The sequence below is a fragment of the Nicotiana tomentosiformis genome, chromosome 10 (assembly GCF_000390325.3).
Source record: "Nicotiana tomentosiformis chromosome 10, ASM39032v3, whole genome shotgun sequence".
Classification (NCBI taxonomy): domain Eukaryota; kingdom Viridiplantae; phylum Streptophyta; class Magnoliopsida; order Solanales; family Solanaceae; genus Nicotiana; species Nicotiana tomentosiformis.
Window position 1 is genome coordinate 8,813,110 of NC_090821.1, and position 64,033 is coordinate 8,877,142.

The 64,033-nt window shown below is 36.5% G+C and overlaps 5 protein-coding genes and 1 pseudogene across 6 annotated transcripts in view; 2 read left to right on the plus strand and 4 right to left on the minus strand.

Moving 5' to 3' along the window:
* LOC104103161 (heat shock 70 kDa protein, mitochondrial-like) overlaps window positions 1-1,340 on the minus strand; it is a 4,403-nt gene extending 3,063 nt beyond the window's left edge. Inside the window, exon 1 of the mRNA XM_009611049.4 lies at window positions 1,118-1,340. Within this exon, the coding sequence (XP_009609344.1) occupies window positions 1,118-1,192 (75 nt within the window). The 5' untranslated portion in view covers window positions 1,193-1,340. The remainder of the gene's footprint in view (window positions 1-1,117) is intronic.
* Window positions 1,341-3,367: 2,027 nt separating this feature from the next.
* On the minus strand, window positions 3,368-7,137 carry LOC104103162 (heat shock 70 kDa protein, mitochondrial). The gene is made up of 6 exons (XM_009611050.4): window positions 6,923-7,137; window positions 5,930-6,006; window positions 5,761-5,839; window positions 5,087-5,653; window positions 4,387-5,007; window positions 3,368-4,256 (listed from the first exon to the last, which is right to left on the minus strand). The coding sequence occupies exons 1-6, from the start codon at window positions 6,995-6,997 to the stop codon at window positions 3,630-3,632; spliced, it is 2,046 nt and encodes a 681-aa protein (XP_009609345.1). The 5' UTR covers window positions 6,998-7,137; the 3' UTR covers window positions 3,368-3,629.
* A 1,310-nt stretch (window positions 7,138-8,447) lies between these two features.
* On the minus strand, window positions 8,448-12,013 carry LOC104103160 (uncharacterized). 2 transcript variants are annotated; one of them, XM_070187558.1, is made up of 5 exons: window positions 11,298-12,013; window positions 10,419-11,202; window positions 10,171-10,250; window positions 9,675-9,939; window positions 8,448-9,136 (listed from the first exon to the last, which is right to left on the minus strand). In XM_070187558.1, the coding sequence occupies exons 2-5, from the start codon at window positions 11,179-11,181 to the stop codon at window positions 8,862-8,864; spliced, it is 1,383 nt and encodes a 460-aa protein (XP_070043659.1). In that variant the 5' UTR covers window positions 11,182-11,202; window positions 11,298-12,013; the 3' UTR covers window positions 8,448-8,861. The 2 variants fall into 2 exon arrangements, with proteins under 2 accessions (XP_070043659.1, XP_009609343.1); XM_009611048.4 differs by having other exon boundaries at window positions 10,419-12,011.
* A 16,804-nt stretch (window positions 12,014-28,817) lies between these two features.
* Window positions 28,818-42,510, minus strand: LOC104103159 (MADS-box transcription factor 23-like). Its single transcript, XM_033657954.2, has 9 exons — window positions 42,423-42,510; window positions 41,915-42,138; window positions 38,961-39,039; window positions 30,941-31,002; window positions 29,835-29,934; window positions 29,700-29,741; window positions 29,532-29,615; window positions 29,266-29,408; window positions 28,818-29,136 (listed from the first exon to the last, which is right to left on the minus strand). The coding sequence occupies exons 2-9, from the start codon at window positions 42,094-42,096 to the stop codon at window positions 29,109-29,111; spliced, it is 720 nt and encodes a 239-aa protein (XP_033513845.1). The 5' UTR covers window positions 42,097-42,138; window positions 42,423-42,510; the 3' UTR covers window positions 28,818-29,108.
* Window positions 42,511-44,441: 1,931 nt separating this feature from the next.
* On the plus strand, window positions 44,442-46,845 carry LOC108946336 (L-type lectin-domain containing receptor kinase IX.1-like). Its single transcript, XM_018773164.2, has one exon. The coding sequence runs from the start codon at window positions 44,548-44,550 to the stop codon at window positions 46,663-46,665; it is 2,118 nt and encodes a 705-aa protein (XP_018628680.2). The 5' UTR covers window positions 44,442-44,547; the 3' UTR covers window positions 46,666-46,845.
* A 4,010-nt stretch (window positions 46,846-50,855) lies between these two features.
* Window positions 50,856-54,355, plus strand: LOC104098116 (L-type lectin-domain containing receptor kinase IX.1-like; annotated as a pseudogene).
* Window positions 54,356-64,033: the final 9,678 nt, after the last annotated feature.

Consider the following 64,033-nt stretch of genomic DNA (forward strand, 5'->3'; position numbering starts at 1 on the left):
CTACTCAGAGTGGGTAATCTCCCAACATGACACATGATACCCATCACAAAGGCAGGCTCCCTTTCCATCTCCCTCAGGAATATATTCCACTACCTTCCCTCAATCCCAAACTAGTTGATATCAACTATATGAATAAAGCAATAAGGACATTTCATCCCAATGTTATATCATTTTTCTTCTAAGGTGAATTATGAGTTCCCTAAAAACTATATGAATCCAGCAACCAGGGCCATTTCATCCCAATGATATATCATTTTTCTTCTACAGTAAATATGAGTTCTCTAAGAGTGTGTTTGCTACTAGGGAAAACGACTTCCCGGAAAATATTTTCCATGAGAAGGTCATTTTCTGGTGTCTGTATGACACGTCATTTTTCCATGGAAAAAATTATCCATCAAAGGGAGTAAAATGAGTTCCATCACTTACGGTCAGAAGTCATTTTACTTACAACTATCTTAACTTTTAGCTTCATATTATTTATTTCAACTAACACTTACACATTATTATCAATCTCTAGTACTCAAAAGTTTCATCAAACACTCTCCAATTTGTTTTTCTGTTAAAATATATTTTCCACTCACCAACCAAAGACCAAAAAATATTTTCTAGGAAAATGACTTCTTTCATACCAAACACACCCCAATATAAAAGCAATGACCAAAAACAAATAGTACTACAAACACTTCTGGTTGATCAGAACATGTTTGGTGAGAATCCCTTTTAAATATAAAAGCCAAAAGACGACTGCACCTTAGTGATAACTTCAGAATATAAGATTAGAATTCGAAACCCCAATTTTTTGGGAAAAATACAAAATTGGTGAATTGGCCAAAACTATTTGCATTTGCTAGTCAAAAAGTGTATAAAATATGCATATTATATGTATATGATATACATATATAAAAAAATTATACATTTTATTGGATATTATTTTTGGGAGGACTACAAATATACATTTCTCTATTTTTTTTAACTACAAGGGGAAAGTAAATGACAGAATATTTTCACTAACAACACAATCTGATCTAACATCCAAAAATACTGAAATGATTAAAGATTAAACAGATAAAAATTGTGAAAATAATTGAAGGATAAGAAAGAGGAAGACTTCACATACAGCTTTATAAGCAGAAAGAGAAGAAGTAGCAATGTCACGGCGACGAAGAGATCTGAGCAATACGGCGGCCGCCATCGGAGGAAACAGTAAGGAACGACGAGCTTGCAGCTTCTGTTAATGGAGGCTAGGGTTTAGGGTTTTAGAAATTATTCCAGTAGTCGCTTCGGGAAAGGGAAAATATAGGTGGCGTGGCGGTGTACAATTAAACTACGACTGTGTGAGAAAGTTCTAGAGGTATGTGATGTCGCCTTCTATACTCTTCTTTTTCCTTTGTTTTTCTATTTTTTTCGTCCATAATTTTGTTTTTTGAATAATTTCCTTCTCTAATAATTGTCTAGTCAATTAGTTTTGTGACTCATTACTATATTTTTATTTTTGTGATAAAATTTTCAAGAGACCTTTATTTTCACATGTCAAAATTTAGAAAATAAAACACAACTGTATCACTTTCTTAATTTCTTCTATTCAATATAAAAGATAAAATATATGTGTACAAAAAAAATCGATAAACCGCACCAAACCGATAATCCGAGTCAAACCGGAAAAAAAAGCCAATTTTGATTTAATTTGGTTTGGTATTGAAAAATAAAACTCGAACATAATTGGTTTGGTTTGGTTTGGTTTGGTTTTAACTAAAAAAAGTCAAACCAAAACCAAACCAACCCGATAGTACATTTATATAATTTTAAAAAATATTTTATACATATAAATATTTATTGTAATGTAATTTATTAAACTTTTTCACAGTTTTATCTTTTAACGTATTATTTCAAGTTTAGACTTAACATTCTTGAATGGTAAATAAATTTTATAGTCCATAAATGTAGTAACTCAAACAAAGTTCAAATCAATACTAATGCTAACAAAAGAAATTCAATTCAATACTAGGAATAACGATATTTATGGATAATTATTATAGTTTTACATTGATTTATAATGAAAATGCATAACTTAGTTTATCTTTTTCTTTAGTGCTTAGTTATGTAATTAATATTAGTACTTATTAACTATACTTATTTTAACATGACTATATAGTATTTTTAGATTATGTTAATTTTTATTATGGCTTATTAATTAACAATATTTGTTTTATGTAATTTTATTACTTTATCTTTGTTATTGAATATTTTAGTATAATGCTATGACTTATCTCATATTATTGTGTTAGTTTCTTGGAAAAACACATTATATAGTTGTATTTTACTAGGACTTAAGAAATATTGGAGCAGAAGTTACATCTTTTATGCTACGAAAACTTTATAGGAAAAAAAAAACCGAAAACCAAAAAAAAAAAATGAAAAACCCGAGAAAATCGAGATTGAAAAACCCGATTTTATTGGTTTGGTTTATGAATTTAAAAACCCGACACCATTGATTTGGTTTGATAATTAAAAAATTCGAACCAACGTGACCTACGTACACCCCTACTTGACACCAATTGCTTTGCAGAGGGCAGCTCAATTCAAACCTGGATCAGAACCTTAATTTTTATAAAACAAAACTTTATATATATATATTTTGAAGCCTATTTTCTAACTTTTTTAAAATACAAAATTATTAATAATTTTTTATAGTCAATTTCTTCTAGTAATTTTTTAATTGATAAAATATATAGCTAATTCATTTAATTTCCTTTGGTTAATGACCTTAGATTAGATTTTACTAATTTTAAATTTGAAAAATGTCTTTTTCACATATACGGTCGTATGCGTACATGAAAATGGATCTTTAAAAAGTGGAGTGATCTAGTTGGTAACTAGCCCGAAACAGGAGTTCAATTTCTTCCTGTTATTTATAATAGTACGATACTGTCATTTTTTTTAGAAGTATTAGATCGTTTTATTTGAGATTTGTTTCAAATTGAGCTTAACAATTTTTGTCGGTTCAACATATATTCCCAATTTTAGCTTGCCTTAGAATGCAAAGTTAGTATAGAAAATAGTTTTTAAACAGAAACTAATTGAGTTCGAAATGGATTGAACTGTTTTCGAATTTAAAGGGGAAAAAACAGCCAATTCGAACTGTCTTCAGAAATCAAAATAGCTTACTTCTAAAGAGCTGAGTACAAAAGTGATTTTCTCTTTTAGGTATTTGAGTAGTTTTCTAAATAAAACACCACTGAAGTGATAATTCAGCAGGCGACAAGGGTCTGGTCTTAATTGCTGTGGCACTAGCAGCTCGGCCACACTGAAGATCAGTCCAGAAACACAACCAAAGAAAAGAAACTTAAAAGACGAGGGAAGCAGCATATTTCCAATTAAGTGATTTATTTGACAACAAACAGCATGGTTCCTTTTCACTTGGTAATGCGTTCACAAAAATTCTACTATTGGCTAATCATGGTAAAGGTTGGTCTCGTCTCTCGACTTGGAGAACAAAAAAATCACAGGCATAAGCAGTTCAAATCAACTTTCTAGTTACAGAATGCTAGGGGAGAAAATTTCATTTCAAAAAAAAGAATGAGTCTCAAAAACAACTCCAATATGCCATCCTCAGTGTTCCCCAAGAAATTCTACTTCTTCACTTCCTCATACTCGGCCTCAGGGGCTCCCCCTTGAGAACCTCCTTCAGAGCCACCTTCAGACGCACCTCCGGCACCACCAGCCATATGCTGTCCAATCTTAGAAACAGCCTTGTTTGCTACATCAAGCTTCGATTTGATTTCATCAACGTTATCACCTCCCATTGCCGTTCTCAAATCAGAAACAGCTGTTTCAATTTCTGTAGCCACCTCCTTGGGGACCTTGTCCCTGTACTCATTCAAGCTCTTTTCAATACTGTATATGGTAGTGTCTGCACTGTTCCTGATATCAATCAGTGCCTTCCGCTCCTGATCCCTCTGGGCATGCAACTCAGCTTCCTTAACCATCTTGTCTATCTCATCTTCTGAGAGTCCACCAGATGATCGAATAGTGATCTGCTGTTCTTTGCCAGTGGCCTTGTCCTTTGCAGAGACCGTGACAAGTCCATTTGCATCTATGTCAAATGTGACTTCTATCTGAGGCATACCCCTTGGTGCAGGAGGAATACCAACAAGTTCAAATTCTCCCAGCATCTTATTATCAGATGCCATCTCTCGCTCACCTTGCAAGACCTTAATGCCAACCTGGGTTTGGTTATCAGCAGCAGTAGAGAACACCTGGATTAACAAGAGGAGAGGCAGCAAAACTTAGAAGCCATGACAAAAGAGAGACAAATCCTGCCCATATAACTGTGAATATAAGCAATTGCAAAGATTAATATGACACTGTCAGAACCTAACAACTTACCTGGCTTTTCTTTGTAGGTATGGTGGTATTCCTGTTGATCAGCCTGGTAAAGATACCTCCCAAAGTCTCAATACCTAGAGACAATGGAGTGACATCCAGAAGCAGCAACTCTTTCACATCGCCACGGAGAATACCACCTTGAATTGCAGCTCCCATGGCAACTGCTTCGTCTGGATTTACACCTTTGCACGGGCTCTTGCCAAAAATCTCAGAAACAATGTCCTGCACTTTAGGGACACGAGTCATACCACCAACAAGGAGGACCTCATCCACATCTTTTGTCGATATTGCAGCATCCTTCAAACAATTCTTGCAAGGATCCCTTGTCCTCTCAATCAAACTGTTCACCAAATTCTCAAATTTTGATCTAGTTAGAGTTATATTAAGATGTTTAGCTCCTGATGCATCAGCTGTGATGAAAGGTAAATTAATTTCAGTTTGCGAGGTTGATGATAGCTCTATCTTAGCTTTCTCAGCTGCCTCTCGAAGTCTTTGCAGGGCAAGCCTGTCTTTTGACAGGTCAATTCCGTCTGTCCTTTTATACTCGTTCACCAAAAATTCCAACAATGTATTGTCAAAGTCCTCTCCTCCCAAAAAGGTGTCCCCATTTGTTGCTTTGACCTGAGTGGTATATAGTTAGAGGAGTCCTAAAAAACAACAAGATGAACAACATAAGAGAACACAAAACTGCTTCATTTACCTCGAAAACGCCATTTGATATTTCCAAAATAGAAACATCAAAGGTGCCACCACCAAGATCAAAGACTGCAACAAGACCTTCTTTGTTGTTCATACCATAAGAAAGTGCCGCTGCAGTAGGCTCATTAATAATCCTTTGCACATCAAGGCCTGCAATTCGCCCCGCATCCTTGGTTGCCTGCCTTTGAGCATCATTGAAATAAGCTGGAACAGTGATCACGGCTTTATTTATAGACTTCCCTAGATAGGCTTCTGCAGTTTCCTTCATCTTTGTTAAAACAAATGCTCCAACCTGACTTGGGGAATACTGCTGTCCATTGGATTCAACCCAAGCATCTCCATTGGAAGCCCTCACAATTTTGTAAGGAACCATCTTCATTTCCTTCTGTGTCTGGGGATCATCAAACCGCCTACCAATTAGACGCTTGGTCCCAAATACGGTATTTGTAGGATTGGTGACTGCCTGACGTTTGGCCGGAGTACCAACAAGCAATTCCGCCTTTTGGTTAAATGCAACCACTGACGGAGTGGTCCTAGACCCTTCGGCATTTTCAATCACTTTTGGGTTCTGCATGAATAAAAGCATCAAAAGATGTTCCAAATCCACCATATACTAGCTCGGTCTCAGGAGTTAAAAGAACAATTTTACCCTAGGCCAACGAACCAAACTCTTACCTTGCCCTCCATCACTGCAACACAGGAGTTTGTGGTACCCAAGTCAATCCCAATAATCTCATTTCCAGCAGGTCTAGAGCTGCACCATATGAAAGATGAGTTCCAGTAGAAAAGTAAATATCATTCATCTTAAAATAAAGTTGAAAGATATGAGACTTAAGGCAGTTACCAAAACGGTCTGGCTAGACCAGCCAATTTAGCACCACCAAGTGTTGGACACCATGACGGCTTAATGTTTGAAGCAAGCTGCACAAGCCATACATAGCACCGACATAAGCAAAAGTTATTTTTTTAACAAAAATGTTCTCATCTTGATTTTAGGACAAGGACAAAAAAACAGCAAAGTTCTCACACGAGAAAACCACTAACTGCCAAAAATATATATTTCTGAATGTCACCAGTCACCGAAGCCGGCATAGCAGAACTCCACGTAAGCACATACCAGATGAACTAAAAAGAACTTCACTCCATGTCTATCTTAACAAATAAAGTGATAGACTTCCACCCACTTAAGGAAAATGCATTAGGAGTTACAAACACATCTTCCTCCCCTGATAGCAACCTGTCCTAAATTTCACAATCCCACTCAGAGTGGGCAATGTCCTAACACAACACACAATACCCATCACAAAAGTAAAGGCTCTGTCTCCCTCTCAGAAGTATCTTCAATTAACTATCCCCCAATTCCAAACTAGTTGATATCAAATATATAAATCCAGCAATCAGTGGCCATTTCATTTTATAAGTCATATCATTTTTCTTTTACAGTAGATTATGACTTCTTTAAAACTACATTTTTTTCTAAGCCCAACGCTTATCCTTATACAAACATACAATCACTGTCCAACAACAAAAGTAATGACCAAAAACAAATATAAACAACAAACACTTAAGGCCCATCTGCGCATACTATTTCAGTATTTGCAAATATTGAACTCCTAAGTTGGTCAGCATTTCAAATGTAATATTAAACTAGGTTTCCACTAACAAATTAGCACCTTAGTGAAGTTCAATTCCAGAATTTAACATCATAATCCAGTTTTTTTTTTTTACTAACAACACAATCTGACCTCAAATCACAAAATATTGAGAAGAGTAAAGATGAAACAGATAACAGTTGTGAAAATAATTGAAGGATAAGAAAGAGGGAGACTTTACATACAGTTTTATAAGCAGAACGAGAAGAGGTAGCAATTTCACGGCGACGAAGAGATCTGAGCAATACGGCGGTCGCCATAGGAGAATACAGTAAGGAGACAAATTGAGCTTGCTTGATTGCAGCTACTGTAAATGGAGGCTGTTTGTTGCTAGGGTTTAGGGTTTTAGAGAAAGAAAAAGGGATTATTCTATTCTACTAGTAGTGGCTTGGAGAAGGGGAAAGTAAGGTAACGTGGCGGTGTACCATTAAATTAAACTACCGGGTCAGAAAGTTCTAGACGTATGTGATCTCGCTTCCTTTCCTTTTCTTTTTCCTTTTTTTAATGCATTGTTTCACTTAAATATGATCAACTAATGTATCGTTTTACTCTCAATTTAAATTACACACTTTTCTTATTAGTTAGTTTAAAAAATAATGATACATTTTTATATTTAAAAATAATTTAACTTTAAACTTTTCATTTTACCTATTTTATCCTTAGTGATAAGCTTTTATAGACACATAAATATTATGGCTCACAAAGTTTTTGTCTTTTAAGTTTTTAGGACCACATATTTCAAAAATTATTTTTTTTAATTTTGTGTCAAGTAAAACTAAATCGTATAAGTTAAAACGGAGAGAGTAATTAGTTATAATATATTAATATGATTTAATGTAAATATAAAAATTAGTAGTGATAGTTGTACTCCAATGTTAATTTATTCTCTCGGTTAAGGAGTAGATAAATCTCTAGAGCATATTTTATTCAATTATATTTGAACTTGTCTTATTCTAACAGGCTTTAAAAAGTTAACAAGAAAAAGGACAAAGAAAGATCAATTAAGTGTAATGAAATGAACGAGTTATTATAATCCACTAATAATTAGGGGTGTACAAATCGAACCGAAAAATCGCACCAAATCGAAAAGTCAAACCAAATCGATTAAAAAACTCGATTATGTTTGGTTTGATTTAGTTTGGTATTGAGTAAAAAAAACGGAACCAACCCGACATATAAATATATAATTTTTATATATACGTTTAAGATTTTATATAGAATTTTTTTTAAAAAATGTCTAGATATATTTGGGATTCTCTTGCGGGATATAAAATTTAATAGAATATGAATTGCTTCATATTTATTGACCTTAAATACTGTGTTGTATGATCACTTTCTTATCAAGTGTTACTGAAATGTGCCTATCTCTTTGTTCTTCCATATTCATATCATATGTTAAGATCTATTAAATTCTTATATCTTTTTCGAATGTGAAGTGATTATTAATATTTAGGTATCATATTGAATTTTATGTTTAATTACTAAATTCGGTTAACCTGAAAGTGTACATCAACAAAAAATTATTGTTAGACGACTAAAAAATAACTATTATGTGTTACTAATAGAATTCTCCCATAAGAATATTTTAATCGATATTATGTTTGTCATTTTTTTTATTTTTTTACTAAATATATATTTACTTATCAAATATTTAACAAAGTAAGATTGAAATACTATTTAAGTAACAAAAAACCCAAAAACCTGACAAAATCGAACCAATCCAAACCGATATAATTGATTTGGTTTGATTTTGATAAAAATCGAACCAACCCGGTCCCTGTACACCCCTACTAATAATAATGGTCTAACATCAATCTCTAACTAATTAACTAACCTGATAGGCAGAACTTTGCTAATACAAGTTTTACAATTTCGAAATATACTGAAACAAGCATACTTTTAAGTGTTTTATTGGACCTATTCATCAATCTAATATCTAAAACTAAATGAAAGAAATTAATAGAACATTGATTTGCCGACTCTCGCCCTTGCTCGATTGATGGGTTTTGCAGTCAAACTCCCGCTTTTGCACTTGAAGGCCAACTTCCGTCCCGCTTGAGATAACCTTTGCTTGCTTCCGTTACCTTTTGGAGAGAGTAACGGCAATTTGTTTCCTATCCCTTTTCAATACAACTGCTGGTAACCTCCCTTATCATTTCTTTCCCTACTACTACTTGTAGTTCTTCTAAGGAAGGATTTTTGGTTGAGAGACCAACTTCTTTTCATGTCTCTTCTTCTCTTCCAAGTCACAAAAGAAGCATAAAAAACTGGGAAAAGGAAGCACAAGAGGACCAACAGTATTAGAGCCACACATAGCAACATTACATTGTGGAACCCCTCCTTCAGCTCAGGTTCATTTTGGTTTGTCCAAGGAACACCTCCCACATTCATCCCAAACACTGTCATAAACCAGATAATGCTAGTGAGTAGTGACATCAGATACATGCACATATAATGCTTCAAATGGAAAAAGGACACCACTGTCCACTAAGTTCCTGCTATGTGTGTGACGGAACCAGAAATTTATACTAAGGGATTCAAGAAAATTCTAGGATGTCACACTTGGAATTTGAACTATGACCTAAAAGCAATTTTGAACCTCCTTTACTAGTACTATATTTGAATTTTTCTTTATGTCAAAAGGGATTCAACAGCTTACATATAACAAAGAAAGATCATTTTTACTCTATTTGCACAATGTAGTTTTCCAACGAAAGGGGTTGAACCCCCTTGACACTACCTACTTCCGCCACTGACCGGAGCGCATTGGGTTGCTACTATAAGCCGTCGTATCTTGCAATTTCGCAAGAGGCTATTTTCACACGTGAAGTCGTGACCTCTTGATTTTACTGCTACAGCTCTTACCGTTGTACCAAGGCTCCGTTTAAACTCTAACATGATGTGAAATTAATGACAAAAGTTACTTAAGAAAATTACCTCCAGTTACTACTGACAAGGGGAGAAACATGATGGAGAGGAAAGAAAGGTAGTATAGTTTTCTAGTTATTTGGTCAGCTTGCCAACTTTCAAGACCAGTCTGTATTCCTGTAACTCTATTTGCTATAAACCCAACATTCTCTTTTAAACTTCTCAGTTGACCAATTATCTCTTCAAGGATGTTAAGATCATCACTAGCAAACCAATCTTTTGAAGAACACTTCTCCTTCACTCTTGGAATTACTTGCTCCCCATATGCAATCACCTACAATAACATTAACTAATAAAATGAAAACATATGTCTAGAGTCTAGAGTAAACACATCCTCTTGGTTTTTATAAACTGAAGTAGTATTATTGCTTTCATAGTAACTATGTCCTATGTTGCTCGGACTCTCGGAAAATATCGTCGGGTGCGTGTTGGATTCTCCGTGTATTTTTGGAGAATCCGACACGGGTGAGGCAGTATTTTGGGGAGTCAGGACTAAAGAAACTACCTGGAGGAGGCGCTGCGAGTCAAGATGCACCTTTGGGAATCGTCTGTCATCCAACATTTGTTGCTTTAAAGCAAAACCACCTGCAACCAAACAAATATTAGGAAGCAAGGCAAAAAATTTCTATCCCCTTGGCATACTGAAATTTAGAAACACTAGTCTGTTTCTGTTACTACAAAATAAGAAAATCAGCAATAGCAATAGGAACTCTAGTCTTTTTTCCTTACTTTAATATCTATATCAAAATGTACCTTTGTCTAATTCCAGTTCAACAGAATCCAACTCAATTTCCAGCTTAGTTACAATATCTTGAAGGTGATCAACATGCGTGTCTATAATATGAACGACAAGATTTGACAGGGATTTAGGGACCGGATTATCAGCCTCCTTAAAATGATTCATCATCAATAGAAAATCAAGAACATGTTCCTTGATAACAATCCCACCCCTTTCCTTTTGTTCAAGAGGATCATAATTTGGACTTTCGACTATAGGAATCTCCGATAAAAGAGACTCATTTCCAGGGGAGAAACACAATCTTGGAATACGGCCTAATGACACAGTGATGACCAAATTCTCAGTAACTCTTGCAGCGATTCGAAATGTAAAGTTGCTAGATGCAGGGCCAGGTGAATTAACCCGAAAAACTAGAGCGCCATTAACATGCGCGCAAAAGGGTCCATTGCTAACTAGTGATAGAATGTCTTGGAGATTCAAAGGTGGGCAAAGTACATCTATAAGATACTGTGCAGATTGTGAGAGTTTTTGGTTCCATTTTGGAAGCTCAACATGATACCAGCAAAATTCTTTGCCTCTTCCTTCTGATAAATCCCATTCCTTGTCAAAATAATTCCCTTCTCCATCAAACATATACGCTTTTTGTCTTACACCACCCGAAAAACTTGAGCAAATGTAGGAATTTTCCTGAATATGATTGTGTTGTGTAAGTTCTCTATCCGTTTCCTCTCCTTCATCCTCTCCTTCCGCGGTCAATTCTTTGCTAGTAAGCTCCATGCATTAGCGTAGCCAGAAATTCTGACGAGAGGATGCAAATAGAACAACAACAACAACAGACTCAGTATATTTCCAACGGGTGGGGTCTAGCGAGGGTAATCTGTACGCAGACCTACTTCATGAAGGTAAAGAAGTTGTTTCCAATAGACCCTCGGCAGGGATGCAAATACAACGCCATGCCTAAAATTCAAACATTTGAACCTGAAAGAATTTTTGAGTCACCTTCATATTCAATTCTTGGCGAGTCAGCACCATCGCTCCTTAGCTAACTCTTATATATACGCCGAAAACAGCAAATCATAAAACAAAGTCCAATAATTTACATAGTTGAACAATCTTGATATTCCTTTAAAACAAAACCAGAAAATATTTCAGGTTCAATACCAAAAAAGGTAGCAATACTTTTCCCCAAAAACAAATCATACCAATTATCACATATTATCCACATAAAGATAAATAATAAGAAATGAACAGGATTATAGAAACTGCTATATCAATATGACAATATGCATCATCTTCTTCTTGTTAAACTGCTTGTTAAAGCTGGAAAAGTTATAGGCCTCTAATGAAGTGGCCTCACTTCCATTGATATTTCTGTTTGACAATGTTACAAAAATATCGGATGAAGATGGGGCATTTGCTTAATGAAAGGGTCAAATTTATTTGTAAAACAATAAATAATGAGTTAAAGTTTTGTACACCACCAAGAATATTGAACAAACAATTGAGTCTTGAGAAAAGCTTTAATCCGTCAACCATTGATATTACAATGGTGCAGATGGCATCAAGACAAGTTGATGTTCTAAATGTTGATTCAAAACTAAGAAATCACAACATGAAATAAGGTTTTCAATCTGTGACTACTTCTTCAACCGCCAGAAAAAATAGTTCTATATAGTCGCTACAAAAGTTAATAATAAAATAATAATATTATTATTTTATTATTATCATTTTGTGACGACTAAGCTTTCAAACGACATATAGCACTAATTTTATTGGCAACTAAAGAGGTCGCCACATATCGTCGTCATATTTTTTTCCCTATAGTAACAAAGATTTTAGGTAGGTCGCCATTACAAATAAATAGCACTATCTTTGGTGGCGACTAAAAATATCAACCATGAAAAATTATTTCTAGTGCTCTAATAGTAACAAACATGAAAGTGAGTTGTTGAAGCCAAGTAAATTATTCTTTAAAGTATTACTTTTCTCATAGAAAATACTGGCTAATTCGAATCATTTTTATTTTACATATAATTTTTTGTTAAAATAATTCGCCAAGGCGTGGACCACAAATGTCCGCAGTGAAAATTTATTTCTTTTAGTGCCTTAACAGTACCAAATATGAAGGTGAATTGTTGAATTCAAGTAGATTATTATTTGAAGTAATACTTTATTATTAAAAAAAGTTGGCTAATTCGAATTTTTAATTTTATTTATATTTGTATAATTCTTGTAAAAAATATTCGCCAAGGCCTAGAAAAATATGAATGTGAACATCCATGTTTCATTGTTATTCTTATTTTACTATAAGTTTTTGTGACAATTTGCCGTGGTTCGCAGACTTAGCAAATTTTCTTGTGTGTAGTATCATCCCGTATGAGTTTTCTTCAAGCCAAAGGAAGAAACTCAAAAGGGATTGTCAAGATTATTATTGGGATGAACCATACCTTTCCCGAATTTGTACGGATAAGGTGATTAGGAGGTGTGTACAGGAAGAACAGCAAGGTGATATTCTTAGGGCTTGTCATTCTTCGCCATATGGTGGTCATCATGGTGGAGCAAGAATGGCGGCCAAAGTGCTTAGTTGCGGTTTCTATTGGCCCACTCTTTACAAGGATACTAGTGAGTTAGTGAAAAAATGTGATGAATGTCAACGGGCCGGTGGAATTTTAAAGAAAAATAAAACGCCCCTCACAACCATTTTGGAGATTGATATTTTCGATGTGTGGGGCATTGACTTCATGGGCCCTTTTGTGAGTTCTTGTGGAAACACATACATCTTGGTCGCGGTAGATTATGTGTCCAAAATGGGTTGAGGTCGTTACTTTACCCAACAATGAGGCGAGAAGTGTAGTGGCTTTCTTCAAGAAGAATATTTTCACAAGGTTTGATACTCCACGTGCAATTATAAGCGATGAGAGATCACACTTTTACAACAAGGCTTTTGATACTTTTCTTAGCAAGTATGGTATTACTCACAAAGTCACGACTCCCTATCACCCACAAGCTAGCGGGCAAGTGGAAGTCTCCAACCGGGAGATAAAGAGTATTTTGTCTAAAACGGTGAATGCTAATCAGACAGATTGGTCCAAGAAGCTTGATGATGCATTATGGGCTTATCGGACGGCTTACAAAACACCTATCGGAATGTCGCGATATCGGTTGGTGTTCGAAAAAGCTTGTCATCTTCCGGTGGAACTAGAGCACAAGGCAATGTGGGCTCTAAAGAAGTTGAATCTTGATTGGAATGTAGCCGCTAACTTGAGGGTTGCGCATTTGAATGAATTGGACGAGTTCTTGTACCATGCTTATGCGAGTTCGTCCTTGTACAAAGAAAAGATGAAATATCTTCATGACAAATACATTTGGAACAAAGAGTTCAAGGTGAGCGATCTTGTATTGTTGTTTAACTCAAGGTTGAGGATGTTTCCCGGGAAGCTAAAATCCAAGTGGAGTGGTCCTTTTGAAATTGTTGGTATGACACATTTTGGTACATTAGACTTGAAGAACAAAAACAATAAAGTATTCCGAGTCAATGGTCATCGGGTGAAGCACTACTTGGGCAAGGTTGGTGATAGCCACGTGGTGGCGGTCATTTACTTTACTTGAGGGTATTTTGCGTCGTGCCGCGACGTTAAATCAGGCGCTTCTTAGGAGGTAACCCATGCACTTTTCCTTTTTCTTTTGTAGTTAAGTGTTATTTGTGTTCTAACTTGATTTGAGGTGTGCTACATGGATGAGTGTGACTTACAAGAAAGGTGGATAAGAATATGGCCAAGTGTTCAAGATTGTGCGGACCGCACTTTATTTGTGTGGATCGTACATTTCTATGCGCCATGGAAGAAGAGCATTGCGACCGCACATTTCTCTTGCGGACCACACATTTGAAATGTTAAAGAAGTGTCAAAATACCAACTCTCTGAAGTTTGAGCTTATCAGTGCGGAGGACGATCTGCGACCGCAAGTGAAATCTGCGGCCACACCTGAAAATATGCAGGCCGCACATTGGGTTCTGAGATAAGTCCACTAGGTGACAGAGTGCGGACTGCACATGAAAATATGTGGTCGCACTCGCTTCTTTCCCCTTCTCAAATAGTTGGTATAAATAGAGGAATATGTCTCATTTTACACTTTTCCCTCTCTGAACAAAACACTGTTGCTTTGTTGATTTTTTTTGAGAGATTTTAACTATCCTCACACACAACTACCTTGATTATTCACCCATTGCACTCACTCTACCTGGTATGCTTCAATCTCATGTTAAATTTTTGTGTTAGTTGAATTTTTAGATTTTTACTTCTTTTAAGGCCATCTGTTATTATAGCTCAATTATGTATCCATGTGGGGTAGATCTGAACTGGGTAGACTTAATACATGGTCTAATGGAGTTGAGTTAGTAAAATTTTATGTCTTTACAATGTTTCCATGTCTATTTGTGCGAGAAATTGAAAAAAAAAAACTAATTGAGCAAAATATGATTGTTCTTCACTTTTTGAAATATGCGGCCGCACTTGAATTTATGCGGTCCGCAGATTGGAAAATTGGGATATTTAGTGCAGCAGGGATCAGCCCATTCTCTGTCATCAGAGACTCAATAGTTTTGTTAGTCTAAAATGCACCCGCAAGTTAAAATGTGCGAACCACACTTCCTTTTTGCGGTCGCACAACAAATATCTGCGGACTGCAACTCCTATGTGCAGACCGCAGACCCCTTTACCTGCAGACATGTGTGATACTCATAACCCCACTTTGTCCAATTATTTCTCCCTTACCTACATAAGTCCTGAATGTGTTGAACAATGAATTGCAACTAACAATCTTCTTTATTTTGATACAGACAATGGTTCGATTAAGAGGCCGAGGCGACACTTCAAAGGGAAGAGGTGGAATCTTCTTGGGGTCGAGGTAGAGGTACCTTGCCCCTTGTCCAGCCTAAGACCATCAGGAAGAAACCACAACCGTAGAGGGAGAGGTTCATACCTCTCCGAGTCTAGATCCTATGTCCCGTCTAGGGAAGTGTCAGAGGGCAACTCAGCCTATGTTCAGGAGGAGCATGCAGGCATACAATCGAGGCCGCAGGGGAGATACCAGCTCAAGGATGAGCCTTCTTCATCTCACAGCACCTCCGAGGGGTCGGAGAGTACTAGCCAGGCTTCTGAGCCATTAGCCACACCAGTCACAGAGGCACATACTATAAAGGAGATCCCGGATGATGGTAGAGCGGGAGATGGCACAACCACAAGTGTGAAGAGATAAAAGAAGAAGGAGGTCTGGGAAGATAGATTTGTTAGCTTTGCCGCCTTCACTTATTTTCGTATGTGGTGGCCAGTGAGGTTGTTGACTCTTGAGAGACAGTTTCTATTGAAAGATTTGGAGACATAAAACTCTGCGATCTTGAGGCAATTCAGAGCACGAAAGGGTTGGATATGGTTCACTGAGAGAGTGGAGGATGCCAAAGAATACCTCGTCCGAGAGTTCTATGCTAATGTTGCTCATATAAAGAAGGGAACGAAGGTAACCAAAGTGCGCAACCTCAAGGTGAGGTTTGATCAGCATACGCTAAACGCGTACTTGGATTTTGAGGATATTGAGCCAAATGAGTATCTGGAGAAATGTGCAATGAAGAAGGAAGTCCAACCTTGGCAGGCTGAGATCTTAGTACCACCATGGCCACCACCACCATGGATTATCGCTGGGGTTTCCATTCAGCGGAACACGTTGAGCTTTGAGGCGAAGGGGTGGCAGACTTTTGTTTGTAGCAGACTGGATCCGTGACAGAACGAGACTCATCTTTCTATTCCTCGGGTTGTTATTGTGGATTCCATCATGGCCGAGTAACCAATCAATATGGGTGTCGTGATGTCAGCCAACATTTCCTTGATAGCACGGCGGGATAGCTCGGCCTACCCTTATCCCAACACTATCACATAGTGCCTCACCGATGCAAAGGTAAAGCTGAGATCTTTTGACAACAAGGTCAAGCCGAAGAAGCCCTTTGACTGGTATTCACTGATGGATCCGACCAACCCAAAGAAGAAAATTCAGCCTTCTACTGCCACAGGCCAGTCCGATGAGCCAGTGATGGTAGTGTTACACCCCATGTTTTCGTACGTAAGAGTACATCGTAAGTCAATTGATGTAAGCTCATAAATGAAATCATCTTTGAAAATTCTATAAAGTAAGTTAATAATGTTACCATGGAGGTTACAAATCTTTAAGATCATGGATAACAAGTACCAATAGTGTTGGAAAGCCTAGAAGCTAAATGAAAAATAAGTTTCGTCGAAAGTCGATAAGTTTGGAATGTTATAACATGCAATCTGGGGTGAGACTAGGGTTCTTAACGTAATAAGGAGGTTATGTTATCATTTATTTTAGGCTTATGATAGACGTTTGTTATGTTTTGAAGTCAAGCGAGTTGTGAAACAAAAGTTGGCAAAGGTCATCACAAGTTACATTCATAAATGTGCTCAAAACTAGGTCAAATGTAGCGGACCTTTTCTCCCAATATACTTGGAATTACGGGATGATCCACATATCAAATTGAATATATACGAGTCTAGTTTTTAAATCATTAAACCGTTCATCGATATGACATTGAAGTAAAGAGATATTTGCAATTTTGTGAGACTGCGCAGACTTCATAGGTGACAAGTAGGTGTGTCACTGAAGCTTTTTGAGCAATACATTTCGTGTGTTATATGAGGTATTTTTGGGACATATTATATATCAAATTAAAGGTATTTTAATGAGGTTTCCAACACTTTTAACCGTTCATTTATATGACATACAGATAAAAAGATATAAGTATCGGAAAAAAGGTCAGTTATAGGGTGCCAAGCTAGCACCCCTTTGACTTTTCAAAAGTTGATATAAGCGTCATATTTATCTTCATTTTTCCATAGCACACGACCATAGAATACCCATAAACATATCCTTAAGCTCTCTTATAGGGTTTCAAAGAAGATTAACATCCCGGGTACGAAATCAAGAAGCGATAACATTAGAATGATCCCTACGACGTAAGTATAGCTATGTCGCCTCTCTTTTTCTTTGTAGTTTGAGTTTTGGAAGGTACTTCATAGTCAAGAAAACTTCTAATTTCTTTATTTAAGCTTGTATATATTAAGGAAGGTTGATAAATTTATTTTCTAATAGTTTGAACTCACGAGACGGTGATCGAAAGCTGTGAGTTTGATTTATTTCACTTTCAGTAGACTGTTTTGTAGTCCACTCGTGTTGGCCTATTGTGCTGCTGATTTATGGAGTTTGGAAGGATGAAGGGCGTGAATAAACACCACATGTGGTAGGGTAGTAGGCTGGTCGCTCATTGTTGTAATTTCAGGCTAATTGATAACTTGTTGATTGGGTGTGTTATGGTATATTTGGGATTTTTGTTGTATTGAAGGTCCCGAATTGTAGTTGGGTTATTTTTGAGTTTCTGATTGTATTGTGTTTGTATCTCACATGTAGTATGCTTTAGGGAGCAATAAAATCAGGGGAAATACTGCCCGTTTTATTTTAGAATCGAGTTATCGTTTGAGATACGTGATATACTAGCACCATCTAAGTTGTACATGTATTTATTTGTTATAGGGTTGGCGCGCTAGTTGTCGTAAGCTTGTTGTTGAGTTGCATTAACGACTTGAGGTATGTTAAGGCTATCCCTTCTTTCCTTTTGGCATAATCCATATGATACAAACGAAACGAGCAAACGCGAAACTTTCACAAATGACTCTATTCTTAGAAGTACTAGGGTTGCCTATGTTTTTGATTCCCCATATGTCCTACTATTATATCTTCTGTTCACGGGTCTTAAAAAAATATGTAAGTTGATAAAGTTTATTTGAGAGATCTTATTGACTTACTTCATTATGCATTGCATCCATTTATACATGTATACTGACCTATGACCAGATGGCGTTATATACGCGTATAGTATATATATGGGATATGGGGAAATGTTATGGTGTTATATATGCACCACCACTTGATCAGCTGGTATACGTTGATGATTTCGCCCACAGAGGCCGAGATGATATGATGGGATACCCTCAGGGGCTTGATGATGTTATGTACGCATATACCTATGCATGATATGACATTTATACGTACATGCATGACATTATAAATGTTTCATGATTCACAGAGCTATTCAGACTTACAGGTTGAGTCCTTTACTCCATGTTTTTTTCATGTCTTTTATATACTGATTTCATGCCTTACATACTCGATACTTTATTTGTACTGACGTCCCTTTTGCCTGGGGATGCTGCGTTTTATGTCCGCAAGTCTCAATTCAACCTAGCCCACAAGCCTTCAAATCTAATTTTCAACATCCGAATTTTCTTATAAGATCTGAATCCCGCAACTTATATACTGTATAAGTCTAAACAAGTTGTACCAAAAGCCATAACCATAACTCAAATACTCAAAACTCAAATACCACATAGCTCAAACGCTCGAAGCAAAGATTTCTAATCACAGTAGCTGCTCAAATCAACCCAATACCGGTAACAACCTCATATCAAATAAAGTCGCGTTCTAAACCTTTGTACACTACCAATGATGAAAGAAACATGCAGAACTCATTACCCTTCAGCAGATCAACAAGTCATGGTACTTCATCTCATTTGACAAGAACTATAGCAAATTTCTAAGCCGACTTTCGGTATTATCCTTCCAACCATGCTAACATCAATTCCGATAGTATCCATTCTAGGTACAATGACCTTATCTCATCAAATACCAGCTACTCTACTGACATGCCACACTAATACTATCTAAAGACACAACCCGTGCAATCCGTGCACCAATAAGCAACATTCCAGATGTACTCAATCACGAAAATGACTCAAACAAGAGAACCGACCCGCAAGCTCGACGGGGCCCCGACGCAATGCTAAGAACCTATCATACACCGTAGAACCATAACACACGAATCTAACACCAAGGATCATATCTCAACATAACTCTGCCACAATGCGTGACCCCATCCAAACACTGATCCATATGAAATACCTCAGCCACCATGCTCAAAATCAATAACCACGCGCAATCCAACATCAAGTACTCAAGTGCATTACCATAACCACAGAGAAGCAGATGATATAATGCCACGCAAAACCCGAAAGAACATAACCCATACGCCATCAACCATGCAATACCCTATTACTCATCTAGCTCAAATTCTGCTATAAAGCCCTAATAGAACCGCACCAGGTGTGCTTATAACCAACAGATCACAACTCCTCGCAGCATATAAGAGTAACTCACAGATCATTTCCGACCACAAATAAGTTCAACAACAACCGAATGGTACTTATCTCAACAATAGCAGTATGGAGCCAACCAATCTGGCTCGGTGTAGAATACACATCCTAATTGGGCCTACCAATGGACCCCCAAATCAACTCTGGCCACCCACAAATAGATAAATAACCCTCTGAAAGCCCACAATGACTGAATCATAACACATACTATCTTCTGGCTAGCTTCGGCCACGACTTCACAGTCCACAACCATGAAACAATCTGCTCCTGAGAACTCCTAGTCTCCAAATCCATAGAACACACGAATCACCATTTTTGATTCCATATCCATCGCCTGAATGTCTAACACATCTCTCATACATGATCATCCCACGAGGAATACTTCTAAAATTCTCCCGTGCCACCTAGAAAAATTTGAATATCAACAGTCGATCAACCAGAAGAGTGCCACAATACCAATGAAGTATCCATAAATCAAAACACATTGCCCCTTCTGAAATGCATACTATCATCAAGCCATACCGATTAGTAATATCATTTACCTAGTCATTTGAAACCGTCCATGCTGCCTACGAATTTATACCCTTCTCTTCCAAACTGACCCGTGACCTTGCACATGCAAATCTTAATCCCACGCAATACACCGCATCATAATCAACTCTGAGTCACAAGCAAAATACATACCCGATCGGTTAGAAGCCTTCCATTTGATCTCATCACGGAGAAAATCCCAATACGCAACATATTCCTCACGCCGGTAAGAAATATACTCCTCGAACCGTAGTAAAAACTATTGAGAACTCTTTGAAACCCATTTGCACATAACCAAGCTATTAAAACCGAATCTCTCTAACTCAACCCATCCACGCAGGTCGCCAAAGCCCAAGAGCATTGCCACAAGACACCTGTGGAGACTAGCCACATGATAGATGACTAAAGAACTGATTATATCCATTACTGTGCTGATCCAACCTACTACCAAGCTGTCCTATTTCTCTAAATCCTTTCCAAATTGCCTTCAAATTGATACTTCTCCTTGCTAGAACACCACGATCCTTAACCAAAATTCACCACACAAGAGACCCTAGTATAAAACCACAATGCCCTAAGGCCCATAAGCCACTGACTTCCCTCTTAAGCACCCCAAGGCACCACAACCGAGACGCCCACTCTAAAGAGACCTTATGTGAGCCTAAAATTATTTCCTTCACCTTCTTGATACTAAAATGCACAATCCATAATGATATAAAATGCCACAAGTCTCGACACCATCCAATGCAACTCCCAGTTTCTAGCCATATATAAATCTTGAAAATTTCAAATCGCTACATATAAATCTTGAATCCATTAGAACCATTCTAGAGAGTCATCCACTCTGCTCAAATCTCAATTGCACCACACCAAACAAGCCAAACGACTGGTGTCCCATTGGCATAATGACACCCAAAGGAGTAACCCTACCTTAATATGACCAAGCAAATTCCTACTCCTTGCACACTACATCTTTCACGACTAACCACTCAATCATTCCATAATACCCATATACCCATAGAGTGTAATACAACCCGTATACAGAAATTTCCTTACTCGAGTCATCCTCAATCTCAACCCCTGCAGTTATAGTTGATTCACCAGTATACCTCAAACTGAAACCAATACAACTCATAATCGTGCAATCAGCTTGTCGGTAGCAGACTCCCCCACTTGGCTCAAAGCCATAGATCAAAACACATAACTCACAATGCCCATACTCTATTACTGCCATAATACTGCAGTAAGATTCAACCAAATCCTTCTTGAGCTCCTATAATGCAAACCATCTAATACTTCACATTATCAGCAAATCTCACATTCACGCTTGTAATAGTCAAGCCTACTTCCACAAGCGATACAAACTCAAATTGCAACATATATCATTTAGTGGTAAAATATAACTCTCTACAAAACATCATAAGGACCACACAACCTCAGGACACCTCGCAGGAGATATTCCACCTGCTCTGCCTCAAACTGACATCTCTCTATACCCTTCCACAGTCACAACTACTACGCAATCACTTAATCTTTTTGATTCTGAACTCATCAACAAGACATAAGAATCTACTTCACTCCATAACTAAACAACATGAGAGATCCCTCAATACACCCGTAACTCGAGACCATACGCTAATTCAAGACAGAAATCAGGCACCCCATAGTCCTTTCTACATCTCAAGTAAACTCTTCTCGTCACATTCGAACAATCTGAACACATCACACAGTCACATCATACTCACCACATAGTCATCCAATCACAAGTTCCACTAATAGGGACACCACCGGACATATAAATTCCAAAAGCACGTGCTCACACAATCGAAATCTCCGTGCTCAAGCTACAGTCAAAACCCGACCTCAAGTCCTCCAAACTTGACCTTCATCAGCACACAGAAATCACATCTCACACCTCATTCATGGAATCACAAGCCGTCGGCGCACAACCGATACCGAGCGCTCACATGCGCATACGAATGCGTGGAAAGAATTCAAAGAGTTATGCTTCAAGTTGAATCAATGTCGCACGATAAGGAAAGAAAGATGGGAAGTATATCCTAAATGTCATGTAGCCTCTCGAAGATAGGTATGGACGTCATCATACCGATCCGCAATACTCTACTAGACACTTGTTCATGACTTGTAGAACCTATGAAACTAGAGCTCTGATACCACCTTGTCACGACCCAAAATCTGACTAGTCGTGATGGTACCTAACCCAACCTGCTAGGTAAGCCAATTAACCACTAACTAATTTCAATAATAATTAATATGTCAATTAAGTAAAGAAATATCTGAATCTAATATATTCCCCAAGAACTGGTAATACAAATCATGAGCTTCTAAGAATAGAGTTTACAAAGAGGAAATGAAATAAATACATAGTCTGTTTGAATAGTACATAAATAGAGTTTTACAGATCTAAAGCTACCACGAACAAGATGCAACTACAACCGGGATACAGGTACATCTTCAAATCTAGCTCTCAGCGAATACAACAACATCAACAACCAACATCTGCACGTAAGGTGTAGAAGTGTAGTATGAATACAACCAACCCTATGTACTCAATAAGTAACAAACCTAACCTTAGGTTGAGAGTAGTGACGAGCTAACACAAGGTCAGGTCCATACCAATATCCAACAACAGTTCATAGCAACATAATACAAGTAATAAAATATGTATCTCAGAAGTAAAATGTTCAGCTCGTTCACAATTTCAGAAAATAGTCATGCTTTTCAAATATCTTAGTGAAAACCCAAATCTTTTACCGAAAATACCAAAAATACGAGTAAGTTTGAAAACTGTAATTTTTTCAAATATCATTTTCACAATAAATAAGATGTTTCATTTTCTTTCCAGATAGCAAGTGTGAAATACCACTCTATGTCCACATATCAGTATGTGTAAAAAAAAGTCATGAATGACGTGATACCGTACAACATGAGGAAAAATGCATCTCTATGCCTGTATGTCATGTGTGCATGCCAATACCATGTATCTCAGAGATAAATCATGTACTCACACTTTCAGAGTACTCATTCTCACTGTCTCATACTTTCCACTCATCATGCTCAACCACTCGGTACTGTATATGGCCCATACGGCCCAGGGAAGATCCATCCAGGAATATATACATCACTGACCATCAGTCACTCAGTACCGAGGAAGGCCAATTCGGCCCCACGGAGAAGATCCATCTCTAGGTATATAAATGCTTCGGACAAGATCCATACCCAGGGAAGATCCATCCCTCAATATAATCAACCGCGCTCACTAGAGGGTGTGTACAGACTCCGGAGGGGCTCCTACAGTCCAAACGCTATCATAAGCCAGATCCAGGCATAAATCAATATAGCATACTGCGGCGTGCAGCTCGATCCCATAACTGTCACTCATAATCAGGCTCTCGGTCTTATTTAGTCATCAATCTCTCCAGTCTCACTCACGGGCTCACAATGTCATAAAACTAGCCCGACAACAATGATATGATATATCAATAAATAACAACTGAGACTGAGATATGATATGAATGCATGAATGTGACTGAGTATGAAATATCAATGAAATCAATGAGATGACATCAAGAAACGACCACTATGGGTCCTAACAGTATCGGCATAAAGCCTAAACATGATATCTAGCATGATTGACAGCTCAATTACTTTGTCACATGGTGAAAATACGGATATCAACAAAATAGGACCACTATACAGTGCCATAGAAACAACAAAGTCCCAATTCACATGGTGCACACTCACATGCCCGTCACCTAGCATATGCGTCACCTCAGTACCAATCACATAACACGTATTTCGGGGTTTCATACCCTCAGCACTAAGATTAGAAGAGTTACTTACCTCGAGCAAGCCAATTCCAACACCGAGCAAGCCAAGCGATGCTCCACCATGCTTTGGGTAGTTTCATGAAATTAAAAAAGATGAAAAGATGAAGAACATACATAGTTGTTCTAGAGTTTATGTTGCGCCACTTGTCACAAGTCATATGAAGGTAGATAATAGCCTATTCGTAGAACAAGTAACTCACAAAGTTAGATATTTTTACAAGTTCAAAAGTAGTTCTATTTATATCAATCAAGTGGGCAGAGGTCCGAGTCACCAAATTGATATAGAGAACCTGATAAGATAAGTGGTATCCTAAGAATTCAAAAGGATAAAAATAATATATATGAATAATTAAATGGCACGTAACAGTAGTCCTATGTGGATGAATGACACCTTGAAATTGAGGTTGAAAAATATATATGGTACATTATAAATGTGTAGTCTCTGAGAAGAATATATATATATATATATATATATATATATATATATATATTCTGAGAAAAGAGGGAGGTGATGCCTCAATCCCCCTAAACCTCCTTTTGCCTGAAAGAAAAAGCAAGAAGGAAGTGCCTAAATATGAGTCATGTTTTCCGAGGTAACTTTTAGTTCTTATAATTTTTATAAGCAGACCTACAGAAGTGGGCACATTTCCCAACCTATACGAGCCCTTTCATGATAAGAGAAAATTAAAAGAGAAGTTAAATAGTGAGTAAGGTTAAGTAGCAAACCAGAATAGCAAGAGTAGCTAATTCGAACATAAGGGTTGAATCACAAGTGAGGGAGGTTATTGTGAACTTATAATTATATGGTATCTTCATATGATATATATGGGAACTTATATTGGTTTTAATATTATATAAGTTTCTCTTAAAAGTCATGAAAGATCTATATACATGAAGTCATGCTCTATGTTATCCTCAAGAAATGATAAGACTAAAGAAAAGACGTAGAAAAAGCTACATGGAAAGTAGAAGAAGACATGAAAAAAAAATCCTAATTTATTTGAGGAATAGGTATGTAAATGTTCCAAAGTTCGATAAGTTTTTCTACTTGTATGTGTACCAGTTTTGATAGCTATGTGTAATCATGAGTGGCATGGATTTTGGATTATAGTTGGATAGCCGTATGGGCTATAAATGATTGAGATTTGACATGTTCAAAATGTTGTGGTTGCTCTAGTTCCAAAGGAGGTACTCTAGAAATTTATAAGAAATTCAAAATATTGACAAAATTTTGCATTTTAGGTAAACTATGAAAAAGAGATAGAGAGTTAATGGAAGGAGTTTTAACTTTATGTTACCCATTCGACATTTGAGGACGAATGTCATATAAGGGGGGAAGATTGTAAAGCCCCGAAAAACTTTTGCTAAGTATAATATTCTCGCTCAAGCTCTAAGTGGGATACAAAGACGTGTGAAAAGTTATGAAGGCATACAATATATAAATCTTATGAAATGAAGGTTGAATGGATGGTTATAAGAGTAGAAGAGTAAATTGAAATCCATTGGAGTTGTTTAAGGGATGAAAATGACCTTAGATGTACATGACCTAAGTTTCAATGAGCATATCTATCAATATATAATAAATTGAGATCTGAGCTATATATTAAAAGAAATCCATTGAAGTCTAGTTTCTAACACTTCAAACTGTTTATCATTTCGATATTCCTAAAATGTTATAGGCATTTTATTGAAGACTATCCTGTCAGAAAAATGGGCTGCGTTTTGGGCTCCCAGGGGTGTGCCAAGAGCGAATCAGAATGCCAAAATCAGAAGTAATTTTATTTGGGGCGTTTTGGGTGGCGTTGGGCGCGGACCGTGACACCTAAGGCGTGAAATTGAAATAAAAGGGATGAGGAGAGGGAAAATAGCCTCATTCTTTAAAGATTAAACCTCTCCTCTCATCCTCAAGTCATCCAAGGGTTCTCATACTATCTAAGGTGAGTTTTCAATGCGATTAACGTTAGAATACTACTTCTAAACATCAATTCTAACAATATTCTATTTCAAAATCGCTAGATTCTCAACAAGAACTCAAGAACAAGGTCTCTCAACTAACCTAGGGTTTCACGATTCAAGGTAAGTTTCATAAACCGCTTTCAACTACGATTGTTAGAGAGGTTTATGGTTGATATTTATTCCTATAAACTACTATAAGTACTTAGATTAACGATGAACCCTAGAAGGAGAGAAGAATCAAACCCAGGGATTCTATATTTTGTAAATCTTGGAACTTATAGTATTGATCTTTAAATTAACTATGTATAGATTAGTTTGGTGAGTTGAACCCATTGGATTGGAGCAAACGAAGGTATTCAAAATCAAGGAATCAAAGTGAGTAGAGACAATGCTTTTACTAAAGTTGTCATCTCAGAAAGATCATGCCATAAGTTATTGTTAGACTGTATAGGGTGTTAATGTAGACTCTGAATAGAACAGGTAAACTCACATTATCCATTAGAATTGTAGAAAAGATCTTAGATGATTATCATGGTTAATAACTCAAGAATAGTCTGTTGTTACATAAATCATGTCTCATGCATTCATGGCTTGCACATATTTCTTTAATGTATAGACTATGAAAATTTCTTTTACATAATTTTATGCAACTGTTTTGATGAGAAATGTGAAGATATATCATTTTTTTAAATTTTGTGATGCAAGAATTACTCAGAAGAATATTTTGGGAGTTTTCTTAGATATCTGAGAAGGGTTCATAGCTTCTAGTAGTTTATGTTACCCCGAAACTGCTCGTGCGAGAGTAGGAGATTAGCGTACCATTGGTTCGGGCACTATGATATAAGTGCCCCGGTAAGGCACAAGAACACGAGCACGCTAGAACCTTGAACTATGAGGTACCACAGGAATGGGGTCCAGGCGATCGGGCTGGGATCGTCCACCATACCGATCATATGGTGACATTTTCAGAATCAGAATCAGAAAGAATGTCAGAATCAATGGTATTCCCTAGAAAAGAAAAGAGAAGAAAAGAAAACGCTTTAGAAAATTTACAATGATTGTTTCAAGAAAGTTTATATATATCTATCTATTTGAATTTTATATTTTTTTTTCAAAAAAGAAGAGAAAATAAAAGAAAGAATTTTCATGAATGACATCAAGAAGAACTTTATACTAGATATATGAGTTGTTTGTTTCTAACTCTTCATCAAAAGCTTTCAAAATTTTCCTATATCATGCATACATACTTCTTTCAGAGTCTCGTTCCAGCTTTAGTAGGAGGATTGCTTTACTTACTGAGTACCGTTGTGGTGTACTTACGTTCTCTTCATAGGAACCTACATTGACCTATGTCAATATAGGCACAGATTTTGCAGGTAAGCAAGCTACGAGTTAGGATAGTCTCCTCCCATTACCAAAAGATTTGGTGAGCTCCATTTTAGTTCGTGGAGTTCATTGATTCTAGAATTTATTCTTATTATCTAGTATTTCTTAGATGCTTCATAGACAGAGTCAGAATAGAGTCATGGATATCCACTTTGCATTACATTTTTTTATAATGTATTCCAGATAACAGAATGAGTTTTTTTTCATACTATTATTTCGATTAAAGATTCAGAAAAGAATTTACTTTAAATTATATCGATTTGTGTTGAGATGCAGTGCATAAAAGAAATAGAAGAGACTAGAAAAGCCAAGATGGTTCGCTCGGTCAAGTTAAGGCACCGAGTGCCCGTTACGACTTGGTTAGAAATCGGGTCGTGACAATCACAAAATGAACATGAGCATGTGATGATAATAAGGAAGAATGATGTCTGTTAATGGTACTACACAATTGCATGCTTTAAGATTGTTAAGGACTGCATTGGGTTTGCCTGAAAATTTCAGAGACTCGATTATAATTAAGTATGATGTAGTTTTTAGGATGGTGGATTTGGAAATTGTTGAATTAATTGATAAAAATGGGGCTAATAAGAGTTTTGGGGTGGCAAAAGTTGAATCTTGGAGGCAAAAGGAGTATACTGAGAAATGGTTGAGTGAATTTGAGGTCAAATATGCATTTCCTATTCATTTCCCAACTGGGTTTAAGATAGAACCAGGTTATAGGGAGAAATTAAAAAATTGGCATATACTTCCTTATGTTAAGCCTTACAAAAGAGAAGTCACGTATCATTTGAATGGACAGACAACTGAACCCTTGGGACAATCTTTAGGATGTGATAAGTTGACATCAAGGTCAAAACCTTATGTAGTTTTGCTGCAGATCCTTAATCACTGTAGGATAAAAAAGGACAGCCCGGTGCACTAAGCTCCCGCTATGCGCGGGCTCCGGGGAAGGGCCAAACTGTCTATTGTACGCAGCATTGCCCTGCATTTCTGCAAGAGGCTGTTTCCACGGCTCAAACCTGTGACCTCCTGGTCACACGACAACAATTTTATCAGTTACGTCCAGGCTCCCCTTCAATCACTGTAGGATCTGATTACCATAAAATTTACCATTTTGTTTTTTTACATATTGGCATGTCACACTTTGTTTTCTTTTTTCACAAAGTGCTTTCTATTGGCCTAGTTATAGACATAAGTTTGATCAATCTTTAGGATGGGTAGTTGTAGAAACCTTTACTTAATGATTTGTAAGGTAGCATATTATAGATAGCCGTTCTTGAAGTTTTTGTACTTGAAATCAATTAGGAGGGCTGGTTTCTCAATATGGGCTAGTGAAAAATATCTACTAGGTTTTCTGAGCTTGGTGCTTTGCCCTGTATGGTTCAAAAAACGGTTTCTGAATGCAAATCATGCTAACATCGATACCAAGGACTAGCTTTGATCATACAACTTTTTTCATTTAACAGTTGTGTGTTACTGAAGCAAACTGAGATAAATTCCATGATCCTGTTCTTATTTTCAATCTTACATTACATTATATATATAAACTTCTGCATGTTCATAAAGATTATAAAGCTATTCAATATATTGGCGGAGCCGATGTTGATGCCTCTCCATTGATGAACTTCTTCCTTCTATCTTGTTTAAGAATGTCATTCATATAACTATCTCATAGTTGTTGAGCTTGTTGCGATAGAATAGAAAGCTGTCAATCTGCTTTGTAATGCAGTTGTAGTCTGTTGCAATGTTGAAAACGGTAACAGTGAGATTAGTATCCCATTTTATTTTTGATCCTTTTGAGGGTGGGGGTGGATAATGGCGATTCTAATAAGTAATTCATCAACGATTCTCAATAGAGAATTTACCCGAGCTTCATTGCATTTGATGATGTATCCTTCCTCTGTCCTTGTGGCTGGCTTAGCTGGAGATTGATAAAACTATATCCATTGCTGGTTGCGTGTGTAGCAGGAGTCTCATTTGCTTCATTTCTGCCTCCCGTGCCATAAACCTGAAACCAATGTTTTCTCCTTTAGATTAAGCCCAAGCATGCTTGTGGTAAAAGGGAAACAGAAATTATAATACATGGCGCATTTTGTATAGTAAATAGAGGCAATATTCCTGAAGTTAGTACCTTTTTCTGCAATCCTATGTTCTCTTGATAAACGAGATTCACCTTCTCATTTAGTTCTATATTTTCTTGAAGAATGATATTGCCCTGCAGTAGGAATGTTCAAAGTCATCTCTATATCGAAACTTAAAACACAGGACACGGGGACTTATGATAGTTTTCTAGTAAGACCTTCCGGTTCAGTTCTTTGATTTCATCAGTTAAAATTTGTTCCTACAACAGAAGAATTATTACATTTAGGATCAGTGTAGACTTGATAAAGGGAATGTTCAGTAACCACAAAATTTTAAATGGTTTAGACTTTACCTTTTTCATTCGGATGCTTCTCAAACTCATGTCAAGTTGGTTTTCCAGATCTGTAAGATCTTTGATGCTGAGTCTAGAAAGCTTTTCACCCAAAAGCTGCCTGTGGTCAATATCAGATAAGGATAGTTAACATTTGTATCCTTTTATTCGCTCAACTTATAGCTACTTTTGTGGACTCTTTAGACGCTGCACTGTTAAGGGAGAGAAGTCCTTTTTTCTGTAGATATCTTTTAGCATCTTCTTGGTGCGGGTATGTGAAACAAGTTATCTTATTAAAAAAAGGTGAAATTTATTCATTAAATCCTTAATCACCTCGGTCTGAGGATAGAAAACATGAGTACTCTTATGAATAGTTGAGTCGATCTTAGCAACAGCTTCATGGACAGGAAGTACTAGCACTTCTTGTTTAATGTCGAGGGAAGAGCAAACCAGAAGAGAAGGAAAGAATAAATGCATTCTCTGCTGTGACATGCCATGTTGCATTAGAGCAATATTTCAGCATGTGTCTTACACTTGAGGTTCGGTTCTAAGAACCTTTAACTTCAATACCACTTGAGTATATACACATTCATCCTTTGAATTGAAGGATGTGTAGATATGGAGGAAAAAAGTGTCAGATGTATTGTCATTAATTATTACATAGTGCGGAGAGGCAAAGATCACAATTAAAGTTTGATGAGGATGGTGCCAATCGATCAATTGCTATCCGAACTCTTAGTGCCTTAAAAGATGTTTAAGTTATGGATGTTGGGCTGGAATGCTGAACAGGATTAAAAAGGGTTACTTAAGAAGGTATAGCAGAGTAGTAGGAGATTTGCCTGGATATTCATTTTCTTATGATAACAGCATTAGTCTCTAGCTGGATGTGTACAACATTTTCTTAGAAGCCAATATCCAATTTGTGCTGAATGCCTTGGATAGAGATATCTTCATTAAAAGAGATATCCTTCTCTTTTTCTTTTTTATATTCACTTAAAATTAGGTCTGAAGTTCATAGAATCTCTAGTGGATATACATTCATATGGAAAGTTTCGTAGTCGTAAAAGCATATATGAATAGTGGCTGCAATTCTAGGTACTCAACATCAAGTTACTGAGCTACCATACCTGTGGCGTTCTTGCAAGTAATGCAGTTGTTGCCTTAAGTTTGCTGCTTCCCCTTGCCAAAACTAGCAAAAAGATAAACATAAGGAAGTTGTTTAGCTTAACTAGTTTAACTTGACAACTGCTGTATTAGTTATATAAGACAAAATTAATAAAAGAACTTGATTCGTGACAGTCTTAAAGTCTTTAAGCAAGCAGATACAAATTCTGTTCATCTTTCCTGTAATAATCCCTAGTGAATTATTGCAATTCCATAATTAATTCAAGGAAAAAGCATGTGCATTGGTTATAACTTCACAAGAAGCAGTGGGCTTTCTTGAGAACATTTTGAAAGCTAATAAATGCATATGTTGGAAATTGTGGTTTCAATGATCAATCTCAGGTCCTCTACATATTTTCTTTTTAATTTTCTGGGGTATAGATATATTTGGAGCAGTTTCTCATTCTCATCATCTAGTAGGAGTAATAAGCAGTTATTACCATATGTGTATGATTCTCAATATCATGATTCAGATGCTTTGAACTAAGCTTCTAAAGCTAATGTATGTGAAAGTTTTATTTGATTAGGCCTACGTCAGGAGTTTGAACCTTGCCACTAACTGAAGCCGCCTGGTACGTAAGTGGGTGTAGGATAGAGGAGCAAGCCCATAGTACCCGGAGTTTTTAGCAGGTGAGCACAATTACTGGGCAGTTAACTCCGTCAGATTCTCAGTTACAAGAAAAAACAATAATAATAATAATCGTCTAATTTTCATTAGAATCACTTTATGCTTCATTGTCTGAATCACATCACGTCATCATGAGGCGATAATCCCACCCTTCGAACAACTTGTAACTTTAAGCGACAGAATGATGGTTAATAACACTATCGATAAATTGAACAAAACAACTAAAAAATGAAAATGAAGACTATGATTATTGCCACAACCAAAGCATAATGGAGTGGAAAATATAGGAGAGAAAAGTAAGAATAGCCAAAATGACAAGAGAAATGCAGGATAGGTAAAATTGCTGCAAGGATCTGAGGGAGACTAACAATGTCAGAGTGGGGGGAATTGGCGCTGTGGGAGGCCATGGTTCAGTTTGGGGTTTGTGAAGAAAGTGAACTTTGAGCCTAACTCATTCCTAAAAGCTAGCACATGCGGTGAGCATTTCCCGAGACCGCTACAAGGAGACTATATCACCCCAACATGACCACACCTAGACAACTGGAGCGTGGATAACATAGGGACCCAACATTGGGAAACACAATAATAGGGATAGGTTTGACCCCGATACCATGGAAGAAAATGGACCTTGAGTTTAACTTAACCTCAAAAGTTAGCTCATGAGGTGAGGATTGCACAAGAGCATATAAGGAGACAACTATCCAATCCCTCAATCATCAATGTGAGACACTATAATTGGGTTTTTGATGGATGGTAGAGACAATGTTAGGGTGGGAAGAGGAGGGGGAGAATAATAACATGAGTAGTATAGGGGGGAGGGGGAGAATAATAACACGAGTAGTATAGGGGGGAGGAGAGTGAAGATGGAGATGGTTGGGGATGAAGGGAAGGATGAGGAAATGTATCATGTTTCCACTTATGGATAAATCTTCATATCCCCCTTCACCCCCCTCCCTCTATATCAATTTACCTGGTCTAGCTGGAATAGTGTGCTATCAAATGGAGCATTAGGGCAGATAAACTTTTTCTGGTTTACAATCCATGTACCAAATGGCCTCTAATTGTTGAAAATGTTGGATGTCTGTGGAGTCATTAGAAATTAAATTTCGCATCAAAATATGTTATGAGGCTCCAATGATTTCAGGTAGCAAGAAATGTGCAACCTGGTGTAAGAATTAACTTTTTACCTTGTATTTGGATCTTCCTTGTGCTTCAGCAACTTAGACTTTTGGGATATCTTGAGTTTCGACCAAGCATCTCTTCTAACCTGAATTCCTAGAACTGAAATTTCTATTAGGACACCCTTTGCATGTACGGCAGATTCCAATATCAACAAATTATGTTGAATGAAAGACATAACAACCATCTTGCTGATAGCAATGCGAATCAAAGCCTTAGAATTAAGCTGACATCTCAATATACCCTGCTCATTGGTAGAAGTGGTTTTTCCTTGAGGCCATTAGGATGCAAATAGTATACCTTTCCTGTCGTGAATGTTTCTGATGGATCCGCTAAGTAAGATTAAGGTCTTGGAAGAACAAAGAGAAGTTTCTAAAACATGGTTTATTAAGATCTTGATATGCATGTTAAGTATTTTTTTCGCTTGTTGTTCATGTGCTTCTACTTTCATATTTTCGGCTGAGATCTCAGCTTGAGCTTTTCCCAACTGCATTGAATGTTCAGGCTTGTTAGCATGTCACCGGGGATGTTTGTGAAGAGTTTCCCAACCCCCATGCTCGCCACCAACCTTGGACCAGGTCTCCGGGGCCAAGCAAGTATTAGAAAACCAAACCTTGGTTCTTGTTGACATTATACGGTGTATTTTGCAGTTTGCATGAATTTAAGAGGTTATATTTTAAGTAATTTCAAGAGTCATTTCATGAACTAGCTCGCTGCTTTTTCTTTAGAAAACGGATGCCTTTAGTGCTATCCTCATTGGCTGATCAGTAGAAAGAAAAGAAATGTGACCTGATCGCCTCCATTGGTTCTGCTGATAGATAGGTTCATATAAACAGTTTTGTCAAAAGCGAAAAGCTCTAAAAGGCACTCCAGTTTGATTGGGACTTTAAGTGCGGGCTTTATTAAAAAAGACGCAACAACTACAACAACAACTATCCCAGTATAATCCTATAAGTGGGGTCTGGGGTAAAAAAAGCGCAACTAAGGAAAAAATTAAAATATATATGTAATTCAAGAAAAAAAATTTCACTCCTAATTTCCTCAGCAACTAATACACTTATTTGCTGATAATGTTTGTTGTTTAGTACTGCCCAGTTCAAGATAGATCATGGTCATTGAGGCGCACGCCTTAGTGCCTTCCCTACACTGAAGCGCAGCTTAAGTGAGGCGAAGCACCCTCCTTGAGCTTTTTTGAGCTTCAAGGCTTAAGAGCCTTAACTGAGCCTTTGATAACACTCATATAAGAGACCATGATAGATGCTCACCTGAGCGCGGAAGATCAAGGCTATATCATATGAATTTGACCTCTATGCTTCTGTGTGAACTATAGCTGCTAGATATGTAAAAGCTAGTTGTTGTTGGAATGCGATTTAAGGCATCCGCGCAACGCAAAGTCAAAAAATGGATTTTCTCAAGATCATCAACTTTCAATCTTTAAGCTTTTGAGCATAACCCAACCTAGCTGGTTTTTTTTCTGTCGTTTGCTGAATGGCTATGTAAGTGATATGGGGGACATCTGGATATTGCTTCATGATGTTCCCTCTTTTTCTAAATTTAGATATATGTATATTACTTACCTTTGATGACAGATCCTTTACTAATTCAGGTGGGGGTAAGACGTCCTCCATCCTCTTGTGGATTTCCTTTTCTACTGGAATCTGCAATGTCAAAGCATTCTCTGCGAGACATACGATCTATCTTTTAATGGTATTGTATAGAAAATCTTGTCTCATCAGGAACTTCAACCTGGTAAGCAGAATGGCTCTTTGGGAGTTGTCTTTATTTGTCTGCAAATGCAAATAAAATAGGCATTAATGTGCGCCTTGCTGTCTTTTCATACCATAGCATTCTGGCAATAAACATCGAGATTTCCGTCACAAGAACTGTTGCAGGGCCAAAATTTTTGTCTCAAGACAAGTTGTGAATTGGACTTGTAAAAGGGACTCTTGTACTTGGTTCTTTCAGTAATATGATCAGAATATTTTAACTTGGAACACGAGACTAATAGTCATTAGTCGTATGGATTTGATTTTATCAGTTGGAAACTCCAACTTCATTCTCTATCAGTTTGCTTCAGCATTCTTTTCCTGGCTAAAGATTCCGACTATTTTCCAAAACTTATCTGATTTTGGATGGTATTTCTGTGGTTTATCTCGTTCTGAACAGTACTGAACTAATTGATACGATTTATGCTGCACTAAGCCTGAATCTTTAACTGTCCCTTAGAAAAGATGTCCAGAAGCAAATATGTGATAAGTTAAGCTGTTGAAGCAGTGACCACTGGGTTCTGAGACTTAAAAAGAACTTTTGTACTTACTAATTTCCATGGAGGTTTGGAAGAAGGATGATGAACCAGCTAAATGTATGCAGATGAAACAAGAAAAAAACACCTGGAACGATCAAGTAAAAGTATGGAGAGTGAAAGTGTAATGGGAACTGGAAAGATCAAGGCTGTTTACAATTTAGTCTAAAGATTGCTGTAAGTCAGTCTTGGAACATGGAGGCCAATATAGGTTTAGATTTTGGGAAGAGATCAACATAGTTATTGTGGGCTGTGGTAAATTATTTAGAATATTTATTCAGAACTATGGTAGGTAGCTCTTTTACCTATCACACAATAGCTTAGATCGATGTTGCAATTCTTAAGGTAATGTTTCCCTATTTCTACTTGAATTTTAGAATAGATCAAATCCTAAGAGAAGTCAGCGGAGGAAACTCCCATTTTCAGATCGAACGCTGCTTCCCAAATCTTTTTGAGACAGTCATTTCAAATAGCTTGGAGACTCTAGCCGGTTTCCATTCCTTTCATGAGATCTTGTTAAACAATTAGATCACAAGCGACAAATAGAATATTACTTCAGGCAAGATTTCATACATAATTACCTTTTCATTGCTTTCCTGATATCTGCTTTAGCAATTGCTAGTCTGAACAACTAAAGGATGGCATTTATCCACAAAGCAAATAGAGCAAGTTCTACGTGCAACGTAGTATATCGAAAACATTCTCTCTGCCTTCACAAGGTAGGGGTAAGTTATGCGTACACACTACCCTCGCCACTTGTGGGATTACACTGGGTTTTTTGTTATTGTTGTTGTTGTTCTACGTGCTGCATAGTTGGATAACTTTTGGTAAATGAACATTAGTACCCTAAGTAGTAGTAGTAGTAGTTTCATTAAGGTATTTCTAGAGTTTATTAGATAAGCAAGTTAGGAAAGTTGATATCTGTTACCTTGAGACTCTCACGCCTAAACTGGTCATAAGCATTTGCATTGATCAGGTAGTGACATATCATTTATGATCTATTATTATTCATTATCTGTCTTTCCTTTCATTTTCTTATTTTCATTGGCTTGATTTGGTACCAGACCGCTCCAGAATATATCTGTTTTTCTTGCTCCTAAGATTTCCTACAAAGTCTGAAAATATGGCCAGTTAGCTGTTGGCTGCATAGGAGAATAGCTAGAATCGATTTACCAACTTGGTATATCCTGATTGGTGTCTTTTGTTTGCAGCTGCTCCTTATCTCGCTCAAAGAGGATGTCCTACTTCACTAGGTGATTCTTCACAATTATCCGATCGAGAGTTCAATAGATCAAACAGTTGAATCATGATTTGGCATTTGATCCTACGATGAGATGTAGTAACATAAATAATGTAGGATCGAGAGGAGTGACAAGCAGGTGAATGAGAGAAAAGTTGATACTAAGGCAAAGCAGATGGTACTATTTCATATGTCAACGACAATGCTTAGGCCATGCATAAACAAGGCGCAGACCAGCCATGTAAGCGTACTTGGTTGAGGAGCGAGGATTGTTCTGGATTCATGTGATAGTTCTCTCCTTTGGATATCATGAATGATAGGTTATGTGCCATGTTATGTTTTGATGCTCTAACAAACTTAATGATAAGAACCAGATAGGAAATCTGTTACACATCCTCAAAGTGCTCAAGAACAACAATTCTCAAGTCGGGCACAAGTTCCAATAATCAGAGTCAAAGAGACGATAGAGGGAACAAATGAACATAAGTTCCCTAGCTGACTGTACCAGTCAACTACTCACAGCTGTAAAGCCGCTGCAACTGTTCCTCTGCACACACGCAACAGTGTGAACAATGCAACAATCACTTTATGGGGAATGCCTTGTACCGAATATTGCTTGCATCATCCAAGTGACATCACTTGGATATTATTAACATGAAGCAGTGAAGAAAACACGCACTTGCACATTCAGAATTAATCAAGCTTTCTCTCAAGTGTGTTGCCAACGACTTTCAGGGCTTCAAGAACAGAGAACACATCATAACGAAGGACCAGTTTCCTGCATTGAGTTATTATATGTCATTGGTTATGTTGTATCTTTGTTAAATTGTTTTACTTGTAATTCCTACTTAGCTGAGGTAGAAGCATTATATAGAAAATCTTTTGTAAAACCATAAACCTTGTGTTTGTATCTTGACTAGAGTTAGTCGAGTTGTGAGATTTGTAATAGAGTTATTACAAGAGATTTGTAATAGAGTTATTACAAGTGAGTAAGGGATTAAGAGTTTAATTCCTAGGTTACAATATGTTATAATCTAAAGTTGATCAGTTAGTGAAGTTGAAATACTACGAGCGTAGGTCGTGATTTTTAATCGTAAAACTCTGTTGTATCATTTAATTTTTTGTGTGTTTTGTAGGAACTGACAGAGAAACCGATTCTCTATACAGTTTGGTGGACCCTAAGTTTTTATCAATGAACTTTCAGAATTGATAGGCTATTTTTAAGTCCTAATTACCTGGATGACTGACGTAATTGGTATTTTTGCAATCCAGAAGTTTTGTGAACATGGAATGTCATCTCCTAGTGCTGGTTTTAGAAATGTTCCAAAGGCAGCATCTATTTCAGTTGAATGATTCCGACTTCAAATGGATATTGGATATTCTTTGCAAAATTATCAAGGGAGGATCACCTCTGAATTCGGTTTTGGCCCTATTTGGACTCTTCTTTACTACTTGGAGGGTTTGGACCTTTAGAACTGCGATAGGAATACATTTGTTTTAAGTTTTCAGCTTTCTAATCTCATGTAATATATATATATATACAATAATTACTTGTAGTTGAGTATTCTTTAGGTAATAGTTTTTTCACACGATTCGTATACAAAAGTTAAACTCTCTTCCTAAAAGAATTTAACTTATATACATACAGATATAGAAAGTAATTTCACATTATTGAGGAGTACTAAATTATAGTATATGATTTATTTTCTAGATTATCAATCTCACTTATTATCGACAACTTCTAATTATCTTGTTTGGGCCCTTAATATAGTACAAATCTTTTTACCGTTTAGTGTACTAAACTTAAACTCGTCCCAAAATACTAATTAAATTAACTTTCCCCCGAATTAAACTGATTATTTTTTGAGGGATTTGCAAAAAATTACAGCCCAACACACTACATTGTGCCACATAGCCCATTATTTGCAACAATGTTTATATAGTCGGTATATAACATTAAAAAAAAATTGACTTTCGTCTATTACGAACTTCAACTCATGAAAAGCATCACCATATAACTATCATCACCAATTACCTTCAAATTTTAGCCACAACTTCAAAATGACATCCTCCACTGAACCTCAGTCATCAATTTGTCAACTAAAATTCCAAAAATCACAAACCCCATCCACGAGTTTTCAAGCTTTTAAAAACTCCAACAATGGAGTTTTTAAATTTTCGCTTTAAATTCACCCACCAAATGTTTAAATCAGTGATGATAAACATGAATATCACCCTAAAATAAGTTTTTAATACAGATCTTCTTAATACTTGTTAATAGGTGAAAAGAAGTTTAAAATAATATAAAATAGGCTAATTTAGGTAAGAGAAAAGAATATAGGCTAAAATTGGTTGGTAAAGTAACTTCCCCGTATTATTTCTTAAATCTTTTCGTGGCCCGTAATTAAACTGATTCGTTGATTAGAAATTCAATGCATACGTCTTTTGCCTTAAAAGATTGGTTAAAGTCTTTAGGACTTAGGAGGTGAGGTCCATGGTTTTGCTCATTGCAAGTCTAACCATGGTTGATTTGGACAAATAGCCACTTTCGCGGCCTTTAACAAATATAAACTTAAAAGAGAAACAAAAAGAAATATGTGGAATAAAATTTCTGTTTGATGAAGAGCTATATACCTTGACTTCTGACATAGGATTCATGAGGTTATGATCTTCCTCCATCACTTTGTTGTATCTCTCTATTACAGATCTCATGCTGATAATAGAAAAATTACAGCACTGTCACATACTATATATTTGCAAATGCAATTATAATTAAACTTCACGATAATGTGATCATGGGTAGGGTTTTGGGTAAGGGTAATTTACTTGGGTTATAGAGCATTTTTAGTTTAAAATAATATAGTACATATATTTTATAAAACGTCTGGAAATAGGATTTTGTCAAGAATGATTTTTTAGGAAATTAAGTGAAAGTTGAGTGATTTTACAGTTAGAAAAATAATTTCAATGATTTTACTTTGAGATTTTTGTGTAATTAACTCTAATATATAGTACATGTTGGATTTTGCATCTGTTACTGCTACTGTTTTCTAGAATAATTAGTTATTTAGTTTTAGGAGGAGTCTGGTAGAAGATTCAGAATTTTAATTATAGTAAGAGTTTAGTAATTTAGTTGTAGGAGGAGTCTACTACTTTATTTATTTGGCTATTTTAGGCCCTATGATTAATAAAATTTTAGAGACAGTTTTTCAATCCTATTTTCAACCTTCTTGCTGCTTGCATATTTTTTCTAAAATCCATAACAGTGGTATCAAAGCCTCCATTGATCTTGACGGATCTCTGAATTCGCTGAAAAACAACCAATTTCAACCACTTTTAAACCATACGCATTTTTACCCATACCGATTTTTAACCAAATTTTTAACAATGGCAAGCAACGGTCTCTCTTTGAATACCCCACGAACTTTCACTGGTAAAAACTATCAGATTTGGTCAGTGAAGATGAAATCTTATCTTGAAGCTTATGATCTATGAGAAGTTGCAACGGAAGACAAACTTATACAACCAATTCCTGCAAATCCTACCCTTGCCCAGATCAAAGCTCATTCAGATGAGAAAACCAAAAAATACAAAGCCAAAACTATAATTCAAAATTCAGTTGTAAATTCAATCTTCTCTAAAATCATTGCATGCGAGACAACAAAAGAAGCTTGGGAAACACTCAAACAAGAGTATCAAGGAAATGAACGAGGAAGACAAAATCAGATTTTAAATTTGAAAAGAGATTTTGAATCTCTTAGAATGCAAGATGATGAGACCATCGCTAATTATTCTGACCGAATTTCTTTAATTGTCAATAAAATCGGGTTACTTGGCGAGGATTTTAAAAATGACAGGATAGTTAAAAAAATTCTTGTGACAATTCCCGAGAGATTTGAATCCAAAATTTCCTCTCTCGAAGAGTCTAAAGATCTCTCTACCATCTCTGTTGCAGAATTAATAAGTGCTCTTCAAGCACAAGAGTAAAGAAGGGCCTTCACACAAGACAAAATTACTGAGGGTATTTTTTATGCGAAATACCAAAAGAAAAAGTCGATTATTCTTATTGCAAATATTGCAAAAAGAAAACACACTTAGAAAAATTATGTGAAAATTGCAAACAAAAAGGTCATGTTACAAAAGTGTGCAAGTTCAAAGATGCTCATGCATAAGCAGTAATAGCAGAAGAAGTAATTGAGGATGACCTTCTTTAGACTGCAGCAACAGAAGCAAGGAGGAGAGTGTTGGATTTTGCATCCCTTACTGCTACTGTTTTCTAGAATAATTAGTTGTTTAGTTTTAGGAGGAGTCTGCTAAAAGATTCAGAATTTTAATTATAGTAAGAGTTTAGTGATTTAGTTGTAGGAGGGATCTACTACTTTATTTATTTGGCTATTTAAGGCCCTATGATTAATAAAATTTTAGATAAGTTTTTTAAATCATATTTTCAACCTTCTTGCTGCTTGCATATTTTTTCTAAAATCCATAACAGTACCAAACTCTAAATTCTCTCTTATATATATTTGTCTCCCAATGTTGTTTAATGGGGCTTGTATTTGTGTTTGACGTGCATGTTTTATCTATATTAATCTTATAAGCTAGAAAAGAGAGTAATAATATTAAAGCTTTGGATATATGGAGTAGAATATAAATATATGTATCATGCATGCAGACACATAAACTTCACTAACGATTTCACATTCAAACTGATCATAGGATTACTAGGTTTAATCCTATAACAGATAAAACAACTCAGTCATAATAACCTGGTTCAAAATTTTACACAAATTTGATACTTTGAGTGCCAATGTTTAAATTTTGTCCCCGTTTTTAAAAGTTTTGTAGATATAAGACCAAGCAACATATATATATATATATATAACTTCAATTTGGGCATAACTTGTTCAAAATTATGCCTATGCCCAACTTCATTCTACTTGTCCAAATCTCCATTTTTTTCGCTTTCAATTAAATCCTTTAAGAGAACTTTTGACTTAATTATCTAGCCACACCACACTCATCAGTAACAATTTCTTTGGAATTTGCCCTAGGCTTGTTTTAGGTGATCTAATTAATGTTTTAATCCAAATAAAAACGGTAAAGCATCTTATGAATAATGTTATGATTACCAAACAATGAACGCTAGGAAAACTTCGAAAATCTATCAGTTTTACTTGAACCCTAAAATGAAAAATTTAAAAAAAGGAGAAGAATTAACCTAACCATTTCCCTAGACTGCTTCTCGTTTAATTTTCCTTTTTCTCTTTTTAACAAACATAACTGGTACTATATATTATGCAAAAGATAAGGATTAATACTCTTTTCAAAAATACAACAACTACATAGTCAGTATAATCTGACAAGTGCGGTCTAGGGAGAGTAGTGCGTAAGCAAATCTTACCGCTACCTTGTGTGAGATAGAGTGACTGTTTCCGACAGATCCTCGGCTCAAAGAAAAAAATAAAGCAAGTTTGAGAAAAAAAACAGTAGTGACTTGTTTTCAGAAAATGACCTAGAAAATTAGAAGGAAATTCAAGGCATAAACTTTCTCCAATCCAGAAATTAAATTACAGGAAAGTCTATCTAACCTTGTGCTTGCAAAATCATAGAGCTTGGCTGTACTGGAGAAAATGATAAGTCCAACTTCAGCATCACAAAGTATTGAAAGTTCCTTAGCTTTTTTGAGCAGTCCATTTCTTCTCTTTGAGAAAGTGACTTGCCTGCTTGTTATGTTATCGATCCTTCGAATCGCAATCTTTCCTCTCCCCATTGATCTCTTTGTTATCAATATATCTAGGGTTTCTCCTCTTCTCTGTTAAATCAAAGAATTAACATATATTAGCCCAAAGCTTTAATTTGAAACAATAAATCAGAAAGCTTAATTTCAAATATCCAAAAATTAGTATAAATCATCGGTAGCTTGAGTAATTAAATTATGTAGAATCTTTCTTAGCGATATATATATATATATATATATATATATATATATATAGATCCACCAAAAGAAAATAAATCAGCATTTATATGAATTGGCAAAGGAAAAGTAAGGATACAAAAGAAACAAAAGATCTAATTAAGACTAAACAATGAGCTTACTAATTTGTCAGAAACTAAGGGAGAAATATGATGTAAGGAGAGACTTGGAGTTCTCTGTGTTAAATATAATCAGGTTTTGACAATACTTATATATGAGTATTTACAATTGAAAGTATTAAAATAAAATAAAAATTGATAACGATTCTAGTATTATACGTTAATTATTCACCATATCTTTTGACATTACTAATTAATCTTGATCTTCACCGTATCTTATTACATTACTAATTAATCTTGATCTCCTAAATGCTAAAGTAGTTGCAAGTGGGCGTTAAATGATACCTCGGAGATTCAGAACTATTTTTTGATTGGAGTGTAATTTAGCACTCTTAGGTCATTGTCTAATCGTATAGATGACTGACAAATGTCAAGTAATTGGTGGTGATTTGGCCTAGGTGTTTGCTACTTTAGGGTTCTTCTGTCTTTTTGTGACTTCACCTTTTACTTGTTGGAGTAAAAGGTACCTTAATCTTTCCTTTCTCACATTTTAACTTTTTCTTGGTCGTGGGTCAAGTGATTTTAATTTTATAACCCTATTTTTTTTTTAATACGTGAAAAATTTATTTTTACACATAAAAAATTTAAAATAGACAATTTCTTAATTTCAATATTGTAAAATGTCACGAAGACCTATTTTCCCGTTCGTTGTCTAGGTCCCTTTTTCCATCTCCCCCTCTTCAAAAAAAAAAAAAGAAAAAAGAAACTTAGATACATACAAGACTAAAAAGAAAAGCTTTGTATTTCTCTTTCTTTCTCCCCAAAACTTAAGTTGAAATGCATATAACCAATGAAGAAGCTGGCACGTTTTCATCATTTAATTTATTTCAGCATCTAATTTGTTTTGAGTTTTAAATTATATACACCGTTACTGTAAATAATTTTTTTTACTCTATTAGGATTTAGGTCACTCAAATGATATCTACATATAACTTGTTAGCCTTCATAAAATGTGAGATTTGTAATCTTAATACTAAGACAACAAGTAAAGATAATTTAATGATCCTGTATTAGTATGATCCTGATTTGGTTTCCGATGCTATCAAAATCTGCAAGTATTTGGCACCATTAGGGCCGTACACTTCAATAGTGCTTTCTGAAAAGACCATTTCCGTGCAGAAAATTATGGAGATGATGAGGATCCTAATATAGAAAAAAAGGTATTTTTATTCCTCTTGCCTAACGAATATAGCAGGATTTATAGTGCTAGTGGAAAGATTTCGGAATATTTTTTTAAAAAAAAAACATTAAGAAAAATTTATTTATTAGGGGACATAAATCCTAACTTCTTATGGGTTGTTTGGTGGTGGAATAAGGGAACAATCTTGGAATAAAATATAAAATTATTTTATCTCGTATTTGGTAAATGGTGAAATTATCTATCTTATATAAAAGGACAGCTAATCCTAGATATTCTTGTCTATCACATCCAGATAACCAAACGATCCCTTAAAGCTTCGATGTGGGGTGAACAGCTTCACTCCTTTACAATTGAAGAGTTGATCATTTGAAAATCCTATACAAATAACTATCCCGAAATAGACTAAACTAAAGCTAATAGCATAATTAAATGAGGGTATTCCTCCTTTACAAAAAGGATCTAACATTAAGTTAAGAGAGTTATCCATGACCAATTTAAAAACATTTTTTTTTGGAATGAGCAGTTAGAAACAATGTAAAAATCCTACAAAATGGAAGTCTTTATGCCAACGGTCAACTACTTATACTTTTGACTGTGCCTTCAGGACGGACAATTTCAATCTCTTTTATCTAGTTAAGTTACAAACATTTTCTTAGTTCTACGTATTTTGCAACCTTGTCTTAATTTTCTTTTCAAGATATTGAATGGTAGTAGTACTTTAAATTTAAGAACTTTCTCTAAGAAGCAAGTGCAGTCAACTATAAGGACTTTTTCAACTATCCCGTGTATAAAAATTTAATACTCCCAACTTTCTTATGAGCTGTTGGGCATGAAAATATTTCAATAATTATTATATGTATGTAAAACTTGACCAAGTCATTTCTCTGCGCTTGAAAAGATGAGAAAATGTCAGCAATCTGCAATAGGCATATCGATATGATTATTTTCAGTTGTCTAACATTGATCTGATAAACATATCATCCAACTATGGTTGGTTTTGCCTCTTTATCTGCTCTCAAATACTACCTTGTTTTTCTTCTCATCATAATCCCACTTGTTACTTCATTATCCTTCAATTTTGATAGTTTTAATCCCAATGATCAGAATATAACATATGAGAAAGATGCTTATTCAGCAAATGGTGTGATTCAACTCACCAAAAACCAACTTGATCGTGGTTCAGACGTCAGCATAGGTCGAGCCACATATTTCAAATCGCTGCATCTTTGGGACAAGGCCTCTGGAAATCTCACAGATTTCACTACTCACTTCTCCTTTAGCATCAATTCACAGGGCAGAACAGCTTATGGTGATGGTCTTGCCTTCTTCCTCGCGCCTGCAGGATCAAGAATTCCTGAGAACACAACCATAGGTGGCAGCCTTGGCCTTACAATTGATACTCAGCAACTTAATACATCGAATAATCATTTTGTTGCTGTGGAGTTTGACACCTTTAAGAACTGGTATGATCCACAAGGTGATCATGTAGGTGTTGATATCAACTCTATGCAATCTGTTGTTAATTTGACCTGGTTTAGTAGCATTACAAATGGTAAGAGAACAGATGCCTGGATTAGCTATAACTCAACCTCGAAAAATCTTAGTGTTGTCTTCACTGGTTTCAAACTCCAAGGAAATACCACTGTCACTGTCCAGCAAAGCCTATCTCACAATCTTGATCTGAGAGAATACTTGCCAGAATGGGCCACTTTTGGCTTCACAGGTGCAACAGGAGGCCTCTTTGCATTACAAAGCATCTCCTCTTGGAATTTTACTTCTTCTTTAGAAATTAATGACAACATAACAGATCCAGGGGTAGCCTTACCAATCCCAAAGCCAGAGGAGACTCCAAGCAAAAGTAAGTTAGGACTTGTGATTGGATTGGTTTCTGGTGGTTGTGTTTTGGTTGCAGTATCTGTTTTGGTGTTGTTTGTATTTTGGAGAAAGAGGAAGTTGAGAGAAGATGAAGATGATGATGATAGCTTTGATGGTTCCATGGCTGATGAATTTGAAAGAAGTACAGGACCAAAGAAGTTCCTCTACAGTGAGTTGGTTAGATGTACAAATAACTTTGCGGGGGAAGGGAAGCTTGGGGAGGGTGGGTTCGGGGGTGTTTATAAAGGACATCTCAGGGAATCCAATTCCTATGTTGCTGTTAAAAGGATTTCAAGGGGGTCAAGGCAAGGAATAAAAGAGTTCGCTTCTGAAGTGAGGATCATTAGCCGGTTAAGACATAGACATTTGGTGCAACTCATTGGCTGGTGCCATGAGAAAAGAGAACTTCTACTTGTCTATGAGTTTATGTCTAATGGAAGCCTAGATTTCCATCTTTTCAAGGGAAAAAGCCATTTGACATGGCCAATAAGATACAAGATTGCTCAAGGCTTGGCCTCGGCGCTGCTATATCTACATGAAGAATGGGAACAATGTGTGGTGCATAGGGACATAAAGGCAAGCAATATTATGTTGGATTCCAATTTCAATGCCAAACTTGGGGATTTTGGTTTAGCTAGACTAGTTGACCATGAAAAGGGATCCCAGACAACAGTTTTGGCAGGTACTATGGGCTACATGGCCCCCGAATGTGCCACCACTGGGAAAGCTAGCAAGGAAACAGATGTCTATAGCTTTGGTATTGTCGCGTTAGAAATAGCTTGTGGAAGAAAACCTATTGACCGTAAAGCTGAATCAGATCATCAAGTAAACATTGTTGATTGGGTTTGGAGTCTTTATGGGATGGGAAATCTTAACGAAGCAGCTGATCCTAAACTCTCATTAGAGTTCAATGAAATGGAGATGAAGCACTTGTTAATTGTTGGTTTATGGTGTGCTCATCCAGATAGCAATTGTAGGCCTTCTATCAGGCAAGCAATTCATGTCCTTAATTTTGAAGCTCCATTGCCCACCCTCCCTCCAAACATGCCTGTTCCAACATATTGCAGTCCATCACAACATTTATCAAGTGCTTCATTTTCATCACCATATGACACCAACGGATCTCGGATTACTGAAATACAGTATTCAGTGAACTACACTGATTCTTCAAATAACACAGCAGCTTCCGCAGCATCATCACCTTCCGCATCACTTTTGTACACACGTTGATATTGTGTTATAAAGAAATTTTGTCTGGTATATCCCTACATTCAATCTTTCACTAGCTATCTCCAACTTTTGCTCTTCTTACTCTTTTGTGTTTCTCTTTTTATGAGTATAAGATTGAATGAATCAACAATTCTTGTTCAAAGTTTCCATTAAATAGTGAAAATACTATGTTCTTAAAAACATGTCTCACTTTCGATCAATGGATGTATTCTGGAAGGAGAGAAATTTAAGAACTTTTGAAGACAGAAACAATTCTTTGCAGAACATCAAGATGAAGTGCTTACTTTTGTTTCATTTCTCGTGTAAAGAAAGCTGTGTAGAGGAGGCAAAATCTTTAGTAGACATAGCTGTAATCTTAGGTTGACATAGCTGGTTTTTGTTTTCCTTGTAAATATGGCTTGGCACTGCCCTAGTGTTGTTTTATTTATTAATATACATGTAACCATTATAAAATATAAAATAAAATAAAAGATCAATGGATGTATTCTAACTTGGATTAGAAGTTGAATTGGAGGATAGAAAGAATCTTTCACTATTTTTCCTTCTTTTGAAGCGATCCATTTTGGAAGAATTCTTTAACTGAGCTTGTACTATGTATATTCTTCACCAAAATGTTGATAGACATGGACAATAGCTTAATTGCAGTCTGGACAGGATAAGATATTTGATTTGTCGACTTGTGTCCTCTATCATTTATTTCCTCGCGTACAGATAGAATAGATTTAATGAGTAATAACACTAAGTATATGCAAAAAGTGGAATCCTTTAACACCAGGAGAGACATAAAAGACACAGTGACAAAGTTCAGAAAAATGGGAAAGATGATTTGAATGAAGAGACAAAATCTCTAGCTGGGAAAGACTCCTAATGCTCTCAGGCAATTGAACTGATTTCGACCGAGATATATCTCTTAGATGTGGAAAATTTGCAAAATCAGGGAATATATGGCCCAGAAATCTGGTTCATTGAAAGGTCTAAATAAACGGGGCTAGAATGCTGGCTGCAACATTCAACACTGAAGCCACTCAGTTAATTACTTTCAGTGTCAATTCAGTCGGAGCTGAAAATCATGAAATATCAGGAAACAGACACTAATCTTGTTAGGATCGGGAACTCGGGTAGTGTGAAATTTAGCCAAATCAGTGTTATGAAGAGCGTGAAGCGAGGAAAAGCGACAAGCCCCTTTTCGCTTAAAGCGAGAAGCGAAGCGCTCGCTTTTTTGATATGAAGCGGAATTTTTTTAAAAAAATATTAAAATAAATACTGCATAGACAATGAAGAAGAAGAAGAAGAGGAGAATGACAATAAAACAAATACTGCATAGACAACTAAAAATAAATGATATGAAAAAAATGACAGTATAACTGAAACGAAAAATGGGCAGCATTTCGCTGCAATTTATCACTGAAACAGTGAAAGAAAATGAAGAGAAGAAGAAGAAGAGGAGAACGAGGAGAAGAAAGGGGATCACACAAGTGTTTCCCAACACTCAATTCTCTTACAAAATACTCTCAATTACTAAAGGAGGAGAAGAAACAAGAAATGAAGACTCAAGTCTTATTCGTGTGTTTACAAATGAGGAGGAACTCCTCTATTATAACAAGAAATCCTTAGCCTAATAGTGTATATTATATCATGGAAAATGTCATGAAAACTTGGTCCACAAATTTTGTTATAGTGGATATTATGTCATGGCAAATGTCATGAAAACTTGGCCCCCACTTGAAAAGAAGCCAAATTAATGGCCATATTACAAATCTTATTTCCAACCTAAAACAAGATACACCAACTATTAAGCCCTGCCCCGTCCTATTAAGCCCTGCCCCGTTTAGACTCTTTTTCATTTTTTCTCTTTATGTTTTTATTTTGCAGTATGCTTTTAATTTCTTTTACCTTTTCAACTTTCTATTGAAATATTTAACATTGACATGTCAATAAAAGTTTTTTGTGCATATTGATTGAATAAATATAAATTTTTATTAATGTTATATAATTTATCAAACACTAAATTTTTCCTTATATTAATGTTCTACTCCAAGTAAATAGCTAATTGTTTAAATCACTTCTGGAATGGTTTGTTTCCTTTAGTTATCATACTTCTTCTTAAGTTAGTGAACTAATTTGACTGTAAAATTGCATTACGAACCATCATTTCCATTAATTTCCTCTAATTTTTTAAAATACAACATCAATTTATTAATTTCAATACAATAATAAATACCATCATTTTTTTCTTTTATGCAGTGTCTTAGTTTAACAATATTAGGATGATCAAGCGTACGCATAATCTGAAGTTCTATGTTCTTGTATCTCCTATCCTGTAAGACTTTCTTTATAGCAACAGATTCACGAGTTATACTAGTAACTACCTATGTAAATTACTTGCTCCAACCAATGTATAAATTTTTATCATTATTTGCTAGGCATAAAGTAGAATCGTTAATAAACAATTTGATATTTTATAAAAATATTATATTTGCAAGTATGCTACTAGTTAACAAATGTTAGCAAGCAAACAAAACAAGTTTTTTAAAAAGAAAACAAAACAACAAGAATTTAAGGCACCAAATCTGTTGATGACTAAAAAGAGAAGTAGGCACACACAAGTGAGTTTGAGCTAAAATCCTGCCCTGCCCCATTTACTATTTTCTGAAAATGTGTTTTTGACCCGCCCGGCCCCATTAAGACTTTACCCTGCCCTGCCCCATTAAGACTTTACCCTGCCCTGGCCCGCCCCATTTGCCATCCCTAATCCATGCACTTGAAACTTGAACATTTTGTTAATATATAAATATAAAAACGGTACGTTTTGGGACCTATAGCATTTTTAGTCTAAACAACAACAACAACAACAACAATAACTAACGTAGTGAGACTCCCACAAGTGGGTCTGGGGAGGGTAAAATGTACGCAGACCTTACCTTTGTGAAGGTAAATAGGTTATTTTCGATACTTGGCACAATAGAATATGAGAAAGAAGCAATAGAATCAAGCAGTACTTTTTTAGTCTAAACCAAATGCTTTAATTAATGGTTTTATCATTTAGCTGGCCATGAGTTACAATAATGTAAAAGGCATACAAAATAGAAGTCTTTAATATGTCAATGGTCAACTACTTTTGCTTTTTGACCGTCGTCGGGACTGAAACAAGTCAAGTGAACAATTTCCATCTCTTCTATCTAAAGACTGAAGGGGAGCCTTGACGTAACTGGTAAAGTTGCTTCCATGTGGAAACAACCTCTTGCAGAAATGCAGGGTAAGGCTGCGTACAATAGACCCTTGTGGTCCGGCACTTCCCCGGACTCCACGTATAGCGGGAGCTTAGTGCACCGGGCTGCCCTTTCTATCTAAAGACTAGAATAGGTTAAACATTTCTTAGGTCTACATATTTTTCAACCTGGTCTTTGCTAGTTTTTTTTTCTTTTCAGGACAGTGAATAGTAGTACTTTAAATTTACATTAATTTGTTGTGCCGAAACAAAATTTAAGAACAACAAAAATTCTGAACATTTCTAGCATTTCAAGAGTGTTGGTATTCTCCACCTTAACGATTTTGTTTGGCTTCCATTTTCTTGTTGTATTTTTTAGACAGAGACAACATGTGATTGCTGCATTGCATAGTTCAGAATGGAATTAGATTGGAGAGAATGTCTTTATTTTTATCTTTATAAGCTTCTTAAAAGGGAACAGAACCGAACCTTCTCAAATAAAAGGGAAGGGAATGGGAGATTCCGACTTCCACAACAGTATAAGTTCAACATGCAAACTGTATCACTAAATGTAGGTTCTGCTAAAACAACATGTAATCTTACTATATTCCTCCCAATGAAGTTCAAAATTTCTCATTTCCTTTGGAGCAAATTAGGAAAGGTATGGGGGTAGTGGGGTAAGTCAATTCTAATTCACCTGTGAAAAAGAAAGGGAATAAATAATGCTTCTTGCTTCCTGTAAGAGGGAAGGAAAGTTAGTGTTAGGACCTTTTCAACTACCCTGTGTTTAAAAAATTTACTAGTTTTGATATGATCTGTTGAAAATAAATACATCTCAATAAATTTATGGATGTAAACCTTGACGAAATCGTTAGTTTTGCACTTGAAAAGATGAGAAAATGAGAAGGATCTACCATAGGCATATAGATAGATGATTATCTTCAGTTGTCTAAAAAACTAGTAATAAATATTTTGTCCAACTATGGGTGCTTTTGCATATCTATTTGCTCTCAAATTCCTTGTCTTTCCCCTTATGGTAATCCCTTTTGCCACTTCACTGTCCTTCAGTTTTGATCAATTTACTTCCAATATTGATCAGAATATTATAACAACAACAAGTAGTGTGTACGCAGACCTTACTCCTATCTTCAAGAAGGCAGAGAGACTGTTTCTGGAAGACCATCAGCTTAGAAAAGGTAAAAGGAAGGGAAACAACAAGCACACCAATTAGAAAACCGAAGTAAAAACACTAGGTACTGCAATCGGAAAGCTGACACGAAAATAACAAGAAGTAATTACAGGAGTCAAGAGACACGAAAATACACAGATAACACTAAATCATGTAACTAAAACGACTGTTACAGACAAGGACAACACTCGGCTACCTGTCCTAACCCTTCACCTTTATTTTCAACCTCCACACCTTCCTATCCATGTCCATGTCCTCAGTAAGCTGGAGCAACTCCATATCTTGCCTAATCACCTCTCCCCAATGCTTCTTCGACCTGCCTCTGCCCCTCCTTAGGCCCTCTAGGGCCAACCTCTCATACCTCCTCACCGGTGTATCTGTACCTCTCTTTTTCACATGCCCGAACCATCTAAGTCTCGCCTCCCACATCTTGTTCTCCACAGAGGTCATGCACACATTGTCACGAATAACTTCATTTTTAATTCTATCCAACCTATTATGCCCGCACATCCATCTCAACATCCTCATTTCAGCCACCTTCATCTTTTGGACATGGGAGTTCTTGATTGGCCAACACTCCGCCCCATACAATATAGTCGATTTGACCACGGTTCTATAGAACTTACCTTTAAGTTATGATGGCACATTCTTACATATGATGAGTATCGAGCAAATGGTGCAATTCAACTTACCACAAACTTGCTCAATCGTGATATAAATTCTAGCATAGGTCGAGCCACATATTCGAAACCACTGCATCTTTGGGACAAGGCCTCTGGAAATGTCACAGATTTCACTACTCACTTCTCCTTTAGCATCAATTCACAGGGAAGAACAAGTTATGGTGATGTCCTAGCCTTCTTCCTTGCACCTGCAGATTCAAGAATTCTTTATGACAGTGCAGGTGACAACCTTGTCCTTTCTACGATAAGTCAGCAACTGAATACATCGAAGGTATTATTTGACAGAATGTCGAGTACGACCCAATGGATGATCACGTAGGTATTATTGTATTAATATCAAGTCTATGCAATCTGTTGTTCATGTAACCTGGTTTAGTAGCATTCCAGCTGGTAAGAAAACTGATGTCTGGAGTAACTATAATTCAACATCAGAAAATCTTACTGTTGTCTTTACTGGTTTCAAAGATAATTCTACTGTCACTGTCATGCAAAGCCTATCTTACAATCTTGATCTCAGGGAATATTTGCCAGAATGGGTCACTTTTGGCTTCACAGGTGCAACAGGAGACTTCTTTGCACTAAAAAGCATCTATTCTTGGAATTTTTCTGCTTCTTTAGAAGATAATGAAAGCTACAGATCCATGGGTAGCCCTACCAAACCCCAAGCCAAAGCATGCACAAAGGAAAAACAAGTTAAGACTTGTGGTTGGATTAGTTTCTGGAGGTTGTCTTTTAGTTGCAGTATGTGTCTTGATGTTATTTGCATTTTGGAGAAAGAAAAAGGTAATAGAAGGTGAAGGTAATGATATCTTTAATGGTTCAATGACTCTTGAATTTGAAAGAAGCACAGAACCAAAAAAGTTCCGTTATATTGAGTTGGGTAGATGTACGAATAACTTTGCGCAGGAAAAAAGTCCGTGAGGGTGGATTCAGGGGTGTTTATAAAGGACATCTCAGTTTTTTTTTTTTTTTTATAACCGTGGTGTCCGGGCCAGCTTGTGTGCACCTCGACTAATTCCACGGGATACTTGCCACCTCCCACCAGCAACAGGTACCATACCAGGTAACTCTATTTACCAAGGCTTGGATAGTTGAGAAGAAATCACCTAGTGTTTTTTGCCTCTGCTGAGATTTGAACCTGAGAAGACCTCATGGTTCTCACCCACTTCATTGACCACTAGGCCACACCCTTGGGTGCAAAGGACATCTCAGGGAATTGAATTCCTATATCGTTGTTAAGAGGGTTTCAAGGGAGTCAAAGCAAGGAATAAAAGAATATGCATCACAAGTGAGGATCACCAGCCGGTTAAGACATAGACATCTGGTGCAACTCATTGGCTGGTGCCATGAGAAAAGAAAACTACTTGTCTATGAGTTTATGCCTAATGGGAGCTTAGATTCCTTTCTTTTCAAGGGAAAAAGCCATGTGACATGGCCACTAAGATACAAGATTGCTCAAGGCTTGGCCTCTGGAGCTATATCCACACGAAGGATGGGAATAATATGTGCTGCATAGGGGCATAAAGTCAAGTAATGTTATGTTGGATTCCAACTTCAATGCCAAGCTTGGGGATTTGGGGTTAGCTAGACTGGTTGACCATGAAAAGGGATCCCAAACAACAGTTTTGGCTGGTACTATGGGCTACATGGCCCCCCGAATGTCACATCACTGGCAAAGCTAGCAAGGAAGCAGATGTCTATAGTTTTGGTGTTGTAGCATTAGAAATAGCTAGTGGAAGAAAACCTATTGATTCTACAGCTGAGGATCACCAAGTAAACATTGTTATTTGGGTTTAGAGACTTTATGGGATGCGAAATCTTCATGAAGCAGTTGACCCTATACTCTCATCAGAGTTCAATGAGCAGGAGATGGAGCACTTGCTAATTGTTGGCTTATGGTGTGCTCATCCGGAAAGCAATTGCAGGCCTTCTATTAGGCAAGCAATTCATGTCCTTAATTTTGAAGCTCCATTGCCCGTGCTCCCTCCAAACAAGCCTGTGCCAACATATTGCTGTCCTTCACAACTTCTATATTATCAAAATGTTGTACTAATTAACTATTATATTATGTTATTTATCAAAATGCTGATAGACATGATCAGTATTTTAATTGCAGTCTGGCCAGGAGATGAAATTTGATGACATAGGAATATTCAAAAAGTGGAATCCTCTAAAACTAACTATATTTGAAGACCAATCAAATAAAAACCTGCTTAATCAATTGGCTAGTACACATTGTAGAGTATCCACTCTGAAGTCTTAACATGGATATATCTGTCTCTTCCTATCTTTTGCAGCTGTGTCTTGAGAATGCATAGGAACAAGGGCCAAGTCTGGAGCAAGTCTGAGGATCCAAAATAAACACTTGTAATCTTGGCCTCTCAGTTCCTGCCGTTTATTTTATTAGCTACCAAGCAAAGAGAAGAAAATCTGCCCCATTAACAGGATAGTGAGGAAAGAATAACATGTTTGCATACCAAATAGACACAATTGATTCGGTAGACAAGTGAGACAAATCAAGTACTCCACTGATATATTGTGACACTCTCCCTTTTAGTCCATCCTGAAAAGATTGACATATTTTTATATTTGGAAACTATTTAACATTAATCCTTATTTTACTCTTACTGGTATCACTTGTTCGCACCCCACATGATATAAAAAACTGATTTATTTATTTCAAAGCGAAAGTAATGTTGGCACAAGTCACTTGTTCATTTATTGCTTTAGTCTCTCACCTATACATGTACAGAGAATTTCATCGGAAGCACGTCAAGGAGAGAAAAATCTGGAGTAATAAATACCAAAATTTATGAAGGAACTGAAATCATGTTACCAATTCACGCCATGTTAGTAAGCATACTTTTCCCAATGTTACAGTAACCTGGCCACAGTCTTGACTGAGGACAGATTTCTAAAAGGTGGTGGTCTCTACTTATTTGGGGGGGTTCCTTTTTCCCACAACCAACAGAGACAAACACACTTTCAGCATGCCAACTAAAATGAAAGGGACAGTTAAACAAGACAAAAAGAAGAACTTTAGAAAAGTGAGTAAATCAGAGTCATCATTCTCACCTTTACATGATTTGCTAATTACAACAACATTTCCTACACAATGGTTTGGCAATGAAGGGACTAACCTCTTTAGTATATTTACCTTATGCACCAACTGGGACGATCTTCTCCCATTCCCTGAAGCAACCAACGGTGATGGCCTTCTCTCGTTCCCTGAAGCAGTCATGGCACATTTTCCATATCACAGCTGATACTACTTCACCACAAGTATGCACTTGTACAAAATCAGTGCCACACTTAGCCTTGAGCGATGCTATAGTAGAATCATCAAAGGCAAAAATTTTACTGACACGTTGTTCATCATATTAGATTTTGATTATTTCTAACCTCATAGACTGCACAATCAGCAACTTTGTGTGAAGCACATATACCAATAGCCATACCTACACACTCAAAAACAGTGACTTGAACAAGCATGGGATATAAGGCTGCTGAATGAGGCAGTAATGATCCATCTTCAACATTAGTTGGGAGAAACTTTTTGCAGACATCTTCAGGCTTTCTATGAACATCTTCCACCCAATCTAGTTATGAGCAACAGCCTCGGAAAAGGAAAGTGAGTTGTCCTTAAGCTTTTTGGAGTGGAAAAAGAGAACCCATTTGGGGAAAATAACCAATGTACAGTCTGTGAGTATGAGTGTTGGGGATCTTGGTTTTGGCTTTCTCTTTTGGGATTTTTGGATCGCCATTTCTGGATTCTTGAAATAAACTGAGTAACAAATCAATATGAAATCTGGAAGACATTCACTTTGGTCAGTGAAGTTTTAAATATTTCATATTAGTCCCTGAAGTCTTCGCATATACATCGCATAAAAATTATGCGACATATATTTAGGATGATTTCCCCCCTTTTAAAAAAATTTCCCCATTCTCCATTTCTGTTTTGGACTTTTTTGTAGTTACCTATAATTTTTCTTCTCAAACTTCATTTATAATTCTACTAACTTTAGAGTACGTGCGTTGCATGTGTATTACGTATCACTCAATTAAAAAATGTGTACAAGAAAACGATTAATATGAAATAGTAAGGTACGTTAAAAAAGATGCAACACTCATTTATTATGTTTACGTAATAGTATCGCGCCCCTTTTTTCTCTCTCGAAAAGCGGGCATCGACGTGTGACAACTCTTTTAAAGAAGGGTATTAAAAGAGGAGAGTCGTCACCTAACGGTTTAAGGTGCGTTGGGGTACCTATTTGCATATGACTCGGGTTTGACTAATTGCATTACCAGAGATCGGGTAAGGGCTCGAAATTACCTCGAAGGGGAGGTGTTAGGCACTCTTCGAGGTCCACAACTGTAGGTCCCGGCCGAACTTGAATTATATGAATTAGTCAGATAAACAAAGACAGAGAAAACAAGTAGTTTGGGAAATTTGATTATCAAAGACTTTGAGTAAATACAAACACATGATTCAAAGGTAGAATGGGAATGAGATGGGGAATCCTAAGTTTTTTAGCCTAAAGGATCACCCCGTGCAACATCAATAACACTTCGTAACTCCCTCAAGATGGGGTATTACTCATATTATTCAGCGGGCACAGACTATCATCTCCTGCTACCCGATTATTATCTTTAAGTTATTACCTAAAGCGCACTAGTTCAATTATAAGTCGTACCTTATGCGTGTACTACTCGTCCCATACCTATAGTCCATGAGGCATTGGACCTCTATTTTGGGTAGTTTAGACTTTACTTAGGCTGCTCAAAAATGTCAAAACTAGGCGACAATTCAAAATAAATAGGGCTGTATTTAAGGACAGTTAAAGGCTCAAGTTAACCTCCGCAATTAGACAATGAATGCACACAAACAGATTTCTACGTTAGACATTAGACAATTTCATAATTGAGGAAGATTGGAGTCATTAAGCTCTATAGACATGGTTTCTATATGATCTGATCCAAATATGCAAGCAGTTTCAGATGCAGGGCGCCACTCTAGACCTATGATTTCTAAATTACCAGTTTGAGAGTATCTGATATTGCTAAGTTGTTTATTGAGATTACATATTATAAGTTAATAAAACTTATAGGCATGATCTCTAAGTGGTTTATACAGTAAGGGACAGTAAAAATTATTGAAAATGCTCAGAATTACTCATGCTTTCTAATAGTGGCGTGGCTAAGCAATAAACAACGTTTGAAGAGTCTAGTATCAACACTTTAGAGCGAGTAGTAATACCCTATAGGCAGGATTTCTAAAGATTGGCGATTGAAATCGATTTTTTTTATATTTAGCTCTTATAGGCATGTTTTCTAGGTGCAATAGCGAATTAAATAATTAAAATCCTATAGGCATGATATCTAATGAACATGGTGCAGTTATTCAAATTGAAGGACAGTTATTGGCATTTATTTCCTATAGGCATGTTGTCTAGCGACACATAGCAGTAGACATGGGAATAAATAAAGCACTAATGCTTTGATAGCAAACGGGTTGTGTGAGTGTGTGATTTCCCTAATGGCATGATTTCTAATAGTGTACATAGAGAGTGAACGACACATATAGCAAACACATCATTAAGTCCTATAGGAATGTTATCTACCCATCACATATGAATATTAAAATCTACCTCATTCCCTTTTACTAACAACCCAATTATTTATACAAAAAATTATTACAAGCCCAATAATGAATAACAATATTACATAACAGTGAACGAGCTTATCGTAGGCCCAAATAAAATAATTTGTGGACAACCCAACTCCAACAAAACGATGGGGAAAATCAAGACGTCTTGAAATAGGTGGCCCACATAGGGCCACGTTGCCGATTCACCATGACCACCACAACCTGAATTGCTCGCTCAATTGTTTCTACCATAACGAGCAAATTCGCTCATCGACCCCGCCTGAAGCTGGTTTCAGTAAGCGAAAGGGACTAACTGTATGAGGCAAAATTTGTCTCTAGAGTATCTAAGCCAAGATAATATTATGGGAAGGATTCTCGAGTCGACGTTTGTCACGACCCAATTTCACCTATAGGCCGTGATGGCGCCCAACGTCGCCGTTAGGCAAGCCAATAATGAACTAGCCATGTGTTTATTCCTTTTAACAATTTCAAAATAGTGGATTTTTATTTGATAAGTAAGTAAGAGGTAAAAATTTAATAAAATAAAGTGTAAACTAATATAAAAACAAGTGTGGTGAAGTAAATATTCAAAAGTCCTCAAATGTCTACTAGCATAATTCCAAGACCTAGTGTCACAAGTGTATGAGCTACTAATAGAATATACAAAATACTAAACTACTGTATGAAATATTGTAGACAGAAAGTAAACGCAAAAGAGAGACTCCGGGTGCTGCAGAACGGGCTCGAAAAGCAGCTCACCACTAAGTCTCGGAGTATCAGGGGTACGAGCCGGAATGACTGCCAGATGCACCTGCCTCAAATCCTATACGATTAGTGCAGAAATGTAACGTGAGTACATTAACAACATGTACCCAGTAAGTATCCAATTTAACCTCGAAGAAATAGTGACGAGGGGTCGACTTCGATACTTACTATGGGCCAACAATAAATACAGATAATACAATGTTAAGCAGGGAATAAATGACCCATTAACTGATAATAAATTTCAAAATATTCAGCCAACATCTATTAACCCTGAATCAATTTCTATCATTTAATAAATTTATAACCTCTCGAGCCATTAAGTAATATCAGGTGTAATCAGGCTCCGAGTATTATTACGCACGATTTATGCCGAGTTCATATGACCCGATCCAAAAATATACTGTGTGCACTGCCGAGGGTCGAACGACATGAACCACAGATGCATCTATTAACCTGTCGAGCGAACGGCCTGCTCCCATGAGAATAGAGAAGTTTACCTCGCCCGCGGAAGTACTTGTGATGCTAGAGGACATAGATTTCGCAAAGTGATTACGTATTCTTCAATTCTTTCCCCAAAATAATAAATCTAACTTGGAAGTTTTCAACTAAAATTTCTAGTCTCTGCTCTATTTAAGATAATTAATGTGCACAACAAACACGACAGTACAATTAAAGCATGATGTAAATCTAAGACTACCCGTACATCTCATGGAATATAGCTACGTACGGACTCTCGTCACCTAGTGCGTACGCAGCTCCCACACAAGTAACTCACAACAAAAATACACCTAAAGGGAATGAGTTCCCTCTTATAAGGTTAAGCAAGAGACTTACCTCGTTCTCAAGCTCACTTCCAATCCACAAATACGCTCTAAGTACTCAACTTGGCGCCAAACAACCCGAAACTAGCCAAATATTATACAAATAAATCAATATATACTCAAAGTTCATAATGTAACTATTAGAGTAATTACCCAACCCAAATTGGAAAATTCTTAAAATTCACTCCCGAGCTCACGTGCCGGATTTTGGAAATTTTCGAAGATAATTGTTACCCATAACCTCACAAACTCAAATATATCATTTTCACCCAATTCCATAACAATTTTCGAGGTTAAATCCCATTTTTATATAATAAAAAAAATAGAGTTTTCAACTAAACCCATAATTTTTCACAATTTTATATGTTAAAATCTACCCATAATCTATGTATTTAACTTACATTGGGTAGGAATTACTTACCTTCAATAGCTAGGTAGAAATTCCTCTCTAAGAAGCTCCAAAAATCGCCCATGAAGTGAAATGAATGAACCAAAATAGCCTAAGTCTCGTAATAAATTGACCTTTTTACCTCCCAGCGGTTTCCGCTTCTACGAGGAATTGGCCGCTTTTGCGACTCCGCATCTGCAGAAAATGCATCGCAGATGCGGCCCTCCCCCAGCTGGCCTACCTCCGCTTCTGCGGACAAAAGGCTTGCTTCTACGAGCCCGCTTCTGCGGCGTCCGTGCCGCTCCTGCGACCTTAACCGCTTATGCGATTTCTTCGCTTCTGCGACTACCCGCCCAGGCTGCCCAAGCCGCTTTTGCGAGATTCATCTCGCTTCTGCATGGCCGCTTCTGCGACCAAACTTCCGCAGAAGCGGTCGCACCAGCAACAATAAAACTCCCAGCTCTTCAATATGGCCCAAATCGATTCGAACCCCATCCGAAACTCGCCCGAGCTACTCGGGACCTTGACTAAATATACCAACAAGTTCGTAAACATAAGACGGACTCGCTCAAACCCTCGAAACGTGTAAAACAATATCATAATTAAGAATCACACTCCAAACCAAATCGAATCAACTTATGAACTTTAAGTTCTTCCAACTTGCTCCGAACACGCCGAATCATACTTAAACTACTCGGAATGACACCAAATTTTGCGAGCAAGTGTTAAATCACCATACGGAGCTATTCATAGACCTCGATAACACCAAAAACTATTTCAAACCAAAATTTAAAGAACTTTAAAACCTTTAATGAGCCAACTTCCAACTTTAGGCGCTGAAATGCTCCCAGGTCATCCAAAACCCGATCCGAACACACGTCCAAGTCTAAAATTATCATACGAACCTATTGGGACCGTCAAATCTCGGTTTCGAAGTCGTTTACTAGAAATGCTGACCCAAGTCAAACTTAACCCTTTAAAGCCAATATTAAGGAACTAAATATTCCGATTTTAACCCGAACCCTTCCAAACCTGATCTAACCATCTCCGCAAGTCATAAAATAGTAAAAACATATACGAGGAGTCTTATTTAGGAGAATATGGTTCTAGAAGGCAAAACGACCGGTCAGGTCATTACAACATTAGTCGAAGCGACCCAAGAAGCAGCAAAGTCCTTGGCCGAAGTATCGAAATGAGCCGTAGTCGAGATGTCAACAAGAGTTGAAGTCGAGGTTGAATATCGATGATAAGAACTGTAATGGCTAGTTTGTCAGGATAGGATATTCAAAGGGAATATTCTAGTGAATATTCCCTGTACTTGTACTATTAGAGTTTCTTAGAAACATGTCCCAAATATAGAGAAAAAAGAGCCAATGATAGGAGCATGTGATATTCATTTGTAAAAATACACTTTGATAAAAAAATTCTCTCTCTCTCTCTCAGATACATACAAACAATACCTTTTTACTGAGATTCTTGTCTATATTATTCCATAATTTTCAATCAGATTCGAGAATAACTCGAACATTCAAGAATTTTTCTGTCACTCATCATTGTCAGGAGGAACAACCATCTAGTTTATCCTTTATTGGGTGAATCATTCCTCCTATTTACTTAAATGTCATTTATTGTTATTCATTGCTATTAAATGCTACATTATTGCTCATGCTTTTTGGAATAATTATTGCATATTGTTAGCACTATTTGACCAAACCCATATAACGTTTATTGTACCCTCGGAAGCTACATCTAGAAATATTATTGTTAACTAAGTTTAACCTATAATTATATAAATTTAATTATTTAAATCAAAAGCCATATTTTTGGTCTAACAATATTAATTAAATGTGCTAACTTTGATGACCTTGTCCCATTCCCTGAAGCAGCTATGATACTTTTCCAAATCACAATTGATACAACTTCAACCTTTGTAGGCACGGGTACATCATCGCTGATGGCCTTAGCCTTCAGCGATGCTATTGTAGAAGCATCAAAGGTAAAAAAAATTAGCGACCCATTGCTCATTAAAAAAGAATTTGGTAAAGTCAAACTGCGACTTAGGTCCGTGTGAAACACAGGGAATATGTAGTGGTAAGAATTTGGAAGCTGCAACGAGTTCGGCTATAGGACCACACAATCGCGGCTGCTACCTCGAGCCAGAGGCAGACCTATGCTTGTAGAAGAGGGGTCACTGGACCCCGCTAACTTCAGCAAAAATGATGAATATATAAGTGTTTATTTATTGAAAACGATCATATATTGTGCTTGGAACCCTTAAGATTAAAAGTCTGGTGGGGGTATTGGTTGAGCAGTTCACTCATATGCCCCTGTGAACCTTCAAATCCTGGGTCCGCTTCTGGCTCGAGCTGTTGTTGCCCAAGCATTAGCGAGGGTATACAATGTGGCTCCATCAACCCCGTAAAAGCGAGTAAGAGTTTGAGACAAAGATCTCTTCAAAAGTAGTAATCTTGATGAATTAACTGCCCTTGCTTTCTCATAGGAATAGGATTCATCACTACCGATCGAATGAGGAGGAGGATAAAATAGAGCTAACGGAGCAAATAGGGGTATTCCCATCCGATTCAAATAAGAAAATTCAAAGCATCTAAGGTGATTTTGAGTGGGAGAAAGAGGTCTAATGAACTCCATAGAAACTATCTCTATCTTTCTTTCCATGGCCAATAACTTAATTTTCTGGCTAGTTTTGTCTTAAGGCCGAAAGCACTCAATTATCAACTTGTAATTAAAGGGAGATGGGGTGTATATTATGATATTCTAATTCGAAGTTTTAATTGTAATTCAGAGTATCATATGACATCAATTATTGCTAGAATGAGTTGTATAGTGGGTTTTTTATACTTAAATTGATCATGCGGCAGTTTGTCTCCCACTACTATTTAATTTGTAGTGAATGAGTCATGTGATATCAATTAATACTGGAGGGACTTGTAAAATTAACTTTATTGTATTCTGAAGGTATTTAGTGAGACACAAATAGTAATGACGGATTCAATTAATTTGGATTAAATGTGAGACTCATGATAAGATCATCCTATTTTCTCTTTCACAAACCCCTCCTCAATTAATACCCATTGTGTAATGGAGGGAAGCCAAGTCTTAAGATGCTTGTTAATTGACTTAATCTTGGAGTTCGCTGTGTACGTGTTCGATATGGTATTTTGATAACGTTACACAACTTAATTAACAATATTATCTTGTGGCAGCTTAATTGTTAATTTTAGCGCAAGGTTGATGACTTTTTGGGAATTTTCATTATGGAAAATATAAGGATTGTTGATATATTATTTTGTCACAAAATTTAGCTTTGCGACTTGCAATTGACCCTTATTTTGTTGACTAATTATGAAATCAACTCTCTTTCATAAACTTGTTTTTTCAATCTTTTTATTTAATATGCAATTTCATAGAAGCTCTCAATCTTATTTTTGGAATTGTTTGACCAAAAAATATTGATTTTGGCTCAACCAATTAGATTTATACAAAGAAGGGTTAATCTAAGTTAGAAATAATATTCAAAAGATAAAGCTATCGGTGTCAAGGCAAAATAAATAGTATGTTCTATTCGGATGGTAAGGAATATGAGTAATGATAGCAGTATTCAATAATCAAAAAAGATGGAATATAACATTAAACAGAAATAAATAGCAACAAATGACATTTAAGTAAATAAAAAGTGTGAGTCACCCGAAAAGGGATGAGATCAATGGTTATTCTTTCTCACAATGATGAAAGATTGATAAGGCTTTGAACACTTGGGTTGTTCTTGGATCCGATGGAAATACTAGACAAGAATCTTGGTAAAAAAGTTATTTTTGTATATATGTGATAAGATTAGATTCTCTCTATAAAGTCAATGTGTTCTTTACAAATAAATATCTCATGTCCCCGATCATTGTGTCTTTTTCTGTTTATAGGGAACATGTTTCTATAAACCCTAATAGTACAATTGCAGAGATTCTCTTTAGTGTCCTATCTTAAAATTAGCCGTTATAACTCTGTCAAGGGTGCTCGACTTCGACCTCAAAGGTTGATATCTTCTCGATCTTAATCCTTGATGACTTTTCGACCACAACCTTTATTGTTTCTTGAACCACTTCGACCTTGGGCATGTCTCTATAGGAGCCGCACTGGCGACACATGGCGGCCTGTGAATGTCTCACTAATACTATCATGACTTGAGGTTTTTAGAGATAAATTTTGACCTATACAATAATCATGTTTGATGGAGCTTTATGCAACTTGCAGGTATTAAGTTATAAGCTATAGTTATCTTGTAAAGTGTATAATTATTCTCGAAGATTCATATACACTTTGATGTTTAAACACGTATTTAGGAAGCTACGTGGGAATTCAGAACAAGTAATTAAATGGTTTGGCTTGTTATCGTACCAAGTAGATTGCGTGGTATGATCCTGAGTTAATTAAAGAAGTGTTATTACACTTTGCAATTCTCTAGGGGCAAAGAGATCAGAAGCACATGCTATATGTGACTTTTCGGATTTTCTTTTCCGAATATAAAACACTCCTTCAACCTACTCTTATTTTGTTGCACCTATTTCTTTCTCAAACCTACTCTCAAGTCCTAATCCATTCATCAGCACATATTTTGTTATCAAAAAATACGTTCATGTCTCATGCATGTATAT

What these genes read in the sequence shown, in the direction of transcription:
- LOC104103162 (XM_009611050.4), bottom strand. Translation starts at nt 6,997, where the DNA reads ATGGCGACCGCCGTATTGCTCAGATCTCTTCGTCGCCGTGAAATTGCT. An exon ending in CTCGTTCTGCTTATAAAACT is followed by an intron (nt 6,007 to 6,922) that starts GTATGTAAAGTC and finishes TGGCTTGTGCAG; the next exon opens with CTTGCTTCAAACATTAAGCC. An exon ending in GGTCTAGCCAGACCGTTTTG is followed by an intron (nt 5,840 to 5,929) that starts GTAACTGCCTTA and finishes CATATGGTGCAG; the next exon opens with CTCTAGACCTGCTGGAAATG.
- LOC104103160 (XM_070187558.1), bottom strand. Translation starts at nt 11,181, where the DNA reads ATGGAGCTTACTAGCAAAGAATTGACCGCGGAAGGAGAGGATGAAGGA. An exon ending in TGAACTGGAATTAGACAAAG is followed by an intron (nt 10,251 to 10,418) that starts GTACATTTTGAT and finishes GTTTGGTTGCAG; the next exon opens with GTGGTTTTGCTTTAAAGCAA. An exon ending in CTTGTCAGTAGTAACTGGAG is followed by an intron (nt 9,137 to 9,674) that starts GTAATTTTCTTA and finishes GGTTTATGACAG; the next exon opens with TGTTTGGGATGAATGTGGGA.
- LOC104103159 (XM_033657954.2), bottom strand. Translation starts at nt 42,096, where the DNA reads ATGGGGAGAGGAAAGATTGCGATTCGAAGGATCGATAACATAACAAGC. An exon ending in TATGATTTTGCAAGCACAAG is followed by an intron (nt 39,040 to 41,914) that starts GTTAGATAGACT and finishes TTCTATTATCAG; the next exon opens with CATGAGATCTGTAATAGAGA. An exon ending in GAAGCATCCGAATGAAAAAG is followed by an intron (nt 29,742 to 29,834) that starts GTAAAGTCTAAA and finishes CTTCTGTTGTAG; the next exon opens with GAACAAATTTTAACTGATGA.
- LOC108946336 (XM_018773164.2), top strand. Translation starts at nt 44,548, where the DNA reads ATGGTTGGTTTTGCCTCTTTATCTGCTCTCAAATACTACCTTGTTTTT.